Source organism: Amblyomma mixtum, chromosome 1 (genome assembly GCF_055824585.1).
Source record: "Amblyomma mixtum isolate Tamu chromosome 1, ASM5582458v1, whole genome shotgun sequence".
Classification (NCBI taxonomy): Eukaryota; Metazoa; Arthropoda; class Arachnida; order Ixodida; family Ixodidae; genus Amblyomma; species Amblyomma mixtum.
This window is the reverse complement of record NC_143012.1, coordinates 33,582,420-33,654,508: the sequence shown is the minus strand read 5'-3', so window position 1 is coordinate 33,654,508 and position 72,089 is coordinate 33,582,420. Positions and strand designations below refer to the sequence as shown.

The window sequence follows — 72,089 nt, the reverse complement described above, 5'->3', positions numbered from 1 at the left end:
TTGATATTGAATAAAAAGTTTCTTTGCGGTGGAGCACCAAGACGGAATTCGATTAAGCACGAGCGCGTTCTAAGCGCCGGCACAATTAACCTGAATGTCAAACTAAATGTCATTAAAACGCGTCAATGTTATCGCTTTGATAACGTAAATACTTCCTGCAACACAGCCACGCAGCGGAAGTATGCTCGACAATGTTTTTTTAGCGCCCGAAGCGCGGCTATTTGCAGGCGCGGCCGCGGAACTGCCGCAGCCCCGCAGTCCCCAAAGAAACGCCCGCACCGCGGCGCGCCAGTCGGTGCAAAATGGCCGCGCCCAGGAGAGGCTCAAAAATCTGGTTTATAGGCGTTCAGTGAGCCATCGTTATTAATGCGAGAACATTATATGGCTCTGTCGCGTCAGAAAAAAGTGTCCGCAAAACTTGTCCGCAGTGTGAAGTGTGTCGAAGTGTGATTGTGATTGTGTATGATAAAATGTTGCCATGGGAAAAATTTGGATCATGAGGTGCAATTAGTTAATTAATTAAACGCAAAAACATACAGCTAGATGTCAAAATAGCTGTGGACATCCATATAGTACACGCACGTCGGAACAGCCACGGACGTCGATATAGTATGCAGACGTTTTACTTTCGCGTTGCTCCATTGCGGGTCGCCGTAGTTATCTCAGTTTATTTATTTAACGTGGCGCCCTCTCACGGCACGCTAGATAACTTCTGTGCTCAATGCGCGAAAAGTGAAGTGATAGCAATGCCCAGCGTTGTGCAGCGCCGCCTTTCGAACGACATTGCAAGCAGGTGGGAGACCGAAAGCGGCTGGAGTGTTCAGACGGCTGTTTTTCCTTCGGTGATTGAATGTCATGCTCAAATGCCTTGCCTGAGCTCGCGTGAAATGGTGAAGGAAGGAGGCATAACGTTGCCGTGCTACGTGGCAGGCTGCACCCATGCCGGAACCTCGGAGCCTCACCACACCGCACGACACAGGCACATAGTTTCTCAGTACTCAAGGCCGCTTCTGTACACTGGGCTGAGACATGGCATATGTTGCTGAACTCCAGTTCCCAATGAACGTCAGTGGGCAGTCTGCGCGAGCCGCCTGATAGGTGGTGTCCAGGCGCCGTGCGCGGCATGGCGCTATATGGGGCGCAGTCCAGACCTGTTTAGTTTTTTTTTGTGCGTCTGCGTGTATGAGTTGAGGAGGGTGATGAGGGGCATCCTTTTTAATCACCGATGTCTTCGGTGTCAGTGAAACCAGCTTATATATATATATATATATATATATATATATATATTTTGCTGTGCGGTCAAAAGTGATCGAATATCGATCACTAGTGCACTTTTTTTGTTACCTCAGTATACTGGGTGTACCACCTAAGACTTTACGCAGTTCTTAAAAATAGGCTTGCTGAGTTAGAAGATCACGTTTTTCGACATAATATTGCCAGTGGTGTAGTACAGGGTCAATGGCACTTAGAGGGAACACGGCTCCGCGTGGCAACGTACCTGCGGAGTGCCACTGCATCTAACCAGTTCAGGAATAAATACAGAGTGGCGCATGAGAAGAGAGACATCGACCGGGCGCTTCATGTCATCTGCCCCTACTGCTTTAGTCGCAATGGTGCTCCGCGTGTGCGCAGCCACGCGGAGCCATGTTCCCTCTAAGTGTGATTGACCCTGTACATCAGAATACAACTAAGACGTGTTAACTAGGAGCATCGGTACTGATATTTAATACTCAACTCTCTAGCTATTATTTTTAGACTCCTGAATTACTGAGTTGCGTGTGGCCTACCGTAAGTAATATCCATATCAGTGTTTAGAATTTCGAAAACGCGGTTACCCTCGGCGCTGTGGCTCAACAAATTCGGGCCATTTTGACGAGTTACGTACACTGGAGAGGTTGCTTTGCCTGCAAACTTCTCAAAAGCGCATGTATTTTGGCGCAATGTAGCCAGCTTTTGTTGGGCCACAGCGCCGAGGGTAACTGAGTTTCCGAAATTTTAGAAACTGACATGAATATAACTTAGGAATGACTACAAGCCTCTAATTAATTCAGGAGCCTGACAGGAATTGTTAAAAGTTGACTGTTCATTATAAGTTTAGCAGCCTGATTGCTGGCACCTCTTAGCTGTATTTTGATGTACTCCACCGAAAAAGCGTTCTTCTAACTCAGATTTTTTTTAAAGATTGTATAAAATCTTAGGCGGAACACCCTGTATACCGTCTATTGGTCCCTTTAAGTTCAGCCCCGTCTATGCCTTAACAGCACACTGCACATCTCGCGAGAAATGGCTACGTCTAATGCACACCGATACTCACTTATCAGCCTAACGCAATTCTAAAATGTTACGCTAAATTTAAAGGCATATTCTACGTCATAAGTAGGGCCCGGAAATTTAGGCATTTGCCTAAACATGCCTATAAATGCCTAAACGAGGGATTTTTGCACTTGCCTGCCTTTTTGTAATTTTTTAGGAACTTCTGCCTATTTAACGGCACTTTCTGCCTATAAATGCCTAAATCCGGCACTTCGGTCCTCGGCGCCGTTTTTCAATTTTGAGACATCTGTCTATGTATGCTGAAAGGCGCGCGCCGATGCACGCACAAAACGCGAGGGTCTCGCCGAATGTTTTTAAGGAAGTGTAAGTTGAACGTAGTGTAATGAAGTGTTTATCTCGAAGTGTAGCAAGATGCGAATTTCGGAAGAGACCTGACATACATTAGTGCAATCTTCTCAACTTTGACGGAAAAAATGACAAAGTTGGAAAAGGCTGGACTCTCAATAGACGAATCATTGAAGGTAGTGGCAGAAGTACCGCAGCACTTCGGGGACTGGAAGGAAAGGGCGCTACTGCTTCTACGAAGATGCAGCAATTGGTAGAAAAAAAATAGATGCCTAGAAGCAATTTCCCCAAACAGAGTCTTTCTACGCAGAGACGATGCGGCCACATCACCTGAAGGCCTAAGCCTTTATCAACTCTCATGTTTTCGGTTCGCGCCATTAAATTCATGTGATGTCAAAAGAAGCCTTTTAAAGTACAAAGCTATGCTTAGCAAAAACCGGAGGAGCTTCAAGTCGGAAAATCTGAAAATGCGCTTTATTGCTTCAGTTGAGGACTCCCTACGCTCCGTGCTTGACTTACAAATCTTGTACTCCTGAATAAAGAGAATTATTCAAAGCGCCTATTTTTGCTTTATAGCGCCTATTTCAATATCTTTTAGAGCCTAGATGCCTGCCTATTTCGGGGTTCTTTAGTGACTAAATTTCCGGGCCCTAGTCATAAGAGCATTAATTTGAAAAAGACATGCGCTAGAGCGTTGGGGCCACGTTAATCAAGCAGTGGAGGATTACTGGTGACCCTGCGTACCTAAGACAATCGCGTTTTCATTCTTACCACCTCGCGTGACGACTACACGGTGTAATTAACGTCACCCTAAATTGCACCCCCGACTGGTCTCTTTAAACATATATCCGCGCTTATGTTGGTTAGAAGCTGTTTCTAATCGATGTACCTCTCTTCTTCACTTTTTTTCATCGCCTTTGGCAGCGAGTCAAAAGAGGGCATCGAAACTTAAAAGAAAAAAACCCTCTTTAGTTCTCGCCTTGTATAAAATTGGCAAAAGACGGGATTAGGGAGTAACTTGGCGCAAAGAGAGCTCGCGTGCAAAAGAATGTGGCGATCGAGACAGCCAGGCACGGATGATGAACACAACGAATTCCATTCGCGAGTTTCTAATTAAGTAAGTGCCTTCGTGACCAGAGCTCGTCTCGTGTGAGTACACATCGATCTTCTACGGACCGTCGACAATTGCTCAGCGGCCGTAGTAGGCCGAAGACAATGACCAAGCCTCAAGTTTTCGTAGAGAAGAATAAGAGGCGATATTTGTACGAGAGGCTAACGAGAATCCGAAATTATTGAGGCTCTCAAAAGAGCATGGTACGGGGATTGCTCCTCGACTGACACTGTTTTTCTCCTTCGACTGGCTATGAATCAGTGGTGCGTAGGTATAATAATACGTAGTGAGAGGTTAAGTCATGGTCTAGCTAACAGGTTATAATCTTTGATATTGCAGACCGTCGGGCTGACGCGTGCCGCTGTACGAAGTGGTGGATTCAGAAAATAAAGAGAGAAAGAGAGGGAGAGATAGTGATTTGCGCTCGACGTCTCAGAGAGGCTTATTTTTTTAAGCTGTTAAGCAGTTTTTTCTTTTTTTCTTGAGACTGGTGGAGAGTGTTGGGGGAGTTTTGAGCTACAAAAGGAATGATTACCCGCGCGTCGTCATTTAGGCTAGCAGCATGCTCTCGTCACGTGACTTGTTTGCTTGAGCCATCTTACTTGCCGGCAATGGTAACATTTACCAATTTGTAGGGCGAAGCTTTGACGCCATTTTTAAAGGAAATTATTAGAAATTTTGCAAGTTATTTTGTTAGTTTTATAGATACATGTTTTTAATCTCACTGAGCGGCAGTTACGGGCAGCGTATAAAATCCCAAAAGCTTTTTTGAAGAAAATTGGCGAAACGAAATGGCGCAGTATCTGTCGCACGTATCTCGGTGGACACCTGAACCGCGCTGTAAGGGAAGGGAGGAAGGTGGGAGTGAAAGAAGAAAGAGAGAAACAGGTGCCTTAGTGGAGGTCACCAAAATAATATCGACCACCTGGGGATCTTTAACGTTCACTGACATCGCACAGCACACGGGCGCCTCCTGCGTTTCGCCCCCATCGAAACGCGGCCGCCGCGGTCAGGTTCGAACCAGGGTACCCGGGCTGGGTAGACGAGCGCCTTAGCCACTGAGCCACCGCGACGGGCCTTGGATTCTGGAGCATGCAACTAAACTGCAAATCAATAAATTTAGGCATCCCGCAAGAAAGCAGGTAGGAACGGTCACTAACAGACGCAATTTTATTTTTAAAGTTAGATCGTATTCTCCGGAAGTGACAGCGCAACCGAAATTTGCAGCCGTTCTTATTTACCTTGATGCAAGAAAAAGCAAAGACGCTATTTGCATTGAAACTTTCGGTAATGTAACTAATTTTACATTTAATTCCGCCAAAAGTTGATAGATCCTTCCATTTATGCAATGTATTTTGTCTCAAAGACTCATGCAGTCCCAGACTCTTAGGTACCACAGCTGAAATTTCTCCATCACGATTTTTCTTAATATATGAAAACATGCAAATTAGCTTGTATTTTCATAGAATCAAGCTCGTATGTATCTCAAGTTTACAGGGGAAAATGTGCCACTTTATCATTGTACATTCTGAACTAGAATAACACTCCCTAGATGCCTTAGAAAGCCACAACAGTATGTATGCTACAGCCGACAGAGTGTAGTTGAGTCTAATAGGGGTAGACTCCCCGCATCACTAATGTATCGCGGGCAGTGGCAGCGCATCTTTTAGCGAAATAAATTATTCTGCTGAGAGGACGTTGTCTTCCCGTTTGAAGAGTAAAACGCCAGTTGATAGCCAAATCACACATTTCCTTAATTTTCTTCGCCCTATCTTGCGGAACTGTTTAGACTTTGGCAAGGATGCCTTTATCCTTCGCCAGCAAGACAAAATCTGAGTTTCGTCACTTTTTTTTTTTTTTACCGACAAATGAAGACGGAGCCTTTTCAGCAAAATTTCGTCTTCTTTTACCGATACTTGCACGTTGTTGTTTTTTTTTCTGTTTGCTTTTCGTTTGCGGAAATAACATTCGCAACGTCTTTGATATGCGACAACACGGAAATTGGCTCCATGCCATGTTTTGCTGAAGCCGTTCAGAAAGGGCGCTGACAGATCGCTAGACACGGGGATCTACTTGTCACACAACGAAGGAAATAAAAGAGGCCTAAATAAAAAAAAGCACGCGAAACAAACACGAGATGTGTTGCACCTGAGAATTTGATTCGAGAGAGCCTCCACCGAAATACAGAACTGTTCCGGTTCCCTTCCAGACAGCGAACTCGCGTCTGTGATATCACTCTCTCTTGTTTAGATTTGTGGGCAACCAGTTTGATTCCTGAGTATCCGTTTGTACCAGGTGTATCGCCGGATAGAATGTTTGCATGAATATATATCACAAACAGGGGCACGAAGCTAACGAACTGTGCAGATCTCGTCAGCTTAGTTGGGAATGTCCATACAGTAAACAAGCTGCACATTCGTGCACGCCACCAAAAATGTGGAGCTCAATTCGATACTACACTCGTGGTGAATTGTGAACATCGGCAAGCGCTTCTAAGGAGACCTCCGGTTGCTGGAATATATTCGCGTATTTGGACACTACGTACTCTATATATGTCTCTTTGTCAGAGTTCTCTAGCAACTCTACAATGAGGGCTCAATGTGATTCTTCAACGTAAGGATTCGAAGTGAGATGAAATACAAGTGCGCGGCAAGACAGCAACCTAGACAAGGAACAACGAAGACACAGAGTTGGGTGATCTCTTTTCAATGCATTGTCTACCTCACTCTGCTAGGATTAACAGGCAGCGGTGGCCTTGTCGTCTGAGCATCTGCCTCACATGCGGGAGGTTTGGGGTTCGATCCCCAGTACCACCGGGTACACACCGGTGATTCATTGAGCACGAGCTTTCGCCTGGCCTGGTGCTCGGCTTTTTTACAGTGAAATGTTTGAGAAATGGGTCTATGAGCCCACCTTGAGAAGTCGAAAACACTTTGCGCCATGATGCTCTTTGGCACCAGATGCCATTGCATCATAAAAAAATAAAAAAAATCACAGTCAAGTTAGCAGGCATACACAGAGATGCTGCGCAATACACGAACTCGGTACGCTGCTTTATTACGGAAAAAGGTGTTTTAGAGCATACAGTAACTCGAGCGATCGACCCCAGGCTAGGCAAGGAAACGGAGTTATTTTTTCTGTGGTATGCGCTAACATGGACTGTGTGTAAGGCCTGATGATTCCGAAGCGCCAGCCATGCCGGATGCTTGCGCTCATGGTGCAAGCAAAACCACGAAAGGGCTTCCTTAAACCTGGGATGTGTTTTGAGAAGTGCTTGAACATGGCCTTCTCCAACGAGAAATCTTCGTGTTAATTGACTACCATCGAGATTAAGTGACGCTCTGCTTATTTCAAAAGGAAAGCACTAGATCAACGAATCCAGCAATCAAAAATAAATTAATCGCTGTTTGGGGCGCACAGATTAGAAACTTCAAGAAGGTATTTAACTCTGCCAGAGCCAGTTAGTATTGCACCATGATGCTGACTTTTAATTCTTGAGACCGTAAAATTAATACGTCAAGTCCAATTTACTGACCTCACACCCTATTTTTTTATGAGCGAGGTATTCCTTTTCTGTATATTGCATTCTTCCCCATTATAGCTTCGCTTACAGAATGAGCTTAAAGTAAGCTGATCGGGGGCAAAAAAACTTCTAGATCACTGCGGCGACCCGCATCGGAGCAATGCCAAAGCAAAACGTCCACATACTATATCGACCTCCGTGGCTGTACTGACGTCCATGTACTATATCGACGTCCGTGGCTATTTTGACGTCTAAGCGTATTTTTCGCATTTTTGACCGTTTAAATAATTTCGCCAGTCTCTTTTCGCCTGTCTCTTCGGTAAAGAACAGGACGCACTGCGGCACGGAATAAGCTAAACGCTTTGAAAGAGACAGTTGCCAACTTTTCAAAGCTCGCTCAGGGTTGTGATGGCATTGATATACAGAGTTCCCGAAGCGTGCAAAGATCTCTTTGCACGAAATCCCCTCGAGGGGGACGTTCCAGATTTCTTCGATGGCCTGCTTGTGTCCAGCCGTCCTCCATTTGCCTCTAGCAAACTTTCTATTTGTGATTCGGCATTGTTCTTTTTTGTTTCGAAACGAAACTTCGCTCTTTTTGTTTTTGTAGCTCTCTATATTTATTCATTCGTCACTCCATTCGTAATCTGCGTGAATGCGGTTAATGTTACGAAGTTTCCTTTAATGTACAGGTGCCAATTGTGAGGTGCCTTCGATGAGTGAGCTGTCTCAACACTGGATCGTGAGAGAAAGTAGCTGTTCCTTAATGCTCCCTTTTCTTCTGTGGGGATGCCATATTTTCGGTGGAGAACATATGGCCGCCACCAACTGATCGCCAAATCATGTGGAAAGCAGTTTTTTGGAAAAGCGACGATTGAAACACAACTTTATATGGAGAACATATTGCTGCCACATTCTGATCACCAAGTAAGCAGTTTTGTGGCAAAGCGATGATTAAAACACAACTAATTCATCCTCTCAAAACTGGCTGAGACATTCCTGAAAAAATGAGGGCTGTGTTGCTCATTGTATTGAATGGGTCCATCAAGCGTAGTATGAGTTATGCAGGAAATGCACTGCCCCAGATAGCTTTAAGAGGTATCTCACGACAACACAAAGGCACATCCGTCCGCTTGATAAAAGGCGTGGGAGAGAAAACAGTTCTAACTGCAAACCGGTTAAGAAAATCCTCGCGTAATCTCTCTTGTATAACGTACAACTTAGTAGAGCGCCCAATGCATGAACGGAAACTTTATGCGTCACCGGAATGCCCGATATCTTTCTGTCACGTTCCCAACAGTAAATGTCGAATGTGTTTTTAATACACGAGCGCTTTACAGCATACAACCTTGCTTTAGATACCATCGCGTGAGGCGCATTGGAAAAATGGCACAATAAAAATCATAAAGACAAGCCGATATCGTCCTTGACAAAGTCATTCGTGATTCCATTGAAGAAGCCATTGCCATTTTCACCGATTAGTTGGCGTGATCACGGTCATTACAGGGTCCGGAATTGTGTACAGCGATTCCCACAGCACTTCTCCACCATCACCAATGCATCTGGAGAAATCCAATGACCTCCACTTTTAAATTGGCGCATTTTTTTTTTTTTACTGCTGGATTCTGGCTTATGAGTGCATGAGCGCCTCAGAGAGCTTGAAGTCAAATTCGACAATGTGTGGTTTCTTTAACTTGCGCCGACATTATAATACGCGGGTGCTCTCGCAGGCTGTCCTAGTTGACAAGACGCCTCCAATCTGACGGTTCCAAACACAGGTGGTGAGGTCCGCTCACAAGTGCCTCAGATCGTGAGTGGTATGTAAGCCTCTGTCTAAAATATGCACTCCAAAGAGTTTGCGTTTAGGCATTGTAGTAGAGACTTCTTAGCACCCCTGCAAATCCCGAAGCTTCTGAGGAGTGAGAACCAGAGTTGCTCTCACCTTCAAAAAATTTGGAAAACTGACGATAAAAAACGAGGCACAATGCATAGGCCAGAATGAAACATAGCAGGCGGCATATATTTAACGAAGGTTGTAGCTACACCACGCTCTCTTGTCCCCTAAATCTTTGCCTTTCAATCTGCTTTGAACACTTTTACCCTCAATCTTTCCCTTTCAATCTGCTTTGATAACTTTTATCTCCTGTCTCAAAGCATCTTCAAGTGTTTCATTTTTTTTCCCGCGACCCCCTTCCCCCCGTGTAGGGTAGCAAACCGATTATTATTTCGGTTAATCTCCCTGCCTTTCCTCTTCTACCTCCTCCTCCTCCTCCTCACGAAGAGCGAGGCATTTACCACGCTTTTCATTTCATTCAAACCTCTTCCTCCTACTCCACGTGGTCGAACCCATGACCTCAGAGTAAGCAGCAACTTGAGAGTTACTTCACATGTCGCTCTTACCTTATATGAGAAGTCGTTCCTTCTTTTTTCTTTCCAGTCTACAAGGGCATCATTTTCTTGTCGTTACAGGGGGGCTTCATAAGCGAATCATAAAAGTGAAAGAGAAGCCATTCTTTTGCAGTCAGCTCCAGTTTCCGTGACATGGGTCAACCAGCTCTGGTTTCGTTTTAGGTCAAAAGCAAATGGCACGGCAGCAGAATGGAACGGCCAGAATGATATCTGAGGAGAAAATCCAGGCGGAAAAACGTAAAGACAGAAAGCACTAGAAACAAATATAAAAACTTAAGCGGAAGTAACCGCACATCTGTAGGACAAGCCGGAAGAGAACACGGGATCTGCAAGCACGGAGATATGTAGCGGAAAAGAAAAGGGCATGAGCTCTGGGTTAGTTGCAGGGGCACTCCGGAGTGGACAGACGCCGCGGACATGTTTCAAATGACCAAGATGACCAGCCAACCTCGAAATGAAACTCCGGTGTCACCGGCGGTGAAGCTCTGACACGGCTTTGTATTTTACTTCGTTTTACTGCATTAGCAGTACGCACTTTCTTTTTTTCTCGTCAAAATCTGTTGTTTTGGTCGTTGTGACCGGGGGACTGTGTGGGCGCAGGATGAAGCGAAGGAGAGTGAGAGAGAAAGGCGAAGGGAAATTAGAAAGGGAGAGGAGGAGGAGGCTTGCTTTGTCTGCAAGCTTCTCGAAAGCTCATGTGTTCTGGCGCGATGTAGTCAAAATCTGTTGTGCCACAGCGCCGAGGAACACCGCTATTTCAGAATTCTAAAGACTGATATGGATACTACGCGTACAGCAGCAAAAAATATGACAGGGAACAAACTTCTTGCCTAAAACTGCAAAATTCCTTGGTTATTTCTTTACTTATTTGGAGAACGACGTAGGGATATCGAACCCGAAGAGGAAAACTAGTTAAAAAGAGTAAAAAACTGCGATTTGCGCACATAATTATGGAGTCATAAATAAATAAATGCTCCAACTGTGTTGCCATTCATATTTTTCACGGCTTTTCATATTCGTATTTTTCATGATTTTTCACTACTTTCGCTGGGCTACAAGACTCAATAATCAAGGAGCATAAGGGTAATAGTTAAGAAGTTAACTATTCAATATCAGTTAACCAGCCTGCTAGTTAGCTCGTCATAGCTGTATTCTGTTGTACTACACTGCTAACAATGCTATAGTGAAAAAAGCACTCTCCTAACGCAAAAAGCCTATTTTCAGAAGTTGTGTAAAATAATTTGTGGAACACCGTGCGTAGGTACGCACTGCTGTCACTGCTTCCGTTTTTTCATATACCCCTCCCCCCCTACAATAATCCCTATTTGTGCAACGTAGGTATCCTAAATGAAGAAGAGCTCTTAGGCGATTCTCAGTGGATCGTTTGAATGCGTTAGCAGCCAAAAGTTGGTTATATCTGAGGTTGACATACTTAAGCTCATCATATCCTAGACGGTGCACTTAGATTCATTCTATCCGCGGTGGCATACATATGCTCGTTTATCCGAGGTAACAGACGAAAGTTCGTTATATCTGAGCTTAGCACACGAAAGTTCGATATGTCCGTGATTGCATAGTGGGTCAGGAAACAAACGCGGTTTAATGACATACTAGTGACAATCAAGAGGAAGAAATGGGCTTGGGCAGGGCATGTAATGCGGAGGCAAGATAACCGCTGGTCCTTAAGGGTAACGGAGTGGATTCCAAGAGAAGGCAAGCGTAGCAGGGGGCGGCAGAAAGTTAGGTGGGCGGATGAGATGAAGAAGTTTGCGGGGATACGGCGCCCGCAACAGGCAAAGGACATGGTTAATTGGAGAGACATGGGAGAGGCCTTTGCCCTGCAGTGGGCGTAAGTTGATGATAATGACAATTGGAGGTAGTATACTAAGTTCCTATGGTAGTATACTGAGTTCATTCGTAGCCCGGTGAGCAGGTTGCGACCCGCCACTGGCAACTGACGGACGGCGGTCACCAATTCCGCTGGCCGATACCCTTCTAATGCTAATGCAATAATGAACAAATATCAGGTCATGGCCTACTAATAAGTTCTCTTTTGCTGTACACCTGCAAACCAACTAACAACTGCGGCTCCAAAGTTCCCTTTGTCCAACGCTTTGTGCGCGGGCCTTGTGCGCGGGCCTTGTGCTCTGAAGCGTTCCTAAATAAGCTTTCTACTCCTCCCACGTGGTTGTGCTGTATCCGAGCTGGATGATTAATAACGCTATATCGATCCGTCGGTCCCTCCGCTAACGCCGAGTTCCGGCGCCTGCTCGCGACAACCATTCAGGCGCGAACGCAGTTAACAAGCACCAAACTTGGCGCCTCTTTCACGGCTCAGCGAACTGCTGAAGTGAACGTGTTCGCTCCGCCAGCTTAGACGCGGTCGACAAGCTGTAAGGTGGCCTTGTCGGACAAGAAACGCCTCCCTTACCTTGTTCTCAAGGCAACTCCTTTTCCTTGTATTCGCATTTTCCTTTTTTGCCACCATCTTTATACATTGGTACCTTACTTACTGCTGTTCTTAGCCGATTATTTTCATGGCCCTTCGATGCAACAGTCCATTGATAGTTTGCTCTCTGCATTCTGGTAGTTAATGATGCTGCATGGCCGGCGTTCTTTTTTTCTTTTTTTATGCGAAGCATACTACTTTAGCTACCACTTCAGCCCTTCACCGTGGTTATGCGCCTCCAAATCACGTGATACATGACGTCACACCACGTGACACGATGACGTCACGACAGTAGAGAAACGGGGGCCCACCTCGCGCCGTCGCTGTGGTTGTGCGCCTCCAAATTACGCGACACGATGATGCTTCGCATTCTCCAGGCTTAACCAAGTTAAGCCTCAGCCATTTTTTGTCGGGTTGGTTCAACCAGTGATCCTCGTGCTAGTGGAGTCCTTCAGATTTTATTTACCTTGCATTCTTCGAGGAGGTAAAAAGGTGTCGAGGACACGTGTTGGGCCTCCTAGTATTCTGTTTCTGTTTCTCCTCTGCACCAGTGAGGCGCTAGCTGACGCATCTGCATAGCTTTCTTTTTTTAATTTACAACAGCCAGTAAAGTCCTTTCTTCTATTGTTAAAATTACCCGCGATATCGAAACTAAATTCGCATTTTGAGGCGGAATAACAACTGAAGTGATACGTGAAAGTGTAACTTTTAAAGGCATATTTAACAGAGTTCATTCCGGCCGCCGCAGCCGGTCCTGAGCTGCACTAAATTGGCATGTCGTTTCAAATTGCTGGTGCTTCCTCTGACGTGTTGGACAAGCTTGCCCAGCACAAAAATGTTTTAGGAAACTTGCTCCGCATTACACTATTTGCTTCCGATGAGTTCAGTAGCTGCTCCATATTCTAAGTCTATTCGGTGCAGTTGCAAACCTTGCCCTATTCAAACTTTTCGGGACTCACTTTCTCACCTTGAACCCGAATACACATATATGAGTAAAAAGGGAGTAAGGTGCCTTACAGCGCAGCTTTTTTTTTTTTTATAAAAGACAGTGCGCTAGAGGACAGATTAGTCTCTTTTCAGTCCTTTATGTTTGGAGTGCTCTCTTGAATGCCCTACCACGACGGCACTCACGCCTGCGGTTTTAAGGAGAAAGCCTTTAATGCCTCATACTGTCGTTAGCAGACGCGTCGGCAGCCGTGTCGACAGACGCGTCGGCAGGTTTGTCCGCCTTTCGGCGTCACTGCTTAAAAAGAAACTGCGCCGAGGGTGGGAACAGAACCAGGGACTTTGGCATTTGAGGCGCAGACGCTACCACTCCGCCACGAAGGCTCAAGATTCGAGCATGATGGTTTATGGTTTATGGGGTTTAACGTCCCAAAGCGACTAAGGCTATGAGAGACGCCGTAGTGGAGGGCTCCGGAAATTTCGACCAACTGGGGTTCTTTAACGTGCACTGACATCGCACAGTACACGGGCCTCTGGAATTTCTCCTCCAAAATTCGCGTCGTGGCTGAGTGGTACGAAGCGCGCGCCTCTGTGTTCATTCGAGCATGAATAAAGGCGCATCTACTGAATGCACGGGTTTCATAAATAAAATAAAAGGAATAAAGCCAATAAAAGGAAAAATAAAAAATAAAAATAAGAAAATAAACCAAAATAAAAACAAAATAACAATAAGATATGAAAATCAAAATAAAAACAATAAATATACAAAGGAGCAAAAATAAAAAATTAAAAAAACAAGTATGAGAACTAAAAAAGTAAATGAAAACAAACAGTGCGCCAGGAAACGCTTTCGCCTTGCAGTACTTTAGAGAGCCAAAGTGCCCCCTGAATTTTTCCTTCACCTCTTGTGCGCATGTATTCGTAGGCTTCTTCATTGCACCACCGGCACAGCTCGCCGTACCGAATTACGCTGATTACACGAGCTCAACTGCGTAATGGTCGTTCCACGCTTTCACCTGATGGCAGGGTAACGTACGGTTATAAGCTGGACTGCGACGTGTAAGTAAGCAGGATTCGGCGTGCGGCTTATGACGTTGCGACGGCACCTCATTTACTCGATGCTCCAGCCAGTGAGCGAAACATGCTGAACTTGGTGCAGGTTTATTTCTTCATCTGTGCTTTCTAAGGAACTTGGCCCATGAAAATTATGTACAGACCAGGTACGGATGCCCAAGCGGGCTGCTAATATCGCGGTCATCTGAAGACCTGTCTTTGAGCAACGAGACAGCGCACGAAGACCTATGGACGCAAGTGGCACTGGCATCATCAGCTACGTCACTCACCAGTATTCCGTCGTCGCGATCCAAACGCAAAGCATGCAGAAAGAAACACGCACAAACCCGGGTATTACAATCCAACAAGGGAGGATAATGAGTTGACGCACGAAGCGTAGTCAGCGTGAAGGGTACGGACAGGAATCACGACGATGGTCTGACGCGGGCCCGGAATAGCAGAGAACAGACTCAGCGAGGTAGGAATTACCATGTGATCTATTCTTCATCCACTGAAGACGACCTCGTGGCATTTCAAGCATGGTGGCGATTCGCACTCAGTAGCCGAAGCCCACTACCATCGCCGGAGTTTCAAACCGACTGCAGAGGCAAAGACGACACGCAGAGAGACCTCATGTCACAATGAACCGACTAGCCCAGCAAAAAGTTCTGCAGAGAGACGGCTGTGCCAACCAAAAATTTCGGCTGTAGTCAAGTGTTTGCACTATCCGGAAACGCTCTTCGCACAAGCGGAATGACGATGCAACTCTCTCTTTCCTTTCTTCTCTTCCTTCTCTTCTTATGCTCGCCTTCTTTTTGACCGACCTAATCGAGATGCGGTCGGGTTCAGAAGGGAAGCGAAGGCGAGCAGATCTTTGACCCGAAAGGTGGTGCCATCTATCGAATGCAGCGGCAAGTATATATATTGCCTTTGAATTAGCGCCCTGCACATCACTACCAACACGTACCTGGCTGCTTGGCGATAGTAGGGCGGACAAAGTTACTGGTCTTTGCTCTAGCTGTGACGAGATGCTGGCGTTGATGTGTCAGGCACCTATAATCTTCCCCTACCTTGCCCTATCCTGAGGTAGTCAATAGGCGCTCTCTCGTCGTCGTCGAGAGTTGATGGAAGTATGAAATGCTTTCGAGTACTCCATAGAGAACTCCATAGAGAACAGTACCCCATAGAGAACAGCTCTCCATAGAGAATGCTTTCTAGTCCATTGACAACTTGTGCCGTCGACCTCGATGAAGCGTAGAACGAGCCACAGACACACGCGCTCACAGCTCAACAGTACAGTCTTTTGTCCAACTAGCAAACTAACTGAACAGCACCTTTCTAGCTGTTTTAACCAAGCCACTATTTTGTAGCCTATGCAGTTCGGTTTTCTACCCTAGATATTTTGATAGCATGAGCTGAATAGCGCTTACTGATCAATTCATGACTAAAATCGATGAAGGAAGACTAGTTGGATCTGTTTTTATGCACTTCACGGAAGCATTCCAAACCATCAATCATGACATTTTTATCAACGCATCGAATAAGAAGGAGATGCTCAAAACTCTATGCTCTCGCTGCGGTCTTCAATCATCACATTCTATTGCGCAAGCTCTCTTCATGCGATGTAACCAATCCCCGCCATGGAATTACATCGAAGTACCGTGAGCAAACAGTCACCATATCATCCTTTCAGCCGGACCCATAGCTCGGTAACAGTTTTTCCTCAAGGCTCCATTCTTCCTTTTGTTTTATTTTTGATTTTTATTAATAATTTACAATCGTGCTTTCCACATCATAGCAGTGTATTTTGTGTGCAGATTACAAGACTGTGTTAAGCCCTGATGAAAACATCAATGCATTAACAGACCAAATGAATAATGACCTTGCTGGCCAAAATACGTGATGCAAAAAAAAACAACTGATAATTAATCCTGCCAACACTAAGTACATGATTCTTAAAGCATGTTGTCTCGGGACTCCGTTAGTGCGACGCCAGTTATCTCAGAATTATTTGCGGTTTCTCTGCCTTATATTTCATACTTATATATGTGTTCTCTACGACGAGCTTTACTGCAAATTTTTGACGTATAAAATTTTCTTTATATTTATGATATTTCTATACTTGCTCTGGGCGTCTAGTATGCTGTATGACTCCTTGATTCCACGCGTTGATTAGATAAATCAGAACTAGCTCTTCGTGCTGTCTACTCGTCTCTCATCATACCTGATGTCGATTTTCACGAAGTCGTCACGAAGAGCGGAAATTTTTCAATGGAAAGCAGAACTGTCATGTCGTGGTAGGTTAGGTAATTTAACTGGCCAGATTTAACATAAATTATGATGGACGCATTGCCACAGCATGAATAGACTTACGTCATCTCATCAGTCTGCAGATTCAAACGAAAGTTGCCCTTGCAAATTTGTTATACAAAACTTTGAGTGGCAGCGCTCAGGTTCGGTGCATTTTTTTACACATCCGTTTTCATGACATTGACATATAAAATCCTGTAGATTAAATCATGAAACAGGCTACTTTTGAAGGCGGAAAACACAAGCAAATAAAATTCTATGCCCCGTTTCATCACTTCAGATTACTTTATCTTGAAGTCTCACGCTTATAATTTTCTTGTTTTTTGCGAGATCAGACGTTTCTTCAGAAAAATAGAAGCATGTGCCCTGATACCTTCCGCAAGCTGAACTCGTTCTGGATGTTTCTCGGAGGCGTCCAGAAGAAATGTGATATCAGTGAGCAAAACAATGACGGCAGTACCTTGTGAACTGAGCGAAAACAGCTACAGCCACAGGTACGCCGCACCCACCGCTCATCGCTGGGGACTCTGTAGAAACGGAGGATTCGGCAGGAAATGACGTTAGGGTATCCCAAGGGACCCAACAAAACGTTCCACGCGCGTGTTTGTAATCCGAGACAGAAACAAAAAAAGTTGGGCGCTCTGTATCCTAATCTTCTCGGAGAAACACAGCGCAGGCGTACATCAGCTCGGCTACGAACAATGCGAGTTATTCCACCAAAAGAAAAACAAGAGAAAAAAATATTGATCAGAGGCAGGTGGAAGCCAACTTCGAGGGGAAACTCGTCGCGAAAAACTCGACGAGACAGTGAGGGACGGATATGGCGTCTCGGAATTTAAACTACAGGCGCGGAGTGCAACAACGAATGCGGTTGGAGACCGCGAAGCCTTTTCTCGACGCAAGAAACATCGTGGCGCCCGGATGCCGGCGTCTCCCGCGGCGGGCGTAGAATGGAAGGGAATAAATACGAAGTTTTCGGATCTCTTTGGGCGCTGTGCTTCTGCAGGAAAGGTGGGCGCTGAGAGGACGGGGTCGAAAACGCGGCGGAGACCACGCTATTTTTGCCACGTTCTCTAGTTGTTTAGCGGCTCGACGACTTATATATGCATACTTAAGCTGGTGAACTCAAACTTCTGAACCATCCTGACGCGCTCGATGTATTAAAATGGACGCGTATGTTGATTCATATTTACGTGGGAAAGATCTGAAAATTAATGCATGCATGCCAGATACCTAACATTTCAGAAAAAGGCTATGATTCCTTTTTTGTTGTTTTGATACTGCACGATGGCCGTACAGGCCCAGAGTCCATCTTTACCCGATTTCACTCCGCCCCCAAAAAGAAAAAGGAAAAATTTTGATCAGGACTCAAAGTGCAATGATTTGAGGCGAGTGAAGCTCTTTGTTTGGACCGTAAAAAAAGGGATGATTGCATTTGGGATACGAATTACAAGCAACGTAGCGAGAATATAATGGAGTTTATTTCTTTATATTTCACAGTGAAGCGTTGTATTTCATTCTTCGTGCTTTTAGTTCACCCTTCGAGCAAATTCACTGCTGTCTTCTGCGCCATTGCCATGAGACTACACAGCGCAAAAACTTTAACACCTGCAACAGACTCTGTGCACAATACTTTTCGCATCTTAGAATAAATTCACAAAAGAACAGGTGATTGAATTGCTGACGTTAGGGCTATCTTTTCGGAAACTAGCGGGAGTAGTTAGCGGTCAGGACGCAACTACGAACCGAAGGCGAAATATTTGCATTGCCAACCCTGCCCATGCTTCCAGACGCCTGTAACACGACAGGCCTAGGGCAACGAAGATACTGAAATAACGAAAGCACGAACGTTGCTCAATTTGATGTCTTTCTCTCTGGTCAGATCGGTGAAGAATAGGGAAAGTTTCAGGAGATGCTCGTGAGGGATTACTGCTTAAGACGGCGATAAAATACTGGGGTACAAAAAGAGGCAACAGAGAAAAAGACATATCAAAACTCGCATGAGGAAGTTAAACGCTGTCTTGAGAAAGCCAAGCCATACATCAAAGTCGAGTTCAATGAAGTGCCGGTTATGCCTTCTCGTAAAAGAACTGAACGCACGCGACACCGCGGAGAACTTTTTGTTCCTTTTTTTCTGAGAACAAAAGAAAGGGGGAATACATATTTTCTCCTTTGCCTGCGCTGAGACGTCGACATAAATAAAGTCTGTGATGTGACAAAGTCGGGAAAAAGAGGTAAGTGGCAGAGAAAAATGACGCCTTCCTCTCCGCGACTGGTGCTAAGCTCCCATGCGTTAGGCACTTCAGAGCGTTGCGCCAAAAGCTACGCAACGTCAAGTAGGAAAGTAATGGGGTTGCAACAGCCAGACGTAATTAACTGACCTTGCGTGTCAGCAAAAAAAAAAAACAAACAATAAGAAGGTTACGAGGGCAAAAATGAGTTGAGACATTTCAGTGGCAATTTCACTTTGAAGTGAGGCATGAAAACGGAGCAGCGCACGACTGAAAGCTAAAAGAAAAAATTCGGTGTGGCTTAGCTTGGTTAATCCCGGTAATTGCGAAAGCAGTATCCGTACCTACGCCATGGTTCAGCTGGTAGTGTAGCTGGTGGTGGTGCTTGTGGTTAGACTTGTGGTGATGCATCGGTTATACAATCCAATGCAATCCAATGTAATATAATGTAATCTAATCTAATATAATATAGTCTAATGTAATCTAATGTAATGTAATGTAATCTAATCCAATCTAATCCAGTCCAGTCCAATCCAATCCAATCTAATCTAATCTAATGTAATACAATGCAATCTAATGTAATCTAATCTAATCTAATCCAATCCAATTGAATCCAATCCAATCTAATCTAATCTAATCTAATCTAATCCAATCCAATGCAATCCAATCTAATCCGATCTAATCAAATCTAATCTAATTCGCCGCCGCGGTGGCTCAGTGGTTATGGTGCTCAGCTGCTGATCCAAAAGACGCGGGTTCGATCCCGGCCGCGGCGGCTATAATTTCTTTGGAGGAGAAATTCTAGAGGCCCGTGTACTGTGCGATGTCAGTGCACGTTAAAGAACCCCAGGTGGTCGAAATTTCCGGAGCCCTGCACTACGGCGTCTCTCATACCCTCAGTCACTTTGAGACGTTAAACCCCATAAACCTAAACCTAATATAATCTAATTCAATCTAATCTAATCCAATCCAATCTAATCTAATCCAATCTAATCCACTAATCTAATCTAATCTAGTTTAAACCAATTTAATCAAATCCAATCTAATGTAATCGAATCCAATTTAATCCAATCTAATCTAATGTAATCTAATATAATCTAATCTAATGTAACCTAATGTAATGTAATCTAATCTAATGTAATGTAATCTAATCTAATCCAATCTAATCTAATCCAATCTAATCTAAGGCCGCCGGTGGTGGCACCGCCACTACTCGCAGACGGCGCGAGATGGTCGCCCAGCTCTTCGGCGTGACGTCACACAGAGGTCATGCGAAAGGTCATTTCATGTGCACCGCCGTAGCACGGCAAAGGCTTGAAAGTGCAAGTAGTAAAGCTTTCGCTTTAAAAAATGAGAGCGAATGTTTACAACATTCATATACAGCGCGAAAGTACGGTCCTCATACCCCTCCTGGCGCAGTAGTGCAGCGATTAAGCGGTGTGCCACAACACTGAGGTGGGCAGCTGCTTCCACCGGTTGAATTTGTGCGTCCCTGTTTGCACTCGGACAGACAAACACTAGATGATTTTGCTAGGCTCTTAACCTCCGGATCAGAGCTTTTGCACTACAACACCGGGTCTCGATATGAACACCATGAAGTACAGTTAGAGAAATTATTTTTAAAAAACAAAAACGTTGGCACATCACCCGCTCCACTACATTTGAACTTCTTCTAAAGTGGTCTTGTACCCCTGTCAGACTACCAAATTTAATGTCATTCTCATCGAATGACATTGGCTCCTAATGTCATTAATCGGCTGCTACACGGGAACATTTAATGTCATTAGGTTCGAATGTCATTCGCAATCGAATGAGTTTGGGGAACTCATTCGCATTCGATCTCGAACCAAATGCCTACTCTGGACACCAGATATGCAGCAGAAACAAGCGACACGAAAAAAAATAATGAGCGCACTGCCAAAGTTAGAAATTGTATTTATTTAGTTCTGCTAAACAAACGTTAATTTTGGTGTTAACCTGTTCCCACTAGAGTCCCTTTTGTATAGCTATTACTCTCGGTCCCAGCAGTAGCCAACGCAAGCGGCGAGCGTGAAGCAGGGCCATCCCCGCGAAGGGGTTGTGTGTTTCTTGCCGGGTGGCGTTCCATGTTCGTTTAGCTCGGAAATACTTAAAGATGTAGCGGGGCAGTTCACTTTTTGGAAGACATTTCCACGCTCCGCGCTCATGCGCGCGCCGCCGTGTCAGCCATTTTGTTTGTTTACATTTATCGAATATGTGGATGACTTTGTACTTGAGTTGGCTTCTGATGGCTAGAGTGCTGCAGAATGACCAGGAATGTTTTTTTAAGCTTATAGGTTTGGTTTGGTTTATGGGGTTTAACGTACCAAAGGGACTAAGGCTAAGGGAGACGCGGTAGTGGCGGGCTCCGGAAGTTTCGACCACCTGGGGTTCTTTAACGTGCACTGACATCGCACAGTGCACGGGCCTCTAGAATTTCTCCTTGAAACACTACACAACAATTTCAAACATCTTCATGCGCGCTGGCGTCTTTAAATTGCACTACATTTTTTTTCACTGATCACCACTGCCATCATTTTCGAATTACATAATTTTTTGCCTGTAGCTCCGAAAGAGACCCAATGACATTCGACGGTTCGGTCCAAATGACATTAAATCTGCTAGTCTGACAGGGATATTATGCGCCATAGTACACACACACGCATTTAAGTGCACACGTGTACGCACACACAGACGCGCGCGCGCGCGCACGCACGCGCGCACACACACACACACACACACACACACACACACACACACACACACACACACACACACACACACACACACACACACACACACACACACACACACACACACACACACACACAAACACACACACACACACGCACGCACGCGCGCGCACACAAACACACACGCACGCGCGCACACACACACACACGCACGCACGCACACACACAAACACACACACACGCACGCACGCACACACGCACACGCACGCACATACGCGCACACACATGCACACGCACCGATTAGACTAAATTTCCACAATAGCCTCTGTGAAGTGAGCAGAGAAGGGTATAGAGATGAGCGGCCTATTAAGATATAGGATATACGGAAGAAGCCCATAGTCACTAAAGTCAGTAAAGCATGGAGCGTAGTAAAATGCTACTGATTTTTTTTCAAGTGTGGTGTTCATTCAGGTGGCAGATTAGTTGCGTAATCGCGAAAACATAAGAAGATTTTGCAAAAAGAGAAAAGACTATGCTGTTTAAGTTCCGGTGTAGATTTCGATCATTAAATACACGAAATGCTTACTCTTCGACACGAAAGTAAATTCCCGTTGTAAATCATAACTCGATGCAGTTAGCAACAGGGGAAGCTCTTAAACGCGGCGCTGCAGGTTCTGATGTTAGAAAATAGAGGAAATTGAAACTTTAGTGAAAATCTTCGTAACTGCTCGAATTTTGCATGTTTTAAAGAGTGAAACCATTCCCAGTGCCAATTAACACTGCCAATTAACGGGAGTGCTTTCCCTTTTACTCCCTTTTTATTCCTTTCGCGTTTGGATTTTAGTAAAGACAATCAGTTCGGGTTCCATGCTTCTGAATGAAAATACAGAGCAGCAAGGTACCAGCAGCGTGGAAACATTGGATCGAAATAGCAACGAACTTATTTTGGCATTCAAAGTACTTTTCAATTTAATCGAGTCGTTCCGAATCTAGCCTCTCGTTTTATTTTTGGCCGATCGACCAAACGCAGCGCAGTGTTAAACAGGTTTGAACCGCTCAGCGGTGTGGGTTATAAGACAAGAGGTAGAATTAGGAAGACAATTTCTCATAACACTGAGAGGGGGCAAGCGTACAAAAACATAAAAAGAAAAAAAAAGTGCTCACTACGTCAGCATCAGCGGCGAATTGCTCTAAGTAGCTTATAGAGGAAAGAGTACTATATATGGAACGCTCCCGCAGAGGGGCGCTGCTGCAAGAGTAGAAGTCAGTGCACAGGGAGTTCTTCGCGGCTATGCCCTCGCCAGGGCTGCGGCAATCGTAGTAATTGCAGAGGTCAATAAGCCAAGTCTGGAAAACGGCCATCCAGGCTATATACGGGTCAGCCAGCACTTTGCTATAGACTCAGGAAACACGGGAGCCTCTTTCCCGAAACGAACGCCTAGACTGCGTTCTCTTTTCGTGTGCGCTGCTTCGGCGCAGACGAAATTTTACAGCTATATGTGGCATCATTTACTAGAAGTCTAAGTTTTCCCCAATTTCTGCTTTATTCTAGCATTTCGTTGTACTTGCTCATCATGCTTAAATATTTTTGTTACTGACTTATCGTAATAGTTGCACTACGTATTATTTTCTTTGTTTACAGCTGATGAGTGGTTGTGTAATACTGTTGCTTCTTTGTCTGAGCTTTTTTTCCTGCACTGTTGAGACCTGTGCCTCGTATTATATTCTGTTTATTGCCGATGAGCGGTTGTTCATTATTGTGACTTTTATCTCTGAGCTTTTGCCTGAGACTTTCACACGTGTACTTGTAATTTTTCTTTCTTTTTGCATTCATATACCCGCCCTGCTAAAATCTATTGTGGGATTGCAGTATTAATAAATAAATAAATCTCTTTGAGTTTCATTGCTTTCACTAAAGATGCGGTAGATATCATCGGAGGATGTTGATGATATTGAAGCTTTTCTTTGGCCATGAAATCCTCCGCATTAAAGGAACAGTCGAGATTAAAAGACTCAGGCAGTATACCCTTCTCGTCGGAAAAGAAATGCTGCGTGGCGTGGAAGGAGTGACCACGTTCTCTCCGAAGTAAGCTTTCGGTTACCGCCGAGGGTCGCCTTGGGAAGGACGACGTAATATTAGTCATGACAATACTTCCCAGCACCCTACGTCTGCATTAAAGATTTACCGCATTAGCCTTTTGCACAAAACTGTATCTGGCGTCATATCCCTACAAGCAAGCATAATGCATTAATTCATTTCATGATACCTTCTGCAACAACCTCTCCCCCTCCTTCAGGATTATGGAACTTCTTTGAGATTTGAGAACCACTTGCCGACTTTTGTGTGCTAATTTTTTTTCCTTTTTACGCATATTGAAGGCTGTAAGTTGATTGTACCTACATTTACTTACTCCTGCGTTATCTTCATGCCCAAGACAGGAGCATTGTGGATAAACACACAAAGAAAGAATAAAAAAGCAAGGTAGAATAAATGCGCTACAGCTGGAATAAGTTTTTACTGCTCATTCATTCATATCGGTGACCGTTCTCAGTATTATAACGCCACTATATACATTGGTTGCCCTGGTATGTCTTAGCTGATTGGGTTAATCAAGCAATCAGACGGGCAGTCTGAATGTTCGAGGAGCCTGGTCTCAAGGTACTGTGTTAAGAAATTGTTATCCAGAGTCTCATAGAGGTAAGTCAGGTTTTATGTTACGACTTCTTCGGGAGTGCAAATGTTGTCATGCTGTTTGTCATGCCCGAACTTGACACATTTAAGAACAAGCTACATTCAGAGTGCTCGTAAAATTGCTTCACTAGGAGTAAAACATCCCGTCAGAGATTTTTTATAGCCACTGCCCATTTCTTCAAGACGATAATGAGACTGACGAGTCGCGAGACCTCCCCACCACGCCTCGTTCAAAGGGAAAGTGTACTTTTTCTTTCAACTGAACAACAAAAACGTGTACTTATGCGAGATACTCATATTCGGTACTCCCCGGTTTCGCACAGGAAAATTACAGTAAATACCTTGAAATAACGTCGTCGTAATCTTCGGGTGAGCTGCTACCCCGCAAATGCATTCAGTGCACTGAGATGAAGACTACTTCGACAGTCTTTCCTTCTTAAGAAACCTCTTAGAGCAATCTGCGTATCCCATAGAGACTGTCTTCTTCCTCTAATACCTATTCCTTTTGCTCATCTTTTTGCACTTCCCAGCTTATCATTTTAACACTGCACTTTTTTTTCTTTTCCAGGGCACTTGGATAAACTAATGACATGATCGATTACCGAGGTTTTCCTCTGCTCTTCTTTCAAGACGATCCAGAGAGCATCACGTGTCCCTTTACCGAGGTTATCTTCTTCTTTGTCGACAAAAGCTTCTCCGTATAACATGGACAGCCTGTCATCCTGCTTTCACAGTGATGCATACAGTGAAGGCTTTACTATCGCGATGGGAAGAAACGCGATCAACGCGGCGCCTCAGCGCTCCGCTGTTCGAATTTCTTTTCATCGCGCTTTTACCTGGGTGGTAAGAAAAAGATGTTAGAGTCGTCCTGCAATGTATAATAGATGACTGTAGCGTCTTTTTGCTAACATATAAGTAAAAGCATGATGAAAAGAAATGAGAACAGCGAAGCTCCTACGCTCCGCTCTGTTCGCATTTATTTTCAACGCCCCTGTGCGTGCTTTTATATACAGCGTACATTTGTAAAGTTAAGGGGACACTTAGACTCCGCCTCAGTGGTATGACACGGCAGAGTTATTCACTACTTTCTTATGCAGTAGTTGTGTCTAAGCATATACATTGATTAGCGAGGCATACAAGGTCTCCTTGTCACAAATCGAACGAAATTATCTGTACATAGACCCTTCTGTACATACATAACCTCGTACAGTAAATACGATATTGGAAAAAAAAAGTGCCTCAGTGTGCTAGAGGTAGCATGTCTAACTCGCAACACAAGGGTCATGGGCTCGATTCTTTAGTAATTCCCCAGTTTTGTTTTCAGCGCAATTAACTCCCTTTAAATCCTTAAATGTCATAACGACATTTGAATCATAGTACGACCCCATAATCACAATTCAAGTGTATTTTTAAAACTTTTCATTCCAGTGCTCATTGTATAACATCACTACCCTTTCGACCAATCGGTATTTTTTCCGCACGCCGCCGGCACCGTTGGGTTCCCCGTTGAACCGTAGCCTAACCCTAATGCTAAAGAACGCATTTTTATATTAGAAATCACCTGCATTCTCACCAAGACCACCCATGCATCGGTAGAGTTTGTGATCCGGATGGCGTTTATTGCTGTCCAGGCACTCTGACCGTCATCGGACCAACAAAAATGTGAGGCTACTGGAAAGTAAGAATTGTAGACGCATGGTACATTGCAGCTTCCATAGCTGTATACTATCACTGCAACCTACAACAATAAAAGTGCGTTTCCAAGTCACCTCCGTGTATTGTAATGAACTTGCAAAACTTCTCAGTGTATAGAAAGAACTCCCCGTGTTCGTGCCGAAGCGCTAACGCGGATTCGTACATATTTTATACGGCCCCGCGCACGTTAAGAATCATCGTGTCGCAATGGCAGCACACGTGTGACCACTTGGCCGGCTTTGGGCACATCGACCCTGCCTGCTATTTATTTATTTATTTATTTATTTAGGACATACTGCAGGCCCAGTGAAGGGCCCTGGCAGGAGGGGCACAATAAACACAATACAAAAAAGCACAAAACAAAAAGTACAAGGCAAGTAAAACAAAAAAAATCAATGAACGGCCTGTTCAATGGCATCAATGTCAACTGTTGATGATGGTGGCAACTGATTCCACTCGTTAATAGTGCGGGGAAAAAAAGAGAATTTGAATATGTTAGTTCTGGCAAAGTAAGGTTTTAACGATTCAGTGTGCCTGTTTCTGGTTGACCTGGACGTTATCGGTTGGAGATACAAATCGGGGGCCATTGACAGTTTGTTAGTTTTCAATAGAAAGAGAAATCTTAACCTTAGTATTCTACGCCGAGTTTCAAGGGACTGTATATTATGTTGAAGCAACAGAGCAGATGGTGAGTCAGTGGTGCGATATTTAGAAAATATAAACCGAACTGCTTTGCGCTGAATTCTTTCAAGGGCATTAATGTTAGTCTTTGTGTGAGGATCCCAAACAGTGCATGCATACTCAAGTTTTGGTCTAATCATGGTGTAATATGCCAATTGCTTAACGTTAGGGGGAGCTTGTTTTAACTTGTGCCTAAGAAAACAGAGATTACTCCCCCCCCCCCCCCCCCCACACACACACACACACCCCTCTGTCGGCGGCTCCATCTTTCTCCACTTCAGAGCCCTTCCTTTCCCTGTTCTTTCTCTACAAAGCAGAAAAAGGCCGCCCCCACGGTAGATGAAATGAAAACAAAATGTCCGGTGGTCCTTATTCTTCGTGCACTAACACGTATCTTTTGTGCCGGCTAACCGTGGAACTAAAAGTGTGCAGCGAGAGAAAAGCTAGAACAGGCGCCTGCATTGAATACATTTAGGTTTCCCAGTGACGCGCAGGTTGGCGAAACAGAGCACTAGCAGTTCGCGAATCTGCAACGTCGACCCCGTGGAGCATATTGGGTCATTGTCTCTTAAACTGTTACTGTTGAATAACTTTTTTTAAAGCAGGTATACCTCTATCGCCAGCATGGACATACTTTTTCTTTCGCTGTGCACGGAACTTTGAACATTGGCTTTTGTGCACTGATTCACTTGTAATAAATGCAACCCACTTGAGCGAAATTAATTCATTTCTACCAAACTGAACGGAATAAAGAAAACTGAAGTCTAGAAAACGCGTGCTGTGATACCCCAAGCGCAGGTCAAAGCGATGCCATGAATTGGGTGGTTACAGGAATACCAGTCCCATAGAGAATACACCACACTTTTCCATTCATTTTTTTTTAATCCTGCACTTTTACAAATAAAAATAACTGAAGCGGAGAAGTGGAAGAGAAAACCATTTTCGTAGAGCAAGTAGCATTGATTCAAGCTTGCAACATGATAGTGCACGCTGCGACATCTCCTGTAAAGCGCTATAACCTGAATGAGCACCGACAAGAGTTTGCCTTATCTAGTAGACGGCATTACCTACGTCTGCTATCGCCTATACCGTCCCGTGCATGCAAGGCGCTCTGTCCACATGAGGTAGAGAACTGTAGTCAAAACTTAGAGTGCATGCAAGGTGAAGCCGAAATTTTCGGTAAATTGGTATTATTTCTTTCTTCTCCGCTTCAGCGGCACATGAAACTAAAAAAAGAACAACCTTTAAGGTTTTTTTCTTGTGTAGGTTTAAGCCCCTACTCCAATAAGTCTCGAATCAGTTGTGCAACGCAAGTTCGAAGTTACTATTTTCACCTCTAATCTCACAGATCTACCATTAGCGCTGCTATATAAGTAATCCCCTTGGCGAAAAACATCGCAACATTAGGAGCCGTCGAGGGAGCAATAATGTCTTCTCTCGGGGGCTCCCATCTGCGGAAGAATCAGTGAAGCTCGGGAAATCCTGACCTCCGATACCTGACCTGACCTCCGAAATCCTGACCTCCGATACCGTGCGCAAGGGATGAAAAATAAATGCGCGCGGATATACACCGTGTCTTTGGAAATGGTTTTCGTTGCGAAACGCCGCAAGCAATCTCGAAACAGTGAAACGTGTTTCGAACTAAAGCGATGCGAACTGTAGAGAAATCTGCTAAAAGGAGATTTCATTTTAACTTAGTAAAAAAAAAGTCTCTGTAATGCTCCCATCGTCCACTCACATATCTATAACAAGACTGGTTTCAGAGGCGCTTGGCTCGCAAAAGGATATTGAACTTTACCTGTTACGAAATCACAGCCAGGTGTTGATATCGAATAATAATAACGATTTCAAAAAACACCAAACTTTCTTGTTAAATTCATGACCTAGTCCTTCAAAGCTATCTGGAACCTTCTAATTTGAGGATTTCTTTGTAAAGACAGTGCGAGTTGCTGCGGTGCGATCTTAGAATCAAAATGGGTTCCTACCCGCTACCCAGACATAGTGTCCGTCCTCAGACGGGCAAACAAAATTTTGCGGCCACTTGTAAGCAAAATCTGTAGACATATATTACATTCCGGCGTTCATAACTGCATAATATTTTACTGTTACCTACCAAAAAAGAGTGATTTCATATTGGAGGAAAGCACAAGAAGTATGATTAAAAAAGTACATTTTGTGGATCACGAGTAAAATGTTTCTGTTGATGCAAGTTTAACTATCCTGAGTCAGGTTGTACTTTGATTTGCCGTACGTTAGCGGGAGTCATCCTGTTCTGAAGCGAAGCGCTATGCCTTTGATGTGATGTCGTTTTACACTTTATTTACACTTTTACAGATTACACTTTATTGCCCTTTATGAAAAAAAAAAAAACGTTCATGTGAGACTGTTCGAAGAAAAGCTTCCGTCTACCCAAAACGTAATATCAGGCACAGACGCCCCTGGGACACAAGAGCTGCAGCCGAAAACTGTAAATCTGTTTGTTATTCACCGATGCTAGGCCACACTTTTAGGGACCAAAGCAGGACTCGCGAGCTTTAATGAGGGATAGTGAAATCAGGTTATTGCTCCCGATAATAAAATATTACGCTAGTCGTGAGAAATCATCTTAGCACATAATGTGGGGCATGTTTTTCCATCCAGCAATAAACGTGCCTACAACGTCGCACCAGCTCTAATCATCTAACACACGTGCTATGAATCTTCACAGAACGTGTATTAGATGCTTCCTTGCGAGGGCTGAGAAGCTGCCTTAGCGCCCACATCAAGGCAAGCTACTTAAAACCAGAACTTTCTCTGGCTCTCATGCACTCAGACGCACGAACGCAAAGAGGCAAAAAAAAAAAAATGGCTGAGGCTTAGCTAAGGTTAAGCCTAGTCAGATGGGAAGCATATTAATGTCTAAGCTTGGTAATACATGGCTTTCCTTGGTTGACGTTCATCCCGCTCTTCATCGGTCTCTGTGGCACGCTGAAGCTTTCGCTTCTCGTTCAAATCAGCCCTGCTTCTAGGCGGCATCCTAACACCTGGCCGCCTCGTAAGTGCCCGGAGAGCGAGGCAAGCTCAGCTTTATACCGCTGCTGTAGCGTCACGTGGTCAGCTGCAGCGCCTCTGATGTGGAGCCTCCACCGCCGCGGCCGACCGCGCGAGCCGGCAGCCCATCTCTCCTCTGCTGTGACGTCATGTTGTCACGTGGTGTCACGTGGTCACGCTAAAGGTCAATGGTAGCTCCACCGCCGCGCTCGACGGGCTGTAGTGTAGCTCTAGTAATATGCTTCGCATAAAAACGCGCTCACGCACGCTGGCACCAAAACACGCTCTTGCGCACGAAACAATAATTAGAAGCGAGGACAACGGAGCGATGCTCAGTTAAACGAGTGTATCTATTAAAAGAAAAGCAGAAATCACTGCCGTTTCTCACATGTACAGAATGCGACAGCATTGACGCCTCCTCGGCACTCGTCGCCTCTCTTTTCCTCTCTTTATCATTTTATTTTTTTTTGTTAATTGAACTACTCAATTAGCGTAATTCTCTTATGCTTTAATTGAAAATTATGTATTTACTCTGATTATACCTTATCTTATCACAGTCAACCATTTTGGTTTTTCAAATTTGGCGCCCTTGTTGCTTTCCCGTCCACTTACTATATCGCCTTCCAGCCTATTCAACCGCCCAATGGTTTTTGCAAATAATTAATTACATAATCAATCTATGCCAATAAAACTTTTTGTTCGATTAATTATCACTCATCACATACAGTTCAATTCCTTTCAAACTATATTTTCACTCCTTTGCCTACTGCCGCCGCGGTGGCTCAGTGGCTATGGTGCTCGGCTACTGACCCGAAAGACGTGGGTTCGATCCCGGCCGCGGCGGCTGGAATTTCTTTGGAGGAGAAATTCTAGAGGCCCGTGTACTGTGCGATGTCAGTGCACGTTAAAGAACCCCAGGTGGTCGAAATTTCCGGAGCCCTCCACTACGGCGTCTCTCATAGCCTTAGTCGCTTTGGGACGTTAAACCCCATAAACCAAACCAAACCAAACCTTCGCCTACTTTTGCACTACTTTGCCATCCATGGCTGTTTTCCCGTCCATTCACTATACCGACTTTGTTGAAATATACCTGCGCTTAAAAGACACGGACTGAGAGATAGAGACACACACACAAAGCGCTGAATTTACAACTGAATTTTTATTCGGGAAACACTGCTCTTTATGCACACCAGCAGCTGATAAAGAAGAACACGAAAAAGAGCCCGATGTATAAGAAATGAAGTTTAGCAGTGTGCGCAATGCACAACGTTGTAAGTCCAGCGCTTTGTGTGTGTGTCTCTATCTCTCAGTCCGTGTCTTTTAAGCGCAGGTATATTTCAATATGGTAAACCAACTCGCCCAACAAACCACACTGCTAAACTATACCGACGTCCGCACTACTTCGGTGTTTTTTCGGCATTTTTGGCTTTAATTAACTAATCTTTCTATCGACATAATTTTTTTCGCAGCATCCTCACATCATCCTCTTTCGATTACAATCGCTCGTTTGGTGCTAATTCTTCTCAGAATGTCGCAATTGCTGAGGACACGTTTTGCGGACGCGTTCTGGTGACACCACCCCGCCGACATAGCCTAGAAATGGTTTCGCATTAATAAGACGCTTCTTCCAGCTGGTTTGACGGTCTGCCCTTGCCTCTACACGATCCTTACAAGACCGGCATCAGATGACGTAAAAAGGTAGAACTTAAGAATGATTAGGAGGCCGACAAGGGCTGCTGATTGAAATAATTTCTTCTTCTTGACGACAGCCTATCGTGGGTGAAGCTCGGTGTCCACCAGGCGTGCTCTCAGGATAGGCTATGTTGCTTACGCGGAATCTGTTGCGGTGAGCACGGTGCATTTGCCGCAGCACTCTTCCAAAGATGTGGAAAATAAATTGAGAAATCAAACAAAAATATACGTAAAATATAATACAGAGCGGTGCCGCGCTTCCACGCGGTAACGGCGTTTTAATGATCCATGAGGAAGAAATATAGACAAACTCCTCTTCTGCGCTAAGCCTACCTATCAGAGGGTGTAATGTTTCTTTCGATCAATGCCAGGCACGTGGCGAGGACACTTACCTTACGTGGCTATAGCGATCAGGTCATCAATATGCATTTATTGGATGGATGGTGGGGCGGTGCGAACTTATAGCCAACAAGCGGTTATCGCTGGGTTTTTATTTTCTGCTGCGCTCATTTAAATCACTTATTTCGTGTTAATATACGCGTGAAAAGTACTGGAAATTATTTTGCAAGCAGAAAAGTGGTAAGGATTTAACGTAGTTATACCGAGTAGACGTGCGAAAGCACGCGTTTAGCCTGGTTGGCTCATCATTTAGATTCCCTGGGTTGCTGGCACGTCTGGCGACGATATTAGTTCGATAGTAGTATGCAGATGAAGACTGCGTTGTGCAATGCACAACGTGAAAGTGTGTATTAGTTCGATAGAAGTGTTAGTTGAAGAAGACGACGATGCGGAATGCACAGCGCGAGTGTATGTTGCAGTTTATCCCGAGGCATGACCGGCTGCGGTGATAGCAAAGAATCCTCATGCAGTATCAAGCGAAGCTGATCTGTTCGTGCCGCTGCGGGTTCGAATCCCAGTCGCGGCAATATTTATTCATTTATTTATACTTTGGCCAAGGTCACTGTCAAAGTCAAGAAGTATGCTCTAGAAGTACTTTGGTTTGGACTGGTTGGTTCGTTTGGGCTAGTTGACGCTTGTCCTGTTGCTTCACGTTCCTTTTTGTCCTCGCCCCATTTGCGCCTTTCTGTTTCAAACATGGCTCAAGGTCAAGTTGCAAACAAACTGGGTGAGCCGTGTCGACATGGTAAAGAAGAAATGCCATGCGAAGCCGTATTGTACTGCAAGTGCAAATGTTGTGCATTCGTTTCAGCTGCAATGGTAAATATCAGGGAGCGGTTGCGTCTGCCTGTCCTTATCGGTTTATATTATACCATACGCGCCAAGTCAATCACAACAATAACAATAGGACAATGACAGCGTTCATAATAAAGCCTAATCGTTCGCTTTTAAGAACCTAGGTGTTGTTATTAATTTAAACATTAATTTAACTGTTGTCCACGCCTCCGTCAAGTCCTGCAGGTCTCGAAATGAATAAATGAATAGAGAACTTCGCCTAAACCTAACCACTAATGTTGTGACATGTGTTTATGCGATATTTGTGCCCGTTGAACAATAATATGCCCTGGCAGTAGAAATCAAACAAAAATGGCTGAGGCTTAGCTAAGGTTAAGCCTAGTCAGATGCGAAGCATATTGATGGCTAGGCTTGGTAATACATGGCTTTCCTTGGTTGACGTTCATCCCGCTCTTCATCGGTCTCTGTGGCACGCTGAAGCTTTCGCTTCTCGTTCAAATCAGCCCTGCTTCTAGGCGGCATCCCAACACCTGGCCGCCTCGTAAGTGCCCGGAGAGCGAGGCAAGCTCAGCTTTATACCGCTGCTGTAGCGTCACGTGGTCAGCCGCAGCGCCTCTGATGTGGAGCCTCCACCGCCGCGGCCGACCGCGCGAGCCGGCAGCCCATCTCTCCTCTGCTGTGACGTCATGTTGTCACGTGGTGTCACGTGGTCACGCTAAAGGTCAATGGTAGCTCCACAGCCGCGCTCGACGGGCTGTAGTGTAGCTCTAGTAATATGCTTCGCATAAAAAGTAGAAAAATGAGGAGGACCGGTAGGTGAGCCTATGCCTGCAGTTTTAAATACTGCAAGAAGAAAACTAATGGGGAACATTTTTCACGATAGCAAAGACGATAACTGTAGAACAATGCAAGCCTGCCGACACGAGACATTTGGATACATTGACTGTTATAGCGAAATCTTGCAACATATGAAAAAAAATTGTGTTCATAAGCTTTCTGCCGTTGAAAACTGGTTTTGTCCAGAACTGCTGGGAATATAATTTCACGTCTACCACGAATATCAGCTTAGTTTTACTTCCTTCTAAACCACTACAATGCAGCGCCATATATTCCTTCGTCGGTTACCCCTTGCTTGCCTCGTGCCTGAGCAGCTTCTATTGGGTCGCTGAAGCTTTCGATCCGCCGTCGCGGGCCTGGAAGAGACGACCGAAGCAAAGCGAGAGAGTGCGACGCGAGCAGTTGCGGCCAAAGAGGAGCGGGTGTTCCTCTCGCCTTCGTGTCATCGAACTCGCTGGGTGTCGCGTCGGCAATCAAGCGAAAGGAAGCTAGTGAATGAAAAGAAGCGAGCTACCCGAGGTATACGCATGTAAAAAAGAAGCAATGTAGCAGGACGGTCGTAAGGCTCAGTTGTCAGTGCTTGTTACTGCCTATATACACCATTTTTTTTTGTTCTTGTGGTTTTTGCTTGTACAACCCGAGTCTATGACCCCGAGGCTCCGGCCCAGGCATGGGCCTAATTGTTGCAGCGTTTATTTTTTATGCCTTTCATTGTCTCCCCGGGCTTGTCTCCACACGCCATGCACACAAGGATTGTCAGGTCGCACCATTTTGTTTGTTGTTTTGTTTTTTTCTCTCCGGGAAGATCTTCGGTTCCCTTTCGTCTCGTCCTTCCACTGCGACCACTCCAGCCTACTCCGGGTGCTTTGTTTCGCAGTCCGAGGGTACTTCAGCAATCCAGGGAGTAGATTCCTCGTCGTTAGGGCCTTTCTTCTTTCTCGCGTTAGTGTGTTTTTTTCAGCGTGAGGTTCTTCATCTTTTTCTTACTCTTGGTCTTATGTGGGTCATATATCATGAAGTACAGTTTGCGCCAAAAGTGACCAGGCAAATGGGGTTTGTTTCTTAGCTATGATGTGGAACAGTTATGGCACCTCTGGAGCTCTTAATCTGGAGTACCAAAGAAGAACCATTGTCCTCAACTTTCAAGACCTTTTGGTATTTACGGAAGCCGCAAGAGCTCCACTACAGGGTTGCTAAGCAAACGCCTTTTCTGGCTTATTTTGGCAAGGATGGTATGTTCGGCGCCCTCTGATATTCCTCGCAGACTGCATCCCCTGCTATCCAGGAACTACTGGTCGTAAGAAGCCTTGTGCCGGTAGTCAAGGCACTGTAACCTTAACTGGGGGGGAAATCCGACTGTGCGGCCTGCCCGTGGCCCCCCCCTGCCACCGGATACGGGCCGGTGTAGTTTCGGCTACTAGGCTTTGTTCCGGTGCAACGCACAGCGGTGGGTGGATCCGCCGGAATCCACTCTTGGGGTTGCGAATCCGCAGGAAAGGTGCAGCAGACTTTCCGCGACATTGTGAGCGTGTCGCGCCCACGATGCCCTATGCCTGAGTGGGAGGGCAGGTCCGAGAAGGGAGACGGACTGGGCACGTGGAATCCGGCTTAAAAGCAGAACTGGTGACTAGAACGACTGTTTGCTTTTGGCGTGGTCGGCCCGGTAGACGCGGTCGGGACTTTGTCGTTTTGCCGTTGGTGCTGGCGCCTCGGTAGACGCGGTCCCGACTTAGCTGTTTTGCCGAGTGACGAGATCGCCTGGGCTGACGCGGTCGTTACAAAATTCGCAAAATTGAAAGTCACACGGTTCCCTCTCGGTACGAGGGCGTACCACCCAGCCGCGGACGCGTTGGTTTCCGATCACGAAAAGCTCGGTGCCTCGCGGGGGCATGCGGCTGGGCGATCCAAGCTTAGGTTTTGGGGAAGCCGCCCTTGGCCTGAAAGCACGAAAAGGGATGGAGTAAGTAGCAGCAAACTCCGAGGCCCGTAAGCTCCGAAACGCGGGAAAGCCCGGCGGCTGTCTGAGTAACGGTTAGTAGACTGGCGAAATCGCAGAGGGCATCAATGCCTGGCCCGGGCACGGGCAGATATACCTTGTGGTAGCACGTGATGTCACTGCGGACATCAATTGAGACCTCAACCATGAAAGAGTTGGGAGTATGGATTGAGGTTTCACATACTATGCCAGGGCGATCGCTAGGCTTCCCGATCGCCGCGAAAACCGTGAAAGGATGGCTGCAGCGTGTGCGAGTACTGCAGGAGTAAGAGCCGAAGTACCGAACGAGTGCTGCGAAATATCCCTTACAAAAATTTTTAGTAACATTCTTTAGAAAGTCTTTCGACAATTGTTAATAGAACCTATCAACATTGAATAGAAAGTCTTTTAAACGCCTTTGTACATTGTAGTAACAACCTATCAACCATCTTCCGACAATTGGCCACCGATATCCAAAAGACTCAAGTACATAGAAAGTCTTTATACTTCCTATCATCCCCTTATCGAGTTTGTATACACTTCCTACTGACCCCTTACCGACAATGTCTACCAACACCCTATTAACGGTCTTCCGACAATTGGCCACCGTTATCCAAAAGACTCAAGTACATAGAAAGTCTTTACACTTCCTATCATCCCCTTATCGAGTTTGTATACACTTCCTACTGACCCCTTACCGACAATGTCTACCAACACCCTATTGACGGGCTTCCGACAATTGGCCACCGTTATCCAAAAGACTCAAGTACATAGAAAGTCTTTACACTTCTTATCAACCACATACCGACAATGTCTACCAACGCCCTATCAACGGTCTTCCGACAATTGGCCACCGTTATTCAAAAGACTCAAGTACGAAGAAAGTATAATTCCTACATCAACTTTTGGAAAAGTGTATGTTAACTACACAGTACAACACTTTTACCAACATAGTTTTATCACTTCAAAATCATTTTGTGAACACTATCCTGGAGTGCTTAAAGAATAATAGAAGCAAAATGCAAATTATTACATTTATTGTGCACAAGTGTACATACGCGCTACAACACATGCATGATGCATCAAAATATTTTATGGAGAACAATAGAGGAACAGAATATTGCCTTCGGCACACTTCCCCTCAGTTCCCTCTGAGTAACAATGACTGACACACAGCAATTGAAAAACATAACAGGTTTTAATTCACGATGTTTCGGCTGGAGGACCAGCCTTTTTCGAGCACAGTATAGCATTCGAAACAAAAGCTGTGCACTTCAAATGCTGTAGAAAACGACTGGCCCTCCAACCAAAACATCGTCAATTAAATCCCGTTAGGTTTTTATTACATATATACGAGGTGTTTCAGGGAAGACTAAATAATTTTCAAAAAACAGGTATTTTGAGATGAATGTATGGCTTTTTCAGCATAGTATTACCAGTGTTGGCAGGCACCAGAAAACTTGTGAAGAGTCTTACGTAATAAGCTGGTTAGCTAATTTTTATTAATGAACCTTTTCACTATCAGAAACTTTGTTAAAACATTAAGTTTGGCTTGTTGGTAACGGCTTGAAGGAATCATACTCTTAGCGGTAAGAACACACACAACACCAAGACACACACACACAGGACACCCGCTAGACTTCAACTATCTTTACTGGACACTTGTACGACATAAATATGTATCACTGAGCACACGCAGGTGCCTCGTCATCGGCATCAGGTCTAACTACGCCCTCCCCTCTCCTCCAAGGCATACGGTTGCGCCGATAAACAATCCCTTTTTCTGCCAATGCCAGGGAGGGAGTGCTTACACACATGTCACCCGCCTCTTGAATACGAAAGGCCTGGGAGCCGAGAAAAAAGAAAGAAAAATTATCGAAGTCTTTCGTATTCAAGAGGCGGGTGACATGTGTAAGCACTCCCTCCCTGGTGTTGGCAGAAAAAGAGATTGTTTATCGGCGCAACCGTATGCCTTGCAGGAGAGGGCACGGCGTAGTTAGACCTGTTGCGGATGACGAGGCACCTGCGTGTGCTCAGTGATACATATTTATGTTGTACAAGTGTCCAGTAAAGATAGTTGAAGTCTAGCGGGTGTCCTGTGTGTGTGTGTCTTGGTGTTATGTGTGTTTCTTACTGCTAAGAATATGATTCCTTCACTATCAGAGTTAGGTGTCTAGTTGCCATTAGAGATTTGTAGCAGTTACATGCACTGGAGGGGTTTCTTTCCCTGTGTGCTTTCAAAAGCGCATGTATTTTCGCACGATGCAGCCAAATTTTGTCGAGCCACAGCGGCGAAAGTAATCATGTTTTGTACATTCCATAAACTGATATGGCTACTACGAACAACTGGCTAAAAGTCTCTAACTGCAACCAGTTGCAAACCTGTGTTAGTTAAAAAGTTAATTATCAGAAATTAGTTAACCAGCTTACTAAATACACCTCACCGGCTTTCTGGTGTCTGCTAACACTGGTAATATTATGCAGCAAAAGCCATATTTTTGAAAACTACTTATTCTTCCCTGAAACACCTGGTGCATATAAATACTGCTCACTTTCCTGTACAACACAGAAACGAAATAATTTCTTCTGTAACATGAAAGTTCCATGAGCCACATAACAAACCCGTGGAAAAAAACTGCATGCATACACACACATCTCTCCAAAACAGCTAAAAAATCCCACACAGTGAAACAATGCTTACACTGTCTTAAGACCAACATTAAAGGCTGCAAACACTAGCGAATTAAAAGTCAAACAAATGCCAAACATATGCTAAATGTCCCCATGGATGTAGATATTAAGCTATGAGCTGATTTTAATAAAAATGCATCAGCACAGAAATGCTTAAGAGACTTTGTTGGTGCACTATCCTGACACTTGTCCTCAATATCAGGCAGCCTGCTTGTTGTTCATCATCATCATCAGCCTGACTATACCCACTGCAGGGCAAAGGCCTCTCCCATGCCTCTCCAATTAACCCTGTCGTTACTTGTCTGCATCACCAGTGGAAGAGGTAGCGTCCTAGTGATGAGACGTGTGCACGAACAGGTAGCCTTCTCCATGGCAGAATGCAGCAGCAAGAGAACTGCACAAGAAAACATTCAAAGTATACAGTTATAGTAACTTCTAATAGAATCAAACACGAAGCAGCAACAATCAGTTAAATGTGCACTAAAATGCAGCACTCCGAGTGAGTTTGATAAGGCTGCTGAGTAATAGCATAAGCAGCAGTCACAAGACTAGAACTAAATGTAATGCGTCCTTGAACAAGAAAAAGCTATAACATGCTGTTGTGTTCAATTCTGCCCCCACATTCGAAGACTGAATGATATTCACAGGAACTGACATTAACGTGTTACACCTAATTAGGCAGGCTCGAGACAAGGCGGTAGGTGACTATAGGTTCTAGGAACAGTAGGGGAGAGTTATTAGTAGAGTTCGCAGATAGAAATAGTTTACGGATTATGAATACCTTCTTCCGCAAACGAGCAAACAGGAAGTGGACGTGGAAGAGCCCCAATGGTGAGACTAAACATGAAATAGACTTCATACTGTGTGCACACCCTGGCATCGTAGAGGATGTGGAGGTCCTCGGTAAGGTCCGTTGTAGCGACCACAGAATGGTAAGGTCTCGTGTTAGCTTAGATTTGAAGAGGTAACGGAGGAAACTGGTGAAGCGAAAGGCTATTAACGAGTTAGCATTAAGAGGGAAGGTAGAGGAATTCAGACTGTCGCTGCAAAACAGATTTTCCGCTTTAACTGAAGAAGACGACCGCAGTGTTGAAACAATGAATGATAATCTTACAGCTATCGTTACAGAGTGCGCCGCAGAAGTAGGTTGTAGGATGGTTCGACAGGATACCAGCAAGCTATCTCAGGAGACTAAAGATCTGATTAAGAAATGCCAAAGCATGAGGACTTCTAACTCCACAGACAGGATAGAACTAGCAGATCTATCGAAGTTAATAAATAAGCGCAAGGTAGCCGACATAAGAAAGTTTAACGTGGAGAAAATCGAGCATGCTCTAAGGAACGGAGGTAGCCTAAAATCAGTGAGGAGAAAACTGGGCATAGGTAAAAACCAGATGTATGCGCTAAAAGACAAACAGGGCAATGTCATCAGCAATATGGATAAGATAGTTGAATTAGCCGAAGAATTCTACACAAATCTATACAGTAGCGAATGTAATCATCAAGTTACTGAGGGAGGCAGTCGAGCACAGCAATGGGACATCCTGCCAGTAACGAAGGAGGAAGTAAAGAAAGCCTTAGGAGCAATGCAAAGAGGGAAAGCAGCTGGTGAGGATCAGGTAACAGCAGATTTGTTGAAGTATGGAGGAGAGATTGTGCTACAAAAACTAGCCACCCTGTATACGCAGTGCCTTGTGACCTCGAGAGTACCAGAAGCTTGGAAGAACGCTAACATTATCTTAATTCATAAGAAAGGAGACGTCAAGGACTTGAAGAATTACAGACCAATCAGCTTATTGTCCGTTGCCTACAAGGTATTTACTAAGGTAATCGCTAATAGAGTCAGGAAAACCTTGGACTTTAGTCAACCAAATGATCAGGCAGGCTTTCGTAAAGGATACTCGACAATAGACCACATTCACACTACCAATCAGGTGATAGAAAAATGCGCGGAATATAACCAACCCCTATATATAGCCTTCATTGATTACGAGAAAGCATTTGACTCAGTGGAAACCTCAGCTGTCATGCAGGCATTGCGGAATCAGGGTGTGGAAGAGTGTTATGTGAAAATATTGGAAGATATTTATAATGATTGCACAGCTACTATAGTTCTCCATAAAGTCAGCAATAAAATTCCAATACGGAAAGGTGTCAGGCAGGGAGACATGATCTCGCCAATGCTCTTCAATGCCTGCTTACAGGAGGTATTCCGGGGACTGGAATGGGAACAGTTAGGGATAAGAGTTAATGGAGAACACCTGAGTAATTTGCGATTCGCTGATGACATTGCCTTGCTAAGCCACTCAGGACAAGAACTGCAAAGCATGATCAACCAGTTAGACAGGCAGAGCAGAACGGTGGGGCTAAGAATTAACATGCAGAAAACCAAAGTAATGTTCAACAGCCTAGCAAGGGAACAGCAGTTCGCAATTGGTAGCGAGGTGCTGGAAGTAGTAAGAGAATATGTCTACTTAGGGCAGGTAGTGACCGCAGATCCGGATCATGAGAGGGAAATAACTAGAAGAATAAGAATGGGGTGGAGCGCATATAGCAGATTCTCTCAGATCATGATTGGTAGCTTACCAATATCCCTGAAGAGAAAAGTATACAACAGCTGTATCCTACCGGTACTCACCTATGGGGCAGAAACGTGGAGGCTAACAAAGAGGGTTCAGCTTAAGTTAAGAACAACGCAGCGAGCTATGGAAAGGAAAATGATAGGTGTAACGTTAAGAGATCGGAAGAGGGCGGAGTGGGTGAGGGAACAAACGCGGGTTAATGACATCTTAGTTGAAATCAAGAAGAAGAAATGGGCTTGGGCAGGGCATGTAATGCGAAGGCAAGATAACCGCTGGTCCTTAAGGGTAACGGAGTGGATTCCAAGAGAAAGCAAACGCAGCAGGGGACGGCAGAAAGTTAGGTGGTCGGATGAGATTAAGAAGTTTGCGGGGATACAGTGGCGGCAAGTGACAAAGGACAGGGTTAACTGGAGAGACATGGGAGAGGCCTTTGCCCTGCAGTGGGTGTAGTCAGGCTGATGATGATGATGACCAAATTAGGCTACCACGAAGAGATATTTAGCCATTCCAGTCATATGAAGATAACATGCAGGCCATAAAATATAAAAATTATTTTGTGTTCCTGATTTGTCTGCACAAAAATTCAGGCAGCTTTTGTTTTCAAAAGTGATGGCACAAAGACATTGCAATATAATGCACATGTTGCTGTAGATAATGTATCATTTGGAGCTATACCAGGTGTTAGGGGAAAATGTATGAACAAAGAGTACAAAGGTGAGCAAGTTCGTCAGGGCAAGAGTGGCACACTCTAAAGCAAATGAATCAAAATATTAAGGCACACACTGCGTCAGATACAATACTTGTAAGTAAAGCTGCATAGAACTACAAGCGATAAAAGCCTCAGAAACGTGCCCCTAAGGGAGCAGCTGGACTGGTAGTTTTTTATTTGTCCCGCAGCACATCCCTCTAGTGCTGAGGCCTGCTCATATCTGTTTAAGTTAAGAATACAAGGGAAACAAGCAAACAAGTGTTCCAAAGAAGATAAAAATGTGCACTTAGGTTGTTCTTTAGGAAATTACCTGTCACTAATTGCAGCAATAAATACCTCGAGAAAGAAAATAAGTTATTTACACAGCTTATTACAAACCTTGATGGCACGGGAGAAAGGCAACATCAAATGCATCGGTTCAAGTAAAGCCAGGGGTCTTGTTAAGGTCACAGCAATATTTGTTGACTTAGGCTCAAGCTAGTGTAATGCAATCAGTAACTGAACGTCGGCATGAATAAAAAAAACAAAGCACCAATACTCAATTCCAAATGCATTTCAACTGTACAGTGCAGTCAGTTGTGACAAAGGGAGTGTGAAAGAAAACCTCAGCAATGCTCATGACATCAAATAAGCACCTTTCTTCTGTACAGCTAAAATATAAGCTTTGCAGGGTTTCATGTAATGCAAGGATAACCTGGTAAGGTATCAATTATTGATGCTAGCAACAAATATGCTTCTAAAGCAGAGTGCTCCACTTGAACGCCAATATTCAATTATGCATTGCCTGTTAGGCCATGCCTATCACATCACTGGTTCACTTCAAACATGCCATACCTTGTAAGAGGTAGGTACTGCTGAAGTAAACCTATAAAATTTATTTGCTGCTTTTAGACTGCTGTATAAAGGTCATGAAGCAGATAATTGTTTTAATTTGGTCTATACAGTGGTCAAGATTTCCAAGCACGAGAGGCATGAGGGAAAAAACTATAGAAAGCATTTCACACTATAACACAATGCACTTGACTAGGGGAGTGCTTTCATGACGCCCGCAATATCTTTTCCCTTTCTCTTGGTCCTCTTTTAAAAGAAAAAAAAAAACGAAAGAGAGAGGGAGCCTGGACCAGAAGATTTTTGGCAGGCTAAAAAAGACAAGGAAAATATACCCACTTGTCTACCTATCCTTTTACAAGTGGCACATGCTTGATATCCAGTGTCAATGGCTGATAGGCTGAACCAGCACGTCTTGATGTCATTTGCCTCTGGTTGAGGTAGCATTGGCTCGATGACAGATGAAAGCTGGTGCAAAAGTAGCGTGATGATACCGGTGGAGCAGCTGTACAGGGCTTGACTGCGGGTGCATTTGAAGAAAGGCTGCATTAGAGCCATGCTTTCATAAACATCACAGAAGCCACATCCCATTAAAACCTCTAGCTGTTCAGTCCAATGTGTTCATGAGTGGAGGCTAATTATTAATTACCTATGCCTCCAATAGTTAGCAAAAAAATGGTTTACAAAGCTTGTCATACTTTTCTTAAAGCTATTAATCGCGAATCACGTTATACTTTTATCGCTTCAGACTGAAAATGGGGGAATGACATAAATGTAGTGAACGTAAAAAAATAAAATGACAACAAACCTTCCATTGTGCGATTACCTCAGCTGCACTGCAATGGAATGGTTCTGCTATTTTTAGTCGTCGTTTCGTTGACCAGAACTATCAAGAAACACAGCACTTGATGTGACTGCGACGTAGAACGGGCAATGCTCCTTATCCAGTAAACACTCAGGCAGCAGAATCAAAAGACGCACGCCGCTACAAGCACTTTTCGTTCTTATGGTCTCCTTTTCACGCGCTGCTCCTGTTCAGTCGGAATAACGAATCAAGCAGCACCCCATAGTTCTCGGCGTGCAACCAAATTCTATCACATAACTCCTGCGCCGAGGAGCTGACGCAAACAGCGTGAGGCGGCGGGTTAAAAGTTGCATAGTTGGCAAGCGAGCGTGTCAGAACACCTTCTCTCTGCAAACGATCGCGTGGTGCCCGCATTTTGCACCTCACTGCGAACAAGACGTGAAGACCAACCCAAATGCATTCGCAGCCCTCAATCATACCCCCGACACATCGCAGAAGTCACTTTCCAGTTCTGTACTTACATTTGTCAACGTTCACGGCAAGCCGTTTCTTCTATCGGGCATCGGGCGCCGGCCGCTCTCGGCGTGGTTGCGTGCAGTACGTCAGAGCAGTTTTTGAGCACTGCATGCGCGTAAGAACGTCTTCCGCAGCACTGGAGCCATCTGTCACCTTCCGAGTTCAGTCACACTACCACAACACTAACGAGGCCGCACATTTAACACAAACAAACTGAAGAAACGCACCCACATCACAAACGTCGCACCTCGCCAACAAAGAGTCGTTTCAGCGTCCTAAAAGAGATAGTGTAGCGCGCGGCCAACATGAGACTCGCAATCCGCCGCCAGCGAACGGAAAGGTGGCGCTAATGTCGCCTAACTTTACGCGCGTTAAAAAGAGAATTGATAAAGCCCTTTTTGCCACAAACTTGTTGCATTAAACGACAAAATATTTTGTTTCAATTACAAAGTCAGCAAATGGGAATGATTGCGGTGAAAAAATGCGACTACTCACAAGCATCTGTTTCTGGCGGCGCTGCGAACGAAAGCTTGGAAAACCGGGCAGCATGCCGGGCAGCTACAGGCGACGCATCTGGGGCCAGGAAAGCCGCAGCCGCTGCACGGCTGCACTGTCTGCCTAGTTCTAAGGCTATAACTCAGCTCCCCGTAACTGCGTCGCAGAATAAGGAATGATGATGATGTTGCCAAACGCTACTGGTTTCGGTTTTTATTTTCGCATATTATGTGGCTTAGCGTACTCTACACAGCTTGGCTCATGCGATTTAGTGTGCGTGTGTGTACCTAGGGAACACGAGCGTTCGCACGCCGCTCTAGCGTGACGCGCGAAACTTTCAAGGCTGCGCTGCAGCATCGCCTCTGTTTTGTGTGTGTTTATATCACGTCATTGGACACCTTGCACGCTCTTTGCTCGAGCGAGCCCCGCCGACAGTCGCGCTACCGTAGTCTTTTTGTGTGCTTCCTTGATTGCTTTTTGCCTCTGCCTTATGCGGTCCTCGGCTCGGCCTCACGTCCGCTGATGGCAGTAAGAAAAGGCGAAGACTGAACACATGCTTTCGCGCGTCTACTCCGTATGACTACGTTAAAACCCAACACTTTATTCCAGGATTCCTTAGTCATTGCATTACGGGAAGATAGAAAATACAGCTCTCACCACGTTTTCCCTCGCCACAGCTTCGTACCGTGTTTGCGTTGAAGGAGATGCAAGTGAAGATGCGGAAGAGGCACTGCGCCTGTGTTTTAGCGGTGCTCAAAGTGGGGGCTGCTCTCACCCTAGCTTTTTCCATACTGGAAGCTCCTCTGTGGCTCAGTACTACCGAAAAATGTAACAAGTCAAGAATGAGGGCTTATAGTGCTCCAATTGCCGTGCACCTTCCTCATGCAAAGCCCTTGTTACCGCAGTTGAGTACAGCGGGCCGCTGTTACCTGTTTTGTTTCTCTAACTTCTCTTTATAGTATCGGCCGCCGAACATGAATAAAAATTAATATTGCCTTGCCTGAAATTTCGCATGTACAGTCGCTGAGGAACGAAGCAACTTGAGTTCTCGAAGCTGTAAGCCTGCACACGTTACACAGAATTTACTCAGAGCGCGAAGCGGTGCGGCCCTTTTCGCGCGGGGTTTTTCAGTCCCGTGCGATCAGCCATTGCTGGTCGCTCGAGGAGGAGGGTAGTGCGAGGGTTTAAAATGGGCGCTCCCACGTGGAGTGGCATAGTGTACCGGGCACTTTTGCATGGCGGGCAGTGTGCAGGGAAAGTGTGCTTGCGGTGCAGGTTCAGGAAGCTGGTGATATAATTTGGGCGCCATTTGGGCTAGCGAGAACGTGTCATTCAATGAGTGTGGAAACACATCGGTGCAATGCTAAACTTGAATTTTTTTGTAGCTCGCAACAATAATCCCTCTGAAACCTCAGAGCGAAACGCTCTTAATGCTAGTGTGTTTTAGCACCGTCGTACGGTACATCACTGTTCAACTGCACGTTAAAATATGACCTATCAAGAATTACAACAATATCAACACCAACGTGTTTCGAATTGGCAGAGTTGTTGTACAGCTCTGCTGAAATTCTTTGTTAGTTCTGAAATGTTAAATCTGTTTAATGACTGCCTGAGTACAGAATTTAAGGACGAATACGCAGCAGAAAGCATTGTTTTCGTGTAGAATGAGCCATCAGCGAAACTGATTCGCTGTAACGAAGTCATCATTGCGCTTATGTAACACAATATCTCACTAGCTCCTATTTTTTCTTAAAGTTCTTTTAATTTCCTTGAAGTGCAAGGCAATAATACTTGAGTATTCTATGAATTCATTCACTTTGTACCAAAATTATTTCGTTTGCTGGTAACTTTTTTCGTAGACTTTATACAATCAAAAATTGTCACTAAATGTCTTCAATTCAAGGCACGTTTCTGAATTTCGGGATAAATGTTCTGTTATGAACTTTGCCCTTTTCTCCGCACTCGAAAATGCGAAAGCAGTAAATCTAGTATTGAGAAAATTGAACTGAAATTTCTAAAAATCCACAGCGTGCTCGGCTATGGGAATGTGATTGCAAATTTTTGTTTCGTCTTCAAGGTTAGTTAAGTTGCCGGTTTGAAGTTGTCGGCTACAGTACTTGATTATTTTTGGCTTTTATTTGTTTATTCGCATCACCAAAATGCTTTCTCGGTTCGTAGTATATTTCTATTGACAGCAGTATATAAGCAGTAAGAAAATTGTATGAACTTTCTATCAACAAATGTTGATAAAATATGCCCTAAGAAAATGTGACTGCAAATGTTTGTTTCGTGTTCAAGGTTGCTTTAGTTGCATTGACATGTTAGGCTAGAGTACTTAATTAATTTAGGCAATTATTCTCATTATAAAACGTTCTGTCGGTGTCTATAGTATGTTTCTACTGACAGCAGTACATAGAAAGCAGTAAGGAAATTGTATGAACTTCCTATCAACGAATGTTAATAGAATATGCTTGGCTAAGGGAATGTGAGTGTAATGTTTGTTTCGTGTTCAAGGTTGTTTTCATAGCTTTGAAGTGTTCGCCTACAGTACATGATTTGAGGCATCTATTCGCATGACCAAAAATGTTTTGTCACTTTCTAGAGTATTTCTGCTCACAGCAGTCCGTAAAGAACATAAAGTATTAAAATGGAATATATCTTCTGTTTTAAAACGTTTTCCCATATCCTGATTACATTCCAAACGCATTTGCTGCGAATAATGTTGGTCGCTTTTCGATATAGTGAAATTGTTGACTAGCTGCAACAGATTCCACCATGCAATCAGGTAAGATGCCGTCACGATTATGCGAACAAGATAGCGTTAATCACCTCGAACACCATGCAGTTTGTTCATTTACTTCTCTCAACGTGTCAAACTGCACCCAGCTTTTCTAGTAACTTTCTATTGACAGGAGTAAATACAAAGAAGTAACAGTCTACCAACATTGTATTGACAAAGGTACATAGAATGTAAAAATTATTTTCTAGTAACTTTCTATTGACAGGAGTACATACAAAGAAGTAACTTCTATCAACGTTGTATGAACAATTGTTGATAGAATGTAAAAGTTACTACAAGGTTACTAGAGTCAATAGAATGTTAATACAAATTCTAAAGAAAGTTGGTATCCATTTTTGTAAGGGATCCGTCTCTTAGTACTGTGGGAGGGTCGGGGTGGCGGAACCTGGCTTGGGGGAGGGGATTCTAGTCGAGCCCCTGTAGGATTTTTCCCTTGCTCGGACGGTCGGAGATCGCCGGCAAAACGTTCTCTGTGGTGTGGGAGTACGTTCGACGCCGAGGGCCCACAATTGGTGCACTGAGTGCTCGCCCTTCAAGGAGGCCTGAAAAGGAACTCAGGATCAAATCAAGCCAAATGTGGTCAAAATACCTGCTGTCCCCAATCCCACCTAATTCGCACAACCCAAACCAATTTCCAATTTCCCATTTCCAAACGCCCATCCCATCCCTCTACTTCCCAGGGGAGATCAGGGGAGTCTCCCCGGGCCCGCTTCCTCGGCGGTGGGTCGCTAAAGTAGAGCTTTCCCCATTGATTTCTTTCCACCTTCGGGTGGCAAAATCACAATTGCCCTCGGGCCAAATCTTTTATTTTGCTATTGGGCTTATACCCGCGATACATTAGTGGTGCGGGAGAGGCAATTTTTTTTATCATTTTTGACGCCTCAACTACCATTTGTAACCTTAACTATCACTGTGGAATATTAGCGCCGGTGAAACATTTCAACCCACTTTGAATTTTTTTTCTCTGTCATTCGCAACCTTCTCCAGTCTTGTCCTCAGTTTTAAACCCATAGCCACTGTAAATAGACTTCAATACTGGGGATTTAGACTGCGCGAAAGAGGATGTTAACGACAACATTAGCACTCTACTCACAAGCGAACTTTATTGGAGTGCACAACTTTGTTAGATTCATTAGTACCGCGCTTCTGGGATCATTTCATGTCCCCTGTCTTTCGCGCTGCATATGTCTGCAGTATGACATCATACCAACTCACCCAGATATTTCTTGATCTCTAAACTTTCTGTAAACGGGACGGCCTCTCAACATCCAATCAATACCAGAACCCTTACTTGTTCGTTGCATAAATTTCGGTCAGCGCGGTTGTGTATCTCATAAATTTGGACGCATAAAAATCTCACACTGAAAGCCTACACATAAAAGCAAGGTGCTACTGTAATCGGTCTTTTCATAAGAACAACGAAAGGAAATTGCGGAGTTAAGAGAAGAGGTGTTCTTCTAGGTCTGAATAGGCAGAACAGCAACGGAACTGCTCTACTTGTGTCTCTGTCATTACAACGCCGTTCTGTCTAGTCTGTTAAGCCCGTTATGTGTACGATGGTGCCGGAGGGGTGCTTTTAATTTTATTTATTTTTAGGGAGCCCAATCTAACATTTGAATAGTCCTTCAGGTACTGGAGACATGTACCTCTCCCAAGCCACGCCCACTAAGACAGCAAAGCTTTTATTGATTGCGTGGCCGCCAGCTTCATTGCTCCTCAAACGGATAAGCCTGCTGGCGTTTAGACTCTAAACATGAATACGCCTAAATGGGAGTAAAAAAGGAGTAAGTTTACTCCCTTATTACTCCCTTCTGTTTAGAGTGTACGGCAGCTAGAGAATCAAAGTGTCATCTAGGGGTGTTATTGCGACAGATAGGGTAGAACCACATTGAGCTGACTGGGACAGTCAGTCTCATAGGTTGAACAGTAGTAAATGCACAATACGCTGCATATCCGCGCTTTCCGTTTTTCGCGATCGAACTTGCGACCGACGAAAACAAAAGCAACCACAAGAACTCATGAACAGGCCAGCAACGACAGTAACAACCAATCAAAAACCCCAACGCAAAAGGAAACAGCACTACGAACAAAAAATATCATTATAACAATAGCTGCAAAACATTCATCTTGCGGGACGCTACTGCAGACGACACAGTGATAAACGTGATGCTACGAAATGCACTGCCACGTCCGCATCTTCTTGGCACAAGGGGCTGTTCTGACAACCACAGTTCTTTTCTTTTTTCTTGGTTGTCGTCTGTTACTACTTTTTCTCCTTCTTTTCGGGCCACGGGATGCCATGACAAACGCCACATCGAATGGCCGCTCCTTCAGCGACGACTCGAATGCGCCCTGACTTATGGCCGGATCAAGGGTGTCGCATCGAACAACGCCAGACATCGCAAGTGAGAAACCTAAATGCATGCTCTTTTTCCCAACGTGTCTTTTTGCTTCCTTGGCTGATTGTCAACTTGCTACCTCACCATTTAGGCTGTTTTCTTTTTTGCGGATTTCTGCCTTGCACCAATAGCGATTGCGACGCCCTGCCCATAGAAGTCCTTGTAAGACGGATGCCACAAAAAATGTAGTTTTTTTTTTTGCCGCCAAATCAGTGAGCCCGAAAAATCAGCCAGGGCCACTGGCCAACTTCTGCGCATGGTGATGATGATGAGGGAATGCAATGTCTCAGTTGCATCTGTGGCTAAAGAGAGCCATGGCACAAGGTGTTATTCGCACACAAGTTGGGATCAAAGACCCAATTTGCAAGCATTTCAGCCCAAACAATCCGAGCTCCAGGCCTGAACCTTCTGCGCAACCTACCTACCTCATACTCATACTTCACGTCGCACCGATCATGTATGCATAGATAACCCCATCTTCGCTCGGACAGAAAAGTGCAAGAACTCGCCTTTAACCTTGTCAATAAAAGAACGGAATGAGTTGCCCTCCAGTATCGCTACTATAACCCAGTTTTCCTTACTTCAGTCCGAAGTGCTAATTTATCTGGAATCGCAGCGCGTTGCGTAACTAGATTTGATTTTATATCACTTACTCCCAAACCAGTATGTTCTCTTTCTTTGTTATTTGTGTATTTTTTGTAAACCTTTTTATGTCGTTATGTTTTTCTCAACTTGCGATATTAACCGCCTGAAGTGGTTTTTTGTCTTTGAAAACTGTGCTCTGATTTGTCATTACCCCCAACCTATGTAATGCCCTAGTGGGCCCTTAGGGTATTTGAATGAATAAATAAATAAATACAAACATATAAGGCTACTAAGAAATTCCATTCTTTTTATGGCTTCTGCGTTCCCAAGAACTTTCGTTAGCCCCTGCACATACACTCGTTGTTCTGGTGGGCAATGATATGTACCCTACGAGAGCGGCCTAAACATACAACAACGAAGTGAGCGTAAAGCAGATCGTAGTTCACAAAGTAAGAAGGTAAAGTGACAAACGAAAATAACAAGCAAAGCCGCCAACGTCAACAACGTATTTCGATGCGGGGCGATTCCCTCTCCCCTTCCCTCCTCCGTCCTTCGTTGCTTTCAGGCAGTCCGCCGTCTTTCTACCGGCATTATCGTTTTCCGATTCGGCGTGCTGCAGGGCACTCGCGCGAGCAGCGTCAGTTGACGTAATTAGAACGCGCCTCCCTTTTGCGATATCGATTCCGGATGCCACCGCGTCGGCTTCTCTCCTCACTGTGCGCGGTACGCGGAAAACGAAAACATACAATTCCTTCCGACATTCCTAGGCGCGTGCCTGAATTCCGTTTCCCCGAAGGAATGACGTTATTAGCTGCCAGCGACTTAGTGCGTTCGACGTGAACCGGAAAGGGCAGAGAATGATAACAATACTGAACGATCGCTACGCGACCTACCATAGCAGTGAACTCCATGCCGTTCTGCTCCCGATGAGAGGTAAGGAAATGGAGGTCTCGTGTCATCGGGGTGCACGACGTCGCGTATGGAAACATTCTAGTCTCCATGGCATCGCTTTGAAATTGATGCACTGCCAGTGACCCAGCAAGCCCACCTGCCTTTGCTGCCGTCTGCTCTGTGCTGCTGCGTGAACTTGAAATGTTGAGAGCTGTCGCTTCCAAAAAAAAAAAAAGGATATGTACTCCTAGAAAACAGGAACTTCCAAGCGTACGTTATGACATTTTCAATCCCAATGCCTAAGAAACCAGGCACAGCCAAGGAGCCCAAAGACATTGAATCCCCTTTGTGGTTTTCTTTTTTATGTATACAGTGAAGACTCCAATATTTCTAAGTGCGCCCGTTTATAGCATAGTTTTTAGATTTAAGTGCGGGGATAGATTCTCGACAGGCTTTAGATTAATGTGTAATGCCATGGATGGTATTTGGTGCGCCCTAGTGCGACCAGCGCAAATATCTCTCGTAATTCCGCAGAATACCTGGATTTCGAATAAAGTGCTGCCGGTTAAAATGCCTGCGTATAGCTCCACCAGAATTAGGGAAGTGTTGGGCAAAGCATCACGTCGTGAAGAATGGAACACTTCGGTACTTTACTGTTCCTAACTTATAGAAATGCAATTACATTGATCAGATATTCAGCTGGCATGACCCACCACATGATACCTATAGCTTCACGTAAGGTTGAACAGATCGGGTTTTACAAACAGATCTCTCTGCAGCTCTCTGCAGCTCAACTCACCAAACACTCTAGACTAACTTAAGTATTTATTTTTTACTAATGGCTATCAATGTCCCGCTGTGCAAAGTTTAAGAAAGATTGTTTTTGCCTCCTGTTCTACGGAGGAAAATATTTTAGGAGCCCGCTACACAAAGGGCAAAAGAAGACTGGGTAGGGTTCTGCAGGGTCCTATGATAATTGGTTTGGTTTGGTTTATGGGGTTTAACGTCCCAAAGCGACTAAGGCTATGAGAGACGCCGTAGTGGAGGGCTCCGGAAATTTCGACCACCTGGGGTTCTTTATATAATAATTATATGAACAATGGTAATTATATTCCTTTCTCCAAAGCTTTGCCTCTGTTTTCGCGGTCACTTAGATGGTCCGAGAACACAGAATAAAAACACTGATTGCTCACTGGTAGAAAGAAGACGTAAAGAAAGATATGAAAAGCTTCAAGCAACGCCAGAGACTACGCCTGCAATAAGACAGTGAAGGCCTAACCGCAAAGCAGAGCTTGCCAGCCGTCGTGTTAGCGTCTCGTTCAAAGTCGTTGGTGCTCGGAACAGATATAATGTAAATGTTTCAGAACATCCCTGCCGTGTGAATAATTGGTGTCGTCTTCATGGTGCCTATATACTGCGTACGCGTAGGACCCCATTTCAGAGGTGCGGCGTCCGTTTATATCTTCACACATGGTGTGCTTCTACAGTGATGTTTTGCTTGTGCTTCCTATCAACCTACATGGAGGTCTGGCAGGGTACTTTTTGCGATGTGTGCGGGAATATCATTACAGCGCGCATAATTACAAAAGTCGAAAAATGCATAAGCATTTTCGCATGCACGCTTAGCTACTCCACCTTCTGTGTAATGCTCTGTCTCGAATTCAGCAGCAGTAGCAGTTCCTTACAATTCGCCACGCCTTCCCTCACGCCGTTATGGATATCACTTGAGCGACGACAGTGGGTGGCATGGAAGCATGGGAACAAGCGTATTCGCTGACTGGCTCTGTACACGATACGAGGCTTAACATCTTCTATCCCTCACACGAAGGGTGATACGCGAAAACAGCGAGACAAAAGAGGAGAGATCCATTAGGAGTCGTGCTGTTTGGCAGATTGCGGACATGCCAACGCATAACAAGCAAGACACTGTCTGTACCAGAACAGGCCACCAAAGAAAATGACAGCAAGATAAAGAAGAAAGACCCCGGATGACAGATGCCTGGTCGGAGCATCGTCCTCGGGTGGCGACGTAGCTAACTTGACGGCCCCGTTATTAATACCGATCCGAGTGACGAACAGCGAGCAATGAACGCAGCTGCTGTAGGAGCAAGCGTAGCCGCGGCCATAACAGGGTCGCAGTCATATACGCCCCGAGGAGCACTTTCGCACGACGTTGCAAGAGGGTTCTGAGGTCGAGTACGCGTTGCGTGCTGCAGGCTAGGGAGTTTCTGGGCGAGCAGTGAGAGCAAGGAAAGTTCAACCATCACCAGATTTCCTATGTTCTTGCAAACACGACAACTCGAGAGCAACGCCTTGTCGCCTATGGAGTAATATTGCTGCGTCAGCAATAAGTATCAGTAAAACGTAATGCATTCGCATTACATGCCCTGCCCAAGCCCATTTCTTCCTCTTCATTTCGACTGGGATGTCATTAACCCGCGTTTGTTCCCTCACCCACTCCGCCTGCTTCCGATCTCTTAACGTTACACCTATCATTTTTCTTTCCATAGCTCGCTGGGTTGTTCTTAACTTAAGCTTAACTTAACTTCGTTGGCCTCTATATCCATATCTGTTCTTTTTATTTATTTTTTAAATTTTTTCATGAGAAAAGGAAGGACTTTTTAGCCACTTTAGCTAATGTACTGATTGTTATGTGGCTAGTGTTAGATTGGATATGGATCTATCTTGTCGAATGAACGCCACTCATTAGCCAGGAAAAGCTTTCGCATTAAAACAGAACAGGAAAGTTTCTGTCGTCACAGCATATTTCTGCAATGTTTTTGACCAGAAACTTGTAGTAAAAGGATTTGGTGTAGTTACTATAGAAAAATCCTACAGGACAACTAACTCTACAAAAGCTCGAGAAAAAAAAGTACAGCTCCACAGAAAAATGCTGCGAAGGAACAGAAAAGTCTGATCTTACAAAGCAACAAAATATTGTATCGCAATTTTTGACACCATCCTGTCGCTTTTCTCGACTGGGAAGTCTGTGAAAATAAACAAAAGCATCCTTTACCCCACACATATGACCTCAGGAATTCTAGCGATGAACACGTGTTGAATAAATGGACGTTCATTTCACACACGCCCGGCCGACACTGTTCATGGGTATGTGCCATGCCACAAAGGCAACAACAACAACTGAATGTGTTTTGTCCTCTCACTCGTAATTGAATGGCTTCCCATAAGCTGTTCCATATTATATTACTGTGACCTGTCTCGCAAGCGCATGGATGTTTAATTTTTTTATTTTGGTACTCAGTAAGTTATACTTTGCAATTCTGACATTTAGGGAGGAACGAAGAAAAATAAAGCGAGAACAGCACGGAATGAGGCTTCGCGAGATGTATACATTCAGATTTGAGCAGCACTCCATCCTTATTGGCTCGCGCGTACATATATGAAAACGTTATTCTTGTCTTTTCTTGAGATTATCTCGGAACCGTTAATACGAGGACTTAGAGATTAGGTTCGAAATCTTTAACTCACTGTATTCGTTGTTTTTTTTTTTTTACATTTCTCTCGCCGCTGCACTGCGGCTCTAATGACGATTAATGTCGAAACCCTGGATATTTGTGTCGGCGGAGAAAACCTCGCCCGAAGAATGATTCAGCCGGAAAAATAATGTTCCGCGAAATATTCATGCTGGCCTGGGTTCCCACATGTTTCGATCCCGGTATTTAATTCTGAAAGTGGCTTCAGCATACGCAGGCTCCCTACACAACAATCCAGCCATGGGTTTCCCTGCTATTAGTGCAGCGGACCATTATATTTATTTATTTATTATTTATTTACAAAATACTGCGGACACTGAGTCCAAGCAGGGTGGGTGAACAAAGTCAATCAAGAGACAACAAAAAACGCAACATTTCAAAAAAGAACAACACAATAAAGAAAAAATAATTGGTTAAAACTCTTGGGATAATGGTTTAACTAGCTCATTCCAATCTGTTATTGTGCGTGGAAAAAACGAAAACTTGTAAGTGTCTGTTCTAGCGAATATAGGGGTTAGAGAACTGGGATGGTGTTGACGAGTTTGTCTGGTTGGTGCCGGCGTTAAGTATGATGAGGGATCCAAACCAAGTTTGTTATGTAATAAGAGAGAAATAAATTCTAACCTAAGCTTTCTTCGCCGATGTTCAAGTAGTTCAATTTTATTAATCTCCATTAAAGTGGTGGGGGAGTCAGACCTTGCATATTTATTAAAGATAAACCTGACAGCTCTTCTCTGTATTCTCTCCAGATTTTTTACGTTAGATTCAGTATACGGGTCCCACACTATGCATGCATATTCAAGTTTAGGTCTAATTATTGAAGAATAACAAAGTAGCTTAATTTTAGAAGGAGCATTTTTTAGTTTATGTCTTAAGCAGCACAATTTCCTAAATGCCGCAGAGCAGATATTGTTTATGTGCAAGTTCCATGATAGATTGCTACTTATTGTTACTCCTAGGTATTTGTAGTTGGATACTTGTTGAAGAGGGAGAGAGCCTAATATATATGTGTAGCTATGAAGTATGGTTTTTCGGGTTATCGGCATATATACACTTTTGTCAGCATTCAGAACCATGCCCCATCGGTCGCACCATTCAAAAACGTTGTTCAAGGCACTGTCCAGGTCACTTTGATCCTCCTTATTTGTAACTTCTCGGTATAGAATGCAATCGTCAGCAAACAATCGAATATGCACTGGTGGCTTAACAACTTGAACAATATCATTGACATACAAAAGGAAAAGCAGAGGACCCAAAATACTTCCTTGGGGAACACCGGATGAAACTGGAAGACAGCCCGAACGTTGTCCACCCACTTCAACAAACTGTTTGCGGTCTTTTAAGTATGCAGTAATCCATGTCACTAAAATATCAGGAATGCCAATTTCTTTCATTTTAAAAATTAGTTTATCATGAGGAACTTTATCAAATGCCTTGCTAAAATCCAAAAATATTGCATCGATTTGGCCTTTATTATCTATACAAGAAGCAAATGAATTTATTACTGTAATTAGCTGTGTTACCGTCGAGAATCCTTTTCTGAACCCGTGCTGGAAGCTAGTTAGCACGCGATTTTTTTCTAAAAATTCGTTCATACAATGTGCAACTATATGCTATATATAATTATACTATACTATACATACTATATATAATTACCACCGAGTTTTTACGCACGCTATGGAGCATTAAATTAATGCCTTGCTCTGCGAGCCTGCAGTGGAGAGTTTTCGCGAAACGTTTTATTCCTGACTGAATGGCGAGGTTGTTTCGATTACTTCGCCATGCAGCGGTATACATTCGCTCTCAGGTATTCACAGCGGGTGAGGGCAGGCGTGAAAAATGTGCGTGTCGCTGGCTGTCAGGGGTGGAATTTGACGGGCGCTTTTTTAGCTGACTGCAAAGTAGAACAGTATTGAGGTGACAGGCGCGTACTGAGTTGAAGTAGTTTTTTGTTTCTATATCTATTTCTCACCCGGCTACTATGCGCTTCCCAGACAGTCGCGATATATGTAGTAAAAACTTGCACAGACAGTGGAAACAATTCGAGTACGAGCGAGGAACTCCAGGCGAGAAAGCAAGTGTGATAGTTGCGTTTGGGACACAAAAATACCAGCAACAACAACAACGCAATGCGGTAGGACAACATCAAGAGTCAAGAAGAGGCGTACATGCACGTTTCGAGCATTGCGCAAAGTTGACGGCTTTGTAAACATATATAAAGCTAATTCTAGATTCTAGCGGAAAACTTAAATATAAAATCGAAAAACCAATTTCACACCGCAAAGTTTCCTGCGACGTAGCACGAACCCTTGATGTCATTCTGAGAAGCCCGAGCCTCAGAATTGCATCACTAATAGCTGGAGACGAGTGGCTCAGCAGCATTTCAGGGCACAAAGCGCCACACACAAGGCGGTGATGTAGGCTACGGCTAACAAACAACGCGCGCTCACTGCAGCGGGCTGCACATTGTTGGTGGCCGCAGATAAGTGCTCTGTACATTGAGAAAAACCCAGCATTACTTGAGCAAGCCTGAGTGTCTGAATTCTTGTTCGTATTTTTTGCCCCTTTCCATAGACATCTCGGAAGCATCCTGCAGCGTTGCCGTGTGGAACCTATTCTTCACGCTCACACTGTTGTCAATAACGTTTACGTACTTGCAACAAGCCGGTGGAGCTATGGAAACCGACGCGTGGAGCAGCATAGGTGTATGCAAGCCGACGTGTCTATGAGCTATAAGTATTGCTCAACATGACTGCCTCTACCGGCCTTTCGGGGTCATCTGACACTCCTAAAATACGCATACAAAGCAACGAAATTTCACCTCAGACCAATTTTCCGCACGTTGTTGTTGTTGTTGCCATGGAAATTTTTCTTGCGGGTGCTGTTCTGCGAATCTCTCCATAAAAAAGCGCGCATCGTGAAGAAGCCACACGAGCACCGCACAAAGGAAATCACGTGTAGCTACACCCCCCGTACATTTTATTCTCCTAGTCGTGCATTTTTTTTCTTCGACATTCTTGCCTCTCCTCGTGGAATTTTTTAAACATTCCTTTGATATGTCTGACCTTACGTTCAGTATCATTGACTCAACTACGTCCACTGCAGCATAAAATCCGCTGCAACTGATCGCCAGTGAACCCTGTCCTTTGCCAGCTGCGACCACTCTATGCCCGAAAACACAATAATTTGATATGCTCAACCGACTCCCTCGGACAATGCAACATATGCCTTCTCTTTAGATCCACCTAGTAACCCTAAGGGACCACTGATTCTCTTTTCTCCTCATTACAACCACTGCACATTTCCATTTCTCCTTCCATTTCTCTTCGCGTACTTTCAATGTGTTATTTCAGACTTGTTCATTTATGTTGGATTGAAGTGATTTACTTTCTGTGCACAATCCCTAGCAGAGCATGTCTTTATCCTGACTTTTCGCTTTTCGATTTATGTTCTACCCATCAAGCCTTATTTTCGTGTTCTCATTTTGCGAGTGCAATGTGTGACCGTGCAGCATCCTTTTCCGAGCTTCTTTGCCACTGTGCTTCTGCAAATAAACAAATTTGGAAATATCATTCCACTTGGCTAAAGATACTTCAGTGAGCGATCTTTCGTTTCATCTCATGGCGACTTTCACAACGCTGAGATAACTGTACGGCCACTCCGTCCTAGTAAAACTCAGAATGTTCTAGTCCAGTGTGCTATAATTTGTTTCTCTATTCATATTTTTAAGTACGTAACAATGAAACATAACATAAGAGAGAAGACTATGTAGTGTGTTGTCTCGCCAAACCGCGCTTTCCATGTGTGGAAACAAAAAAAAATACAGAGCATCCTTGCGAGATTGTGATCACGTGACTGAATGACACTGTTTCTTAACCACTACCTGCGGCATTTTCACGTTACGAGAACTTCCACTGTTGCTCCCCTTGTACAACCGTAATCGTTAATAAGCTCGAAAAAAAAACCCAACGGAACCAAACGTCGTCAAAGCAACACTATCCGGCCTATTTGCCAAGCGTGACGGGAACGGTCGATGTCACACCGCTATAAATATCTCGAAGATGAATATATCGATATGTAAGAACTCAGTTGCAGCGCTGTTATTCTACGCTATATTCATCCCTTGTCTGCGCGTGCTATCCTCGATCCAGGTGACGGTGTCTTCACGCTTCACGAGAACAACTAATGGTCTAGTTGCTTTCTCGTTTTGAGAAAGAATAGTACGTACAAACAAGGGATAAAAACACATAGTAAATGCGTCGAAAGATGAGTTGCGAGTTAGGGCTGCGGGAGGGTGCTTCCTTTGTTACTCGCCAATGTGCGCTGTTCCTTGTTGTCCTTTGCCAACTTCGTCTCTAAGGCCACGTTGGCAACGCAAAAAATCACTTCCGAACCCCAAAAGAACGTGTGCCAAGTTCTCGCACATAGGTGATTGCGTTGTTTTGTTAATGCTGAAGCATTATATTCCCCTTTGCACAAAATTTGGTGCCCGTTGCCGTCCATCGCTTGAAATTCGAATGACATGTCCAGCAATTTCGGACAAAATTTTTGAAAATTGAAAAATTGTAAGATACCTGAAGTGAAGTCTAAGGTTTGGCGAAATCTCGTCTGGTCGGCTAGCAGGGTCATTATTAGTACTAAAAATGAGAATTGCCGACCAAAGGTTTGGGTCAAAAAATGTAGACATGTCGGCATCCATACGGAAGCCTCGTTCACTGAAAACTTCGGTTGGGTCGTTTTTTGACCCAAACGTTTGGACGGCGTTTTCCTTTTTGGTACTAATAATTGTAAGATAGCTGCACGAAAATATTTAAGATAATGGTACATTTTTCGGATATGTACCAACATCTTCCTTTTAAAGTGTTTCCGTAGGTCGCATCAAAATTCCATAGACTCCCATAGAAAACTAATGGTGAACGGTTTCAACGATACCAAAAGCGTTAATAGAAAAAGAAATTCAAGAATGCCACCTGGTGATCTATTGAATACTCTAGTGAAATCTCACTTTATATAAAAATTGCGTTCATAAAAGGTTTCCCACTCGAAAATGCTTTTGTCCAAAATTTTGGGTATATGTCTGAACTGCGTTGTACAAGGCTACAGCACATGTAAGTGAACTTGCGCAGTCATGAATGGCGAAACGTCAAGTATGAAAGCCATGGCTCATAGTCCCTCTGCAACGTAGCATGACTCAGGATTTCACAAGTAACGTAATATAAGATGCATAGAGTTTGTACATAGTATGCATAGTCATGCTTCGTAGTCATATTCATGACTCGCAGTCATTCTTGAAAGTAGCATGACTGATCACTTCAATGCTTTCGCACTCACACGTGAGCAGTCTGAAGTGCGACCGCCGAGTTATTTTTTTTTTTTTTTTGCCTTTTCGACCTGAGGCCAGTCGAAAGGATGCGTAAAAAGCTGCGCTGACGGCGCCCCTTTGGGGATTGCGCCACCTCGTGGAGACAAGACGCAGCGGAGTACCGAGGGACTCCGAAGCAAACACGTATTGATGACTGCCGGCTGGCGCCAGGTTTCGACATAACGACATGTCTTCCTAAGAGGGCAACTCGGTCCGGATAATAAAGATGCCGTAGGGATCCGCACGCGGCATCGGAGGGTTTCGCAACAGGGCTTGCATACGTCACACTTTGCCGAGGCGGTGATAATTCTTGGCCCGCGCAGCCATGAATCAGAGCGCATCGGGTTGTGTGGGATGGTCCCGCTGAACATCGATTTCCAACACCGGGGACTGTCGTCGCGCAGTGTGTGGTCGGACTTGGCGCATATGTTGCGAGATAATAGCTCGCGCTATAATGCTTGCGTGAAGTTTCCCGTTTGCTGTTTCCCCGAGTTGCCCGAGGCAAGAATGGAAAGACTATGACGAGTTTCCAAGCAGCATCTTTATCTGGCGAGTTGAAGATACGTTCACCAGCTTTGCTATAGGGCTGATCTGTACCGTTTCACTTGGGTTAGGAGCAGAATACTGCGATCGTAGCCTTCACGGCTTCAGAACAACTCCAAAATGCAACGCGTTACACCCCTATGGCTCTAACAGCACGCATTCTTTTTTTCACGTTTGGCTAGCGTACCGTAAAAATAATCTGAAAAGGACACAGCCCCAGGACCATTTCTTCTCATTTGCTCGGCCGGCAACAAGCATTTAGATAAAGAGTTATTTCCTAAGCCCCTTGGAGAAGATTTCTTTGCCCTCATAGGTCGCGACAAGGCGAAAATTGTTCCCATGAAGTCACGATGTACTGGAGGCCCTCATCCTAGCAAGTGTATGCATGGCCTCTGATCTGAGTCGTGTTACTCGCGCATTATATATTCGGTGGATGTCAATCATTCCACAAGCAAATACTGCATTCCAATAGCTTAATATACGCTGTTTCGAGCCAGTCATTGAAGCCTGTGACAAAGCCGCCGTAACAGTGGTGCTTTTTTATTGTTTCGCTGTTAATAACAATACACCGCATTCGGGGTATGTACGTGATTCTTCAAGTGGAACATTTTTATAACAGCATTGGTTTCACTGGTCCACATGATCCGGCGAACAAAATTATTGCAATGCAAGAATGGAACTTCCGGCAAGCAAATATAATACGTAGGTATCCTGTAATCAATTAAATTATTCTACCAGGCAGTCACGGCTGAATGGCCGTCTTCACGCTACTCAACACCGAAAGCTAAATACCTGGTGTTTCAGCAAACACTGACAAATTGCTCAAAATAGGGAGCTCTAAATACAAAGAAAATCATTTAAGGAACAGACTTTCCGCCTTGCGCAGGACAGGATTAGTTTGAGCCGAATGGAACAGGACTTATTACACTACATAGTAGCTGCGCTCATGATGCAGACGGTGATGGATATTTCACAAATATTCCTAAAAAAGAGCCGGCCTTCACCGCCCAGCTCTTGCCAACATGGGCGCCCCGACAAAAATATCCTTAGATAGTCCATTGACTGTCCATACGCTTTTGTCCATTCAGTCAATAGACTTTCAATGGACAAATCCTATAGACTAGTCTATGGGCAATACAAACCTTAAAGACAGTCTATAGAGAGTCTGTAGATTTATGGTCATGCACTTATAGTAGACTTTTGTCTATAGACAATTTATATACTATGAACAGAATACAAGAAATGCCTATAGGGAGGCAATACAGTCCCCAAGAAGTCTATAGAAAGTCGATAGGCCGCTTTTATATGGGCGGCTGCCGTAGCATCGTGGCAAGCTCCGAACAGCGAAGAGATATCCATTAGCCAGAGCCAGGGCACTCAGCGTTGGGCGCCCAAGCAAAGAGCCTAGCAGCCGCCAGAGTGTAGGAGAGCAAAGCTCGCGAGGAATGCCGCATGGCCGAAAGAAAAATGATCGCATTTCCCGCGATAAATTCTGCCTCGCAGGCCCCCATGCAATGGTTCCGTACCCGTACGCCTTTCCTGTACAAGCCAAAGGAGAGAGAGAAAGAAAAAGAAGGGAGAGGGCGGAGATGGGAGGAGCAGTCACGCTCTCGGCGTCAGCGTGATCAGCGGGGCTAACCTATAATTGGGTCAGATATTTGCGCGCCCACGGCTCCGATGAGCGATGGATCGGTAATGCATCTTGAAGCGTCCCTCTGGCACGCTAATGTCTTCGTTTTCTCCATGCGTCCAGTGTGGTGCACGCTGTAAAATGCATAGCAGATCATTCGAGTACTTTTCTCGCTCTTACTCTGCACAGTTGAACTGAAGCTCCAACACGGAATTGAAGAGAGAAAAATACCTCGCGTTGACTATTGCGCATTTCGGTGGGCTCTTTGTTGTTTTTTTTTCACTAGTAATATTGCTTGCTCGCGTGCCGCTGGTTATCCACCACTGTCCTGAGATGAGTAATAGCTTATCCCCCGGTCTGGAGCTCGTCTTTCTAGTGTGGATGGCTCTGGAAAGGAACCCGCGCTTTCAAATGCTGTCCCAGAGAGCTTGAACACGCGCTTCACCGAAAGAGGGTCACGGGGACTAGGGTGATGAGCGTCAGGGTCACAACAAGTAAAGCTCAAGGTGGATTTCGATCATTCGATCATTGGAGGACCGATGATCGGTGATCTATGATGATTTGGTTGGCCAAAGACCCTTTTTCATAAAATGCACCCCAGAAGAGCCGGGCACCAGGCCGGGGGAAATATTGTGCGGATTAGAAATGTGATGGTTATCTGGGGCCCTGGGGATCGAACTCAGTACCTCCCTAATGCACGGCGGGTCTTTTTTAATATCTTCATGATGCTACCAGTTAAGCTTGTTTCTTTCACCCGCGAGACGCACGGAAGGAGAGAGTGAAGGGAAACCCACTAAACTATAACCGACTCACATCTGTTATTCAGTTAGTCTGCTTCGTGCTAACCAATATTTTGGCGGCAAAAAGTATATAACGTTACCGAGCTGAGGGCACGAATTTTTTGTATAGATAAGGAAACAAACTTTATGTCGGAGACAGAAGGGAACACGACATTAACAAGAGATTAAGGTGTCGTCCGGTGTCAGTCTGCTCAAGGCTCCGGAGAGGGAAAAACGCTCCAGCGCAGAATGTGGGCTTCTATGTTTTATATTTATTGAAGAGATAGCGAATATGAGAAGTGCAGGCAACACAATTTATTTCAAAGCTTGCTGAGAACGAATCGGCTTGTGGCTAAGCTCACAGAGAAAAAACCATCGAATCAGATCAAACCAGACGGCCACTTACTGCTGTAGTCTTGATTAGGATTTCATCGCGCGATAAAATGAAGATTTCACAGCACAAAGCCACTAAAATCCTAAACATGAAGGCTATATCGATAACATGAGTATTTGAGAAGAGGGTGTGCCTTGGATTACCCTGACTATAGCCCCAGGGTGAACGGCACAACCTAAGAGCTGATGACGGGCTCAAGCAGAGATCCGTAATTACACCGCCTTAGTCTATTGCACCCCGTCTTCTCCCCAACTGCGATAAAAAATACGGCTTGATCTTGATTACTGGCCGACAGTGATCAGCATAGAATAGTGTCCTGTTTCGTTAGGCTTTTTGTTGTGTCCCCATATTGCTTTTGTGTGTGTGCGCCCCCTCCTAACGACCACTCGCATTCCCCTCCTAACGACAGTTCGCATCCTCCTCCTAACGACCACTCAATCCTCCTCCTAACGACCACGACAGTTGCCCTTCGTCGCACGCTGTCGCCAGATGCCCCCCCACGGTGCGCCCCCGCACCCTCCTCCTGTTCTGGGAAGCCACTCCCTCCCGTGGACGCTTCTCGGCTCCCTCCTTTCTTCGGGCGGCCAGTTCGGCTCCTGCCTCGGTCGACGCTGGTCGCACCCTCATCGGCTTTAAATAAACGAAGTCTAAAAGTACCGTGTGCGTCTTCGCTGCATTCAACACAGCGACCGGACACGACAGTGGCGACGAGAAAGTGGATTCGACCCGCGCTACGCAACGCTATTGACAAGCCATGGCTACGCGAGGGTTTCCCAATCAGATACCAGAGTTCAACGGCTCATCGTGGTCATCGTGGGTTGGACGCCTTCAGTTCTACTTTGAAGCTAACAACATCACAGACCCAGCCTTGAAGAGGGCCAACCTGCTGACGCTGTGCGGGGAGCAGACCTACGATACTGTCTGCGCCCTTATTCAGCCAAGCACACCAGCGGCAGTGTCTTACGACGACATCGTAAAAGCGCTGCAAAAGCACTACGACCCAAGGCCATCCGAGGTCTACAGCCGGGCTCGCTTCCAACGACGAGATCAACTGGGAGGAGAAACTGTGAGCGCCTACGTAGCCGCGCTCAAGAAGCTCGCTGCCGACTGCAATTTTGGAACGCTGTCGACAACAGCTACCGGGCAGGAGGGAGACGCAGCTTCTTCTGCTAACACCACCATGCTTCCCTTGGACGTGATGTTACGCGACAGATTTGTGTGCGGACTGAGTGACGAGTCACTGCAGCAGCGCCTGTTCGCTGAGAAGGACCTCACATTCAGCAAAGCTTACGACATCGCCGTTCGAGCGGAGAGCGCCGGTCACCAGCAGAGAGGGATTCGCCGGAACACCGAGCCGGTACACCAGACAAGCAACCAGGTGCGCAAGCCTTCTGTTGTTGTAAAATCGGTCAAAAAGGCACAACGCTGCTGGCGGTGTGACGACCAACACAACCCCCAGGGATGTCGATTCCAGTCAGCCACGTGTAATTTTTGCCACAAGCGAGGGCATATCGAAAGAGCATGCATTACGAAACGGAGACTTGCCAAGATAAAGTCACCTTCCCAGCCTAATCACAGCGTCAACGCCTCAGAGAATACGCCGCTATCTGATCTCCATGGAACAACATCAGCAACACCATCTGTGTTGTACGACCTGAACACCATGAATCTCGGCACGCGACCGAAGATTTTTACAGAAGTAAGCGTACATCACCAGCTGATTAAGTTCGAGGTGGACTCCGGCGCAGCCTGTACTCTGATCAGTGAGGACACGTTCCGAACTTCATGGCCATCTGACGCACCCGCCCTGCAACAAGACGACACGCACCTGCGAACGTGGTCAGGACAGAATCTGCCACTATTGGGCTCAGCCAACGTGCAGGTTAACTACAACGGCCAGACCCATACGCTACCTCTGCTTGTTGTGAAGGGCACATGATCAAGCCTTCTAGGGAGAAACTGGTTTTCTCCACTAGGCGTGATGATATGCGGCAAACATCAAAACGCCGATGCGCTAAGCCGTCTGCCACTAGACGCAACTGTTGACGAACCATTTCCACCAGGAGACGTTCTGATGTTCGAAGCACTGCCAGAACCTCCGCTTACAGCAGGCACAGTTGCAGCATCTACGCAGAAGTGCGCAGCTCTCCGGCTAGTTTACACAGCTGTTCAACAAGGCAACGTGCATAAACTCAAAGGGGACAACTTCGACGCTTACCGCAGGCGAGCTACAGAGTTGAGCACCCATCGCGGCTGCATCATATTTGGGTCCCGAGTTGTGATGCCGAGAGAACTACGCGCACAAGCTATGTCTCTCATCCACGCCGGACATCGGGGCATCGTTGCAATGAAAAAGTGTGCCAGAAGCTACATGTGGTGGCCTGGCATTGACAACGACATCGAAACAGTGGTGCGAGAATGCAAGCCTTGCCAGAGCAGCCGGAGCGCCCCGCCGAAAGCTCCTGTCCCAGAATGGGAAAAGCCAGACACACCATGGCACACACTGCACATTGATTTTGCAGGACCAATTGAGGGCTGCACTTTCCTTGTGGTCGTAGATGCCTACACAAAGTGGCTTGAGATAAGGCAAATGGGACAGACGACTTCGGCAGCAGTCATTGACAACCTCCGATCACTATTTGCAACGTTCGGCCTGCCGCGCAATGTAGTGTCGGACAACGGAACACCGTTTGTGTCTGCGGAGATCCTCAAGTTTTATCGCGACAACGGGATCTCATCAGTTACATCGGCCCCCTACCACCCAGCGACAAACGGACAAGCCGAGCGCTACGTAGCCGAGCTAAAACGCGCCCTTGAAAGAGATCAGACAGGCTCGCTGCAGCGCCGCCTTGCGCGCTTTCTCTTCAAGCAGCACACGACGGTTCAGAGCACAACAGGCGAGACCCCCTCGAAAATGATGTTCGAGCGTGAAATGCGAACCCAGTTCACAGCCATCCTCCCCGAGCCAAAGGCAGAGACGTTCCGGGAAGAAAAAGCAATTCCGCGCTGCGGCACGCTTAATGAGGGGCAGCGCGTCCTCGCCCGACAGTTTCTGAAAAAGCCACGCTGGGAGGAAGCTACAATTGTCAGACGCATAGGCCTGCGCTCTTGGCTCGTCAACATACATGGCACAGTAGCACGCCGACATCTCAACCAGCTGCGTAGATTTACGACGCCGTCTGAGAGCTGTCCGCCAGCGGAGAGAACACGTGCACCGTCTTCCCACATAGCCTGGCACCCCTTCCCGGAAGAAGAGACTTCGCCCAGGACAGACCTAGGAGACACAGCGAACAACAGCCAGCCTACAAGTGTTTCTCCCCCGAGCGCACAAAGCCAGCGCGCCTCCACGCGTGAGCGCCGACCCCCTGCACGATACCAGGCAACTTTCTAAGGGGGAAGGAAGTGTTGTGTCCCCATATTGCTTTTGTGTGTGTGCGCCCCCTCCTAACGACCACTCGCATTCCCCTCCTAACGACAGTTCGCATCCTCCTCCTAACGACCACTCAATCCTCCTCCTAACGACCACGACAGTTGCCCTTCGTCGCACGCTGTCGCCAGATGCCCCCCCACGGTGCGCCCCCGCACCCTCCTCCTGTTCTGGGAAGCCACTCCCTCCCGTGGACGCTTCTCGGCTCCCTCCTTTCTTCGGGCGGCCAGTTCGGCTCCTGCCTCGGTCGACGCTGGTCGCACCCTCATCGGCTTTAAATAAACGAAGTCTAAAAGTACCGTGTGCGTCTTCGCTGCATTCAACACAGCGACCGGACACGACACTTTTCAACCGCGAACAAAGTAAGGTCAGGCCCATTTATGGTTCGAGTTCAAAGGCTTCCTTTCATTCTGGAAAGGCGGCCTCACAATGCATTTATTGAGGACCGGGAACAGTGACGTTTATTATACTCATGCATATGCTTCAGAAGCTCTGAAATGATTCGCCAGAACACCGAACAAAGGAAATGGTATGGGTGCAAGGAGGCCAAATTACAACAGGCAAACAATAATAAAAAATATCGCTGCACATTCCTAAACGGCAAATTTTGTCCATGAAGATTTTTGGATATGAAGGAAGCAAAGTGATCGATAGATATTTCCTTTTTGAGCACTGAAATATGTATAAATTAAGCGCTTATGAGCGTTTGAAGAATGGCGCTATCAGCAGTGGAGAAAACACCTGTATACTGGAGCTAATCGGTCATTTCGGTGCACCACTACGCAGCATTGAATGTGTGTCGTGTCAAAAAATGGCCTGGCTTAGCTTATGGTTAAGCCTAGGATGCGAAACATACCGCCGGCGGAGGCAGCGCGTCCGCAAGCGAGCGCACGAGTTGAGCCCCAGCTTTCACAGCTGTTTTGCCGTCATATCACGTGGTGCGCCGATGTAGGTCAAGTGGTAGCTACGCGGCCGCGCGCGGCGCAGCAAGGAAGAGCTCGGTTGTGCGGCTAGTATGCTTTGCATAAAAGGAACCAGCTCTCCTTCCTCAGCGCCCGTTCGTAGATTTATGCACGAAGGGCACTTTCGCCGAAAAGGAAGCGGAACTCCCGAACTTCCAGGAGTATTAAACGTGATCAGCATCAGATTGATTCCGTTTATATTTATCACTTTTTTTTAAACATGCAAAGGCGACGCCAGCCTATGCAAATATACCAGTTCTTCCTTTGCTGGAGAATTAGCCGTACAGAATAGCCAGGGATGCCTTTCGTCAACACGGTGGGCACAGCAACACCGTGCAAGCTAAACAAAATAAATACTCACAGTCTTCAGAGTCAGTTTTATACGATATGCCTTGTGAACGTGACCGGTGCTTGTAGCAACTATTGCACGAAGATTTTGGTTTTGAAAGGCTAATATATAACGACAAACTGCAGCTGCTAACGAACACAGCGACATTTCATATACCCCAGCTGTCTGTATACGATAAGCACGGGAACCAAAAATAGTATGATTACCCTGTTCTACACCGCGGCGGTTGAATTTCGATGGAGGCGAAATTCTAGAAACTCGTGTACTGTGCGATGTCAGAGCGCGCTAAAGAACCTCAGGTGGTCTAAATTTCCAGAGCCCTTCACTACGTCGTCTCTCATAGCCTGAGTCGCTTTGGGACGGTAAACACCCAGAAATCAAACCAAACCTCGTTATACCAGTCTGAACCCTGAGGCGTTCACTTTAAATATTCGGCGAAAACTGAACACCTAATGTGCTGATGATCGGCACCTTGTGATGAACCCGCTTCTTCAATTTCATTTTATGCTACATAAACTGTGTTATCTTTGCAACAAAAGCTCCAGATTGAAGTGAATATTCTGGAAGTTCACATGGAAAGGCTTCCCGATCCCTGTGCGCTGTTGGCAAGTTGAATCACTCTTATAACAGGCAACCACTAGACGCATAGCATAACATACACACAATGCAGGCCAACGCAGCACACAATAAAAAGCGCAACACAACAGACAAACGCCCTTTCTTGTCCCATCATTTAACAGCAAACTAGTTAATATATAAATACCCTTCCTCGCTAAACGCGCAGAAACTTGCATCGTTCGTAACGTTTCCGTGAGTTTGGGAAGACGTGATTGAAGCTCGTAACCAGACGCCGGTTAACAGCTTTACAATGAAAGAGGATGCGGACGTGGCTCCGAACCTACTATTAGGTCGTATGCCGCTAAAGCACCGCAGTAGCCATAATGACTGGTTACGCTTGGACAAAGCACATTCAGCACGCTGCAAGAACATGCTGTGAATATTTTTGACCCACTCCAGGCGGGAACAAGCTAGTTCACACAATGTTCTGCAAATCCCATTGATTGGAAGTCCCCTTTATGAAACAGTGTACTGGCAGGCCCGTATCTTCAACTCTGATTTCACCGTCCAGGCCAGTTATTACACTACGCTGGTGAAATTATTAGTTGCGAGTGTAAAAAGCTTTATAAGTGTATCATGAAGCTAGTGCAATGATAACGTAGAGTGGAAGCGTCGGTAAGGCCGATGAAGCGCTGGTGAGCACTGGTTTATTCGTCAGAGTGCGCGAAGCTCACCGTTTGTCGACATTGCGAAAGTAGTTATCGCAGCTTAAATTTCTAACACGGAGCAGTCAAGGATTACCGACTATTCCAGACAAAAACGAAAAGTTGGCGCGGAACACTTTGTTACTGTTTCTTTTCAAGTTTCCTTGAAAATTCTACATTCGGTTAAACCGAACCTTTTCTCCAGTGAAATTAAATCCGAATTTTTGAAGGGTTTTTACATATACTGAACGCTTCAGTGCGACGCGCCATTAATTCCTGCAGAGTATCATCGCCACATTGTTCACATGTAGTATGTCAGCAGTGCCACTGATATCTCTGGCTACATGGCGACTTTTTTGTGTTGGCTCTTCTACCAGCTGTCGGACATCAGCCGCTTGGCTAACATGGCAACAAAAGAAAAAAAACTACGGTATCTGTCTAACAGGTGAATCCCTCCAGAGAGGCACCGATCGTGTGCGTGTATTCCATCTTCGACAGTTCTCTTGGCATGCGCCATAGAAAAAAAAAAAAACTAGCCGGCAGCTATGTTTCACCGCCGTGGCCATACTTGCAAGTCACACGGCTACATTAATGCTTCACAGACGTCGCATCACCTATTAAGAATTTTGAATGATATCCTACAATAAAAGCGCTCTTTTTTTTTGTTCCATACCACGAACTATTTAACCGAATACCGACGGCTATTATAACCGAGTTTTGTTCTAAGTAAAAATCAGTTTTATGACTTTTTCTCGGAATATTAACCTTTGTCCGGTAGCAAAGGACGATTTACCGCTAACAAAATGGCACGTAAAATGTTTTTCGCCGCTCGGTTAAAATTCAACACGCGTAATTCCCATCAAAAAGGACTTCGTAATCTCCGGTTTGATGTGTATAGCGGGGCGGCCTAGCCGCTGGAATTCGTGCAAAAAAACTCAATGCATGGCAGTTTACTTGCGAAGGGAGCCTGTGACGGGAACACCTGCATTGCATTTTTTTGCGAGCTGTGCGAGACGTTGCCCGGGCAGAGGAACATTGGTAGCACAGTCGCCACCGGGGGCTGTGATGGAAACAGCCAAATGCCACTGCAGTGCCATATCTCTTGATCGCTGCTCCGATGGGCTAGTATTGATATGAGGGCTCGCCGCCGTCTATCAATGTGAAGAAGAGTGTGGCTAGGTATCCTTGTCATCCTGATAGCCATCCAACTCGTCACGTGACGTTGACGTCACGTATCTCGAAGTGTACTTATACTGTTCCCATCCATCAACGAACGCTTTTCACCGTCCGACCGCCGACCTGCCACCATGGTGGCAGCGATGCACAGCCGAGATGGCCACGACACCGCCCCCGTCAATGTCGCCGCCAGTTCCGTCTACCCTACTGCCGGCGCCGAAGCCCCCTGGATACGACTGAAGACGCGTGCCTCGGCTGGAAAATGTAGAAAAGTGAGTTTTAACTATTTGCCAATGCTTGAAGTTTCTGGTGGGCATAGGCGAAGAAGGGAACAAACGCGGGTTAATGATATCTTAGTTGAAAGCAGGCACCCTGCTTGCCAGCTGTGGTGCCTGCCTTGGGACCACCACCCGAAGAGGTCTCTCTCGACACGTGCCCCACCTCTTCTGGATGTAACCCGACCTGCGGCGCAGCCCCGCTCCTCGTCACATGTTCGCCTGTTCCCTCATGCGTCTCCCCTGTGAGCCCATCTGTCCTTCCTGTCGCGGAGCACGCATGCACGCCACACCAGGACCCTGTCGCTGCTAATGCGCAACCCGCAATGCTTTCCACGGCTCCCTGGTCATCTGGCGGCTTCGCAAGTGACTCTGCCTCTGCGACAAACGAGACAGTCGCCGAACGTGGCATGCATGCGACATGGACGCGCCTCAGCGGGCCCCCTCCAGCACCGCCTGCCGTAGCAGCACCAGCGCACCCCGTTCCTTCCAACGCTCACGTGCCGGATTTGCGCCCTACACCTCTTTCCACCGCTGCCACTACCCAAGCAGCCCCGGCTTTCCAATCAGATGGCAGCCGCCCGTTGCTAGCTCCGCCTACGCCTGCCTTGCCGTTTCTTCGCCGCCTCGAGCGCCTGCGCCATCGCCTCCGCTACTACCGCTGCTGTTGCCACAGGCGGCATCATCTACCACACCCGCTGGGGCGACGCACTAAACACGCTTGCAAATCTGGACGCTGGTGTATCTTCAGGTCATCCTCGAGCGCGCTGTCAGCCCTACCACTTGCCCCCAAGACTTGTTCCCGGCCATCCCGTGGACGTATCTTGGATTACTTTTCATGTCTGCTGCCCCTGCCCTCACCTTCCGCTTTCTGCCTCCCTCGCCCGTTGCGAAGCAGCCAGGCTCGACCGCCTGAGCTTTGTTCTCCAGCCTGACTGCCTTCCCGGACTACCGACCTGAACTCACCGGCCTTTCGTTCCCAGTTTATATTTTTCTTTTGTTCCACCCTCTCCTCTCGTGTTTTCTGCCCCTTTCGCACAAACCGGACGTTCGTGCTGGGTGGGGGCCTCTGTAGCGCCACCGCTTCGGCACGCGGAAGACGACGAAGCGGTGGGCACGCGCAGGAGAACGCCGGCTCGCGCAGCAGAGAACGCTCTGGACTTCGGCCTCGCCGGACGCTGCGGCCGCTGCTCTGTCGCTACCTCTTCTCAGGCAGCCTCAAATAAACGTGGCCGTGGTCGCCTCCTGGGCGACCTCAACACTGGCCTCCACATGTGCACCGCCCGAGCCGAAATTGCGAATACGTGTGAAAAATAAAAAAAAAATTCTGTGATAGCGCATACATGTGTTGCTCGATTTCTTTGCCTCAATCTATCGAAAAGGTGAAACAGCTTATTTGCTGCGCTCAAATTTCGCATTAGGAAGTAACGTAATCGTCGGTAATTTTTTTCATAATTCATCCGGTTTTTTTAAGTAGTTGCACATGCCTTCTAGTGATTATCGGGTTGTGTGATATCCATTTGGGTGGTTTTGATGCTGACATTATATAATCTTTTGGCGAGTCATCTTCTTGGAACTGTGATGACCGGTTTGTTTTTAAAGCTCTGCCATTTTCTATAAAATTTCAGTCGTTAGTTCAGCGCCAGTCCTGTTGGTTCTCTCTCTTGTGTCCCTGTTTTTTCGCGCTGCTATTACCTTCCTTAAGATTCCCCTTCCTATTACCTTCCAGGCGCCTTGTGTCTGAAAGGAAGAAAGAATAACAGTTCGGTTGGGCCTAGTTGGTATATGTTGTTGTGAAGGTGAAGGTTGCGCAAACACGGGACGAACCATAAAGAAGAGACACAAGCGCACTAAGAACTTGTTTTTTTCTTCTTGGGAACGCATACTTATACACCTGACTACGCCTGCTCAAACGGAATCTTTAACCATAATAGTCATGCCAAGGGCTGTTAATGCAGACGTGAACGCAAAAAATTTATTT

At 45.5% G+C, this 72,089-nt stretch overlaps 1 long non-coding RNA gene across 2 annotated transcripts; it reads right to left on the bottom strand.

The window, feature by feature from the left end:
- Positions 1 to 37,259: 37,259 nt before the first annotated feature.
- Positions 37,260 to 43,555, bottom strand: LOC149365974 (uncharacterized). Of its 2 annotated transcripts, none has more exons than XR_016283371.1 (3): positions 43,291 to 43,555; positions 42,304 to 42,507; positions 37,260 to 38,239 (listed from the first exon to the last, which is right to left on the bottom strand). It is a non-coding gene; the product is annotated as an uncharacterized LOC149365974 (long non-coding RNA). The 2 variants fall into 2 exon arrangements; XR_016283370.1 differs by having other exon boundaries at positions 37,261 to 38,239; positions 42,304 to 42,484.
- Between the last annotated feature and the right edge of the window lie 28,534 nt (positions 43,556 to 72,089).